This window comes from Equus caballus, chromosome 21 (assembly GCF_041296265.1).
Source record: "Equus caballus isolate H_3958 breed thoroughbred chromosome 21, TB-T2T, whole genome shotgun sequence".
Classification (NCBI taxonomy): Eukaryota; Metazoa; Chordata; class Mammalia; order Perissodactyla; family Equidae; genus Equus; species Equus caballus.
The window spans coordinates 50,810,123-50,882,211 of NC_091704.1; positions in this window are offsets into that span (position 1 = coordinate 50,810,123).

Consider the following 72,089-nt stretch of genomic DNA (forward strand, 5'->3'; position numbering starts at 1 on the left):
CTGAGCTAATATACATGCCCATCTTTCTCTACTTCATGTGTGGGTCACTGCCACAGCATGGCTTGATGAGCGGTGCCTAGGTCCACATCCAGGATCTCAAGCAGTGTACCCCAGGCTGCCGAAGCAGAGTGTGCAAACTTAATCGCTGTGCAACTCGACCGGCCCCTCTCTTCCTTTACTTTTTCTCAAATATGAAGTGATCCATGAAGTAGTTCCTTGTGGAGACTCACCTGGCTTTTTTTTATATTAACAACTATTAACAAAACCATGAATTAACTTTCCTTCAACTCAGTGACATGACTCTTAAACCTCATTGCATTTTGATGGACTTATGATTTTATTTTGCCTACTAAAACTATTATATTATTCCTCATCTTTGCTTTACTTGATTCTTTTTCTGCTTGGTCTAATGATTTTCTGACAAACTCCTTTCCAATGCGGTACAGAAAGACCCTTTGGGTTACACATTTATGAATATGGCAGGATATTGTAAAGAAGCATTTGGAGAGATGCTTAGGCAAGTAGTAATTCGCCATTGGCAGAAAAATGGTTTATAAAGGCATTCAATATTCTGTATGGCTCTGCCCAAGGCACTTTCTTTGAGAAATACAGAACTGTTAAGAGTCAGCCGATAAATTCCTTTTTGAGTATTGGATATAACCCTTCTCTTTGTAGCAATAGCTCTATTATTTTCTCAATGACCTGATTTCTTTTAATGCCCCATTTCTTCCTACCTAAATCACACATCTAAAAATACATGTAATATTTCTGCATTTTTTTTGTTTGTTTTGTTTTGGTTTTTTTTTGAGGAAGATTAGCCCTGAGCTAATTGCTGCCAATCTTTCTCTTTTTGCTGAGGAAGACTGGCCCTGAGCTAACTTCCATGCCCATCTTCCTCTACTTTATATGTGGGACTCCTACCACAGCATGGCATGCCAAGCTGTGCCATGTCTGCATCCAGGATCTGAACCGGCGAACCCTGGGCCACCGAAGCAGAACGTGAGAACTTAACTGCTGTGCCACTGGGCGAGCCCTTATTTTTAACATCTCTTTCCTTGACATTTAGGCTTTGGCCTTCTTATTAAGGTACTATCTTCCACCATCATTCCTTCTCTACTTCTCCCACTACCTTGTATTCTGTGAGACCAATTTACGCCCCAAAGTGTCTCTTTGAAGTGTCTGGATGACATCTTCATATTTTGCCTTGATGCACGTAGATCAAATTTAGTGATGAATTTGTATTTTTATTTTATATCTTCTGGCTTTTATATGATTATAATGTGAGTATTCTGAAGTTATATTAAAAGACATGCAAATATGTTAAAGACAACAGCAGCACAAGTGTTTCATTAAAAATATGTTCATAGTCCATTTTTACATATATCCTCTCCCACAAAGTTTCTCTCTTGGTATACTTTATCTCTTTAGAAAATTTTCTTTTTTAATTAGTAACATACAGAATTTATTGAGTGCTTATATAGGAGCCATATATTAAAAATTGTTATAAGCATGTTTCAGGTATCTTCATAATGACCCTATGAGTACATGGAGTCTATACAAATAAGGTGAGGCTAAGATGGGTCTGGAAGTTTACCTAACCTCTCAAAGCTCCTTAAAAATGAAAATGACATCGAAATTTAGAAAACACATAGCTTGAATGCATATTCTAAAGCATTGTACCTCCTGTTTCCTTGGTAATTCTACTGTGGAACATGTGGGGCTAAGTCTAGAGTGACTTAAATAACATACTTGCCTCAGGCACAAAATTTAAAGCAGCACCACAAATCCCAATAATGAAAATTAGAAATATTTTTAATTCATTATTTTATTGTATTATTTACTTATTTATTGTGAGAAAGTTTGGCTCTGAGCTAACATCTGTTGCCAATCTTCCTCTTTTTTGGTTGAGGAAGATTGTCGCTGAGCTAACATCTGGGTCAATCTTCCTTTATTTTGCTTGTGGGATGCCACCACAGCATGGCTTGACGAGTGGTGTTAGGTCTGTGGCTGGGATCCAAACCCACAAACCCCAGGCGGCCGAAGCAGAGTATGTGAACTTAACCACAGATAAGGTAAGGCTAGGTTTGTACTTCATAGATTGCCTTGGGCTCCAGGGTGGCTCTCCATGGAACTGCACACTTAGCCCATCTTTACTTAAAATTTTTTTGTTCACCATGGATTTTTGTCTTAATTTTGAGTTGTTTTTAAAATATTTCATCAAATGTTATTTATTTTGATTTCTGGGTTTTGGGCACCTCCTTAAGTTTTGCTCTTGAGGTGACTGTCTTCCCCGCCTCACCTTAGTTCTGGCCCTGGGTGTGATGCTGAGTTTCTCATTCTCAGAGGTAGGCATCAGAGCACCTGTTGGATTCTCCATCTTGAGAATATATGCTAGGGCTGTACTTATCTGCTCCCTTGAAGTTTAGCTTGTCCACATGACTTGCTTCAGCCAATAAAATGTGAGCAAAATTAGCTTATGCCATTTTTTGTTGGAAGCTTTTGAAGTCAGTACACAATTTGCCATATTCCCCTACTTTTATATTCCAAATGGTCGAGGCTTTGTCAGCCTGTGTTCAGAGGAGGATGAGGCAGAGTAGAGCTGCAGGTAAGTCTGCAATGGACATCAAATGAGAATGTAATCTTTTTGGTTTTAAACCTCTGAGATGTGGTTCTTTATTGTTACTGCAGAATAGCTTAGCCTATTTTCACTAATATACTCCCTCAGCAACTTCAAATCTTTGCTAAATGTCATTTTCTCAATGACATTTATCCTGAGTTCCTATTAGAAATTACAAGCTACACAAATATACCCTCCTCTGTAATTCTGACTTTTCATTACCCCACTCAATCTTTTCAATAGCGTGTATCAGCTTTTGACATGCTGTATTAGTAATTTATGTATTATGTTCTATGTCTACATAATATTAACACTAAGCTTACAGGCTCACATTCCCATGGGCCATAGTGCAAAATTATAACCTCCAACCCAATCGACAGAATAGCCAATAACTGGAGTTGCCATTTTGGATTCACTGGGCAGAGTAAATAAGAAAGAACAGAAAGCCTTGTTCATTCAGCAGTTTCCTAATCAAGTGCATCCCTGGGTTCTTATGGTCACTGCTGATACACCTAGAATCTTGGGCTACTAGATTCACTTCTCCAAAGTAGGTGATTCATTATTGGGTTTCAAAATACGTCTTTGTAACACCATTTTAAGGTTACATGATAATTTAATATTTGGCTTTTTATCAGCATAAATGCAATTGAGGGCCCCATGTGTGGATGCTTCCTATACTCTCCTGCATTACAAAATTGCTGAAGCCAGGTTAACTGTCTTCAATTTGCTTTGAAACTCACTTGAAGTCTTGGAAGCTTAAGAGAGCAGAAACTCTGTTAGCAAACCCTCATGCAACTGATTTACTGGACTAAATTATTCAGACCAAAGAACAGAGTGTATAGAAATTATGCATCCAGGTGGCCACTCTTGAAGCTACCCACCCACCCACTGTTTATTCATCAAGAGTCAATGGTGAGAGGCATATATTTGCTTTTCTAGTTGTATTTGTTATTTAATTTAATTAATTATATTATCAGAGTATGTAAAATAATGGAATATGTGTAAAAGTAAATTAGTTTTTTATTTAACTATTTAAAAAGAATTGATAAGGGCAAATGGCCAAAAAAGATTGCTTTTAAATTAGTTATTGGAAATAGACATGATAAATATTGGAGGAAATATAAAAATCAGAAATGATCTTCTGAAATCGTTTCAACAGTGTTTTCTTTTTTGAAGATGTACAATGTTTGTTTGATACAATTATATATTATAGTATGATTCCTATTACAGCAATAGTTAGCACCTCTATCGACAGTGTCTTTAAATTGTCTTTCCGCTTTAATCCCAAAGGACTGCATTGTCTTATGCGTGTTTTAAGAAAGAAAATAAGCTAACCCACACTCAAAAGTTGTTTGCAACAGACAAGATCTTTGAATGAATGTACATACACATGGTCTAAAATAAACCGTATAATTTGTGAATGTGTCCTTTTTATTCATCCTCGTTTTAACCAAACCTTTCAATTAATGTATCCACTATGTGTCCTAATGGCATCAGATAGAAGGGTATCTAGAGTATTACTTTTTTGAAGCACAGGTAATTTTACAGGTCGTCTATTCCAACTATTCTTACTCCTGTACTTTTTTTAAGTTTAAAGTGCTCATTATCAAAACCTTTAAATGGCTTGGAAAAAGGCATAGCAGGTTAGTGTTAAAAAAAAAAAGCAAGAAAATATTTCTTCTGATTCTAGTCTAGATATTATTTTGTTACATAATACAGCTTTTTATTCCCCCTTCTCTCTTTTAATTGTATTGGTAAAAAACACAAATAACTTCTTTGGTATACACACCCCCTCTCTTAGTTTGGGTTCTCCCAAAAGCAGATCATAAGACAAAGATTTGTGTACAGGTAGGTTGTTTAGAAGTTATCTCAGGAGGAGCAAGAGAAGGAGAGAAGGATGAAAGAGAGTTAAACCAATAAAGGGTGTCAGTGAACGGATTACTGTTGTGAGTAACTTCACATTCTTGTTGCGGACATTCTGAGAAATGATGTAGGATACACTTCAGGATATCCTCATTTTAAGAGGAGGAGCCTGGGAGGTTCATCCTCTTGTCTCTCATTGACTGAAGCTTACCCCTAGAGCATGACTTCTGCAGGACTCTCAAAGTACACTTGCCCACCACCAGCTACTCTGTTGCCAGAGAAAATACAAAGGAAGAAAAGCAGAGAAGTACAGTAATAAACCTGGTGCTCTCTGCCTTCAAGAATATGTATAAAACGCCTGTAGATGAACTGAGAGGTGGAATGAAAGGATACAGAGCATTGCATCAGCAATATCTGCTACAATTACATGAGACCCATAAAGAAGTGGGCCAGGTCTCTGCTTGCCAGAGGACAGTATCCAAGATTCTTTATTATTCTGTTATTCATAACAATGAACTTATAGCTATACTTGACTCATTTCCCCCAATATGATTATATGACATCCATATTCTTAAAATTGACTGAGCTGTTTCAAGTCCAATATACCATTTTGTTTAAAAATCATTATTAAATTATTTATATTCCCAAAATAATTGACATTAAAACTTTTAGACAATTTATTTATTTTTATTTATTTTTTGGTGAGGAAGATTGCCCCTGAGATAGCATCTTTGCCTATCTTCCTCTATTTTGTATGTAAGATGTCACCACAGCTTGATGAGTCATGTGTGCGTTCCCATCTGGGATCCGAACCTGCAAACTCCAGGCCGCTGAAGTGGGCATGAGAACTTAACCACTACGTCACTGGGCCAGCCCCCCTTTTAGATAATTTAAGCTCTCAATGTTTTTCAAGTTCTGTGTACATAATAGGTCCTAATACAGCTTTGTTGAAATAGTAAATACATAACTCACAGAATTATAAAACACATTTGATCTTTTTGCGTGTGTGTGTGAGGAAGATTGGCCCTGAGCTAACATCTGTTGCCAATCTTCCTCTGCTTCATGTAGGAATGCTGCAACATTGTGGCTTGACGAGCAGTGCTAGGTCTGCGCCTGGGACCCAAACCTGGGAACCCTGGGGCTGCCGAAGAGGAGAGTGCAAACGTAACCACTATGCCACCAGGCAGGCACCTGATTTGATCTTTTTAAAGAACCTTTTAGGTCTTATTGCCCTACCCCTGAAATGCTGTTTGTATTATTTATATGTATACATACAAATTATTGTGCATACAACAATCCCATGATTGGTCAATAGTTTTAGTGCTCTGTTCTTTTATACATAGTTTCATGTTTCAAATTCTTCACCATTTCTTCTTTTATTTTTGGAGGTGCTATCACCATTGTGATATAAAACTCTTAGGAATCATTGTTGACCTGTCTTAAACAATCACCAAAGGGGGAGGGAGGGGAAACAGACAAGTTGCAGCCTTTCAAGGAGACAAATACCTACTAATACTGAAAACAAAAAGAGAAATCTAAAATTGGAAAGTCAAATTTATTTACGATGCTCCTGAAATGGTTATAGGATTCTTGTTGTTGCTGTTGTTTCTTTATTTTTCTCCTTCTCTCCAGCCTTAAATTTCATCAAAAGCTGTGGTTTTATCAGAACAATTAATAAATAATAGAGCTTCTTTATTAACATTCTCCAGTTTATTAAAGTGGAAGTGAATGCTTCAGCTTGAGTTATCAGATCAAAATAAATCTTGTTCTCAAATTCAAAATCAGTCTATTTTGTGTAATATAGAACTTAAAAATAACAGTGTGACTCACGACTTCATATCCAAGTCAGCGTGGTTGACAGCTGAGTGATTTCTAGCTTTTCTTTTCCCTTTGAATTTTCAGACATAGGGACTTTCTGTTATTATTGGACTTTTGTTGATTGACAGCTTATATTTTACAAATTTCACTAAGATTTTTTTTCATTTTCATTACTGTTGGGTATATATTAATTATTATTTTATGGGAACATAAACGTTTCTCTTTTATTAGTTTGGGTTCCAGCTTTAATCTTAATTTGATTCAGAAAACAGGAAGCCATCATTGCAATAATAAGCTTGGTATGTAATGTTCTTTCAGTTTAGAGAATATCAAGCTTCCAATGCTGTAATTCGTCTCCAGGCAACGTCTTCTGCTCAGCACAGTAGCAGTTGTCAAATTGCAAAACAAAATTCTGATTTTGGTAAACTTAGTTTAACCAGAGTTAATGCACTATTTGCATGTTACACTATCACTCATGTAACTAATTTTAAATGATATAACTAAACAATCATCAAAAGAATATTTGAGGGGCCGGCCCCGTGGCCGAGTGATTAAGTTCGCAGGCTCCGCTTTTGTGGCCCAGGGTTTCTCTGGTTCGGATCCTGGGCACAGACATGGCACTGCTTGTCAGGCCACACTGAAGTGGCATCCCACAAGCCACAACTAGAAGGACCCAAAACTAAAATATACAACTATGTACTGGGGGGATTTGGGGGAAAAAAAAAATCTCATAAAAAAATAATATTTTATTTTTCTTCTTTATTTTTTTTATTAAGTGGCTAACTTCCTTTCATAATTTGTATCTTTCAAAATTTAATTGAAGAGGCTGCCCTGTGGCCGAGTGGTTAAGTTCACATCCTCCACTTCAGCAGGGTTTCACCAGTTCGGATCCTGGACGTGGACATGGCATCACTCATCAGGCCATGCTGAGGCAGCCTCTCACATAGCACAACCAGAGGCGCTCACAGCCGGAATATACAACTATGTACTCGGGGACTTTGGGGAGAAGAAGAAGAAGAAGAAGAAAAGAATATTGGCAACAGATGTTAGCTCAGGTGCCAATCTTTAAAAAAAAAAATTTGATTGAAGCATTAAATGTTCAATTTCATCACAGCAAACATCTGAATTACAAGAGAATATGGAACACAATACCAAGCAATTTGCTGAAAAGATGGAAAACAGCACATGATTAGCTTTATCATGATAAAATGTGAAAGCTAGAAGGAACCTCTGCTATGACAGATGAAGAAATGTAGGCCCAGATGTTTAAGCGACTTGTTCAAGGGCACACAAGCATCAAGTGTTAGATTGGATCTAGAATTCATATTTCAGCAAAGAAGTTCACCGTTCATTTTAATGTTTTCAAAAATAAAATAGGCAACTACATACCTATAGATAGAGCTTAAATGGTTATAAAAATATTTTTAATAAAGAGTTATAAGCAAATAAAATTTATAAATCATCTTTCATTTCAAACTACTACGTGCAAATATAGCAACAGTGGGCCAGGAGAAGAGAAGCCCTTACTGTACCAGCTGGAGTTTCCTGGATCAAGAGATTTTCTTAGTTTTTTTTTAATCACATTTGAAAGTTCTGAGCAGGTATCTTGGGTTCCAATTTTTATATGTTCAATGAAGAAGCTTGAGTATCTTACAGTGACATAGGGGGTTACTGCCATGATCTGTCACTACAACTCACCTGACTAAATTTACGACTTCACCAAACCTGCATCCTTCCATGTTTGGTTTATCAACGCCCAGCAATGTTGCAGGATTTTGAATGGATTCAGAGCCATCTGTTCACCAAGGTGATGATATAAGTGGCCCAACAACAACGGGCCGTCTAACACCCATGTATCTGAGCATATGAGTGTATTTTGCACAGGATTGTATTAGTGTATGTGTGTAGGTGTGTGAGAGAGACAATGTAATAAACCACAAAACCACATGTGAGTCTGATTTAATGTGGATTTTTCTGATCACTGATCATTTTGTTTAATAAAATATTTGCATTAGAAACCATCCAAACTATAGGAATAGAATATCTATTGCAGAAAAATATAACTGTTTTCTTTCATACAAACTAATTCAGGGTTTAATATTACTCTGGTATTATTAACTCTGGTAAATTCTCCTTCCCTCATGCTTTCAAAAGTATGATATTATGTATGACCTCCTCATATAGCCTGGTTCTCTGTCCCGTTCTCTCCTCCTATTCTGTGACTCCTCCGTCTCTTACACACTTTCCTCTAATTGCCAAACCTGTCTGTCTATGATTCAGTATAGTTCTTTTCTTCTGATAAATTTTGCTATTCACTAATTATCTATTCAGATGTGCTTAACCTAATATTTTGAATTTTAATTTTATTAGTGATTTTTTAATTTCTGATATTTTCATTCAATTCTTTTTTTGTGTTTTTCTAGTTCTCACATTTTCTATATGTTACAAATTTCTGTGACACATTAGTCACACGTATCAGTAGTTCTAGTCTATTGTCCAGTCTGTCATTATTTGGGTAGAATCTTTTTAAAATGAATTACTGTTTATTAAATTTTTATCATTTTGGATGACAAATTATAGTGATAACTTAAAAACCTTGATTTTTCATCTACTTCATGAGAAAATGTGTTTTGCTCATGGCTAGCAGTAAAGCTAGAAGTGGGTTGTATTAATGCAATGAGAGTGTAAAATGATGTGAGTCCCTGTTGCTTGTTCTTTGTACACTTAAGTAAATTTCAAAGCCAGTTGAAAGGGTCCCTTCCTTTTTGCAGACCCTGCACTTCAATTTTTGTCCTCCCAGCTCTGTGAAATTTAATTTCTCAAGCTCTCCTCCACTTTTAGATTTGGTAATTTCATCAAGAAGAAAATAGACACCAAATGTTAGGCTCACATTTGTAGTCTTTCCTTTTCTCTGGGATCATAGCCTTTCAGGTCCTGACTGCCTTTTGAACCCTCCAATGCTCTGAAGCAGATTTATAAAAAATATTTCCTAGGATTTTTGGAAGAAAGATCGATCTGAACAAACTTGCTCAGGATTACAAAGAACAGACTCCCTTCGAATTTTAATTGCTTGATAGTTCCAATATGAAAGCCTATTATTTTGAAGCCTAGGATTAACCTCCAAACTTCTTTTTAGTCTTTAAGATATACGAGTGCTAGGCATACAAAAATGTCAGTTTATATTTGTTTACCTTAATCTTCTATGGAGATGTTCAGTGAGATGCATATTTTATAGCAGTTCCCTGTAAGTCAGATTATGTTGAGATATAAACATTAAAATATAATTCTCAAGAAAACTGAGCATCATTATTTGTAAATGCATACATTTGGTGGCATTGTGAACCATGTGCATCTGAAACCAGAAATTACGTCGAATTGAAATGGGGATAATAGTCCTACAAAGAAAGCTATAACATTTTTTGATGCACAACAAAATGTTAATTTATGTAGATGATTAGTGACAGGTTAAAACAACAAGAAAGTGAAAGAAGGTTTACTCTTTGGTATAGCCACCTATCGCTACAGTGAAAATTGAACATTTGTTGGTATAAAAGTTGCATCATTTAAAAAAAAAGAACACTCACAAGCAAATGTATGTATTTAATGTAGCCATTGAACTAGCCATGTGGAAAACAGACACAATTGCTCCAGTGTGATTTAAATGGCACTAAATACATCCCTAAATAAAATTACTCCCTTACTGGATCATTTGAAGGTGTGCAATTACCCTTCTTAAGGATTCTCATATTTTAAGTCTCTTGTGGTATTTTGTTCTCTGGTAAGGGCAAACCTTTGCAAGTTAATATTGTTGGAGGAACTCTTATCTAATTAACAACATAGTTATTCATTTTTCATGTGGTAATAACAATCATAGTGCCTACCATTTGTCAAATGCTTGCTTTGTACAGAGATGATCTATACCATACCATGGACTATATACACATGCCCACTGTATGTGAGCGTGTGTGTGTGTGTGTTTCATTTTCTCTGAGATTATAGCTTTTCAAGTTTGCACTGTCTTTTTAGTCTTTCATATACATCTGTTTATATCTCTCAAATAAAATATAAATATTGTAAGCCCACACAGAAAAGAATGTAGTTATTATTTTCCACATTTTGTAAAGGAAGGGCAAGAGGCTTAAAAAGTCAAGTAACTTATATTTTTATATCGCAACTAAGAAATAGCAGAACTCGAATCCCCATGGAGGTTGGTTGGGTGTGTGGGATTGGTCAGTGTTTCTCAAACTAAGCCCCCCTACCACCAGCTGTGAGAAGAGAGAACTTCAAATGGAATTATCTGTGAGTCGTGTGATTTTTTTTGTCTTCTATTTTCATTTCAGTGCAATCCAAAAACAAAATAATTATTCTAGAGCATCTATGTTACAACCTCGTATCAATTTCTGACACAATATCATAACCAATTGTGGAGGTATTCATCTTTATTTCCAATTGAGTTGCACTGAGTAGTACTACATTACTTGAATTAATGGGAAAAGAAAACCAGAGTAATCTTAATGCATGAATTATGATAAATATGATTGAAAAATTTGGAAATGTTTGAGTGATTATCTGACATAGTTTTGTATAGATATGCCAAACTCAATGAAGCTTTCTGTATAAGTCAATATCATATTAAGAGGAGAAACTGATTTCAGAAATTTTTTCTTTACATGAAATTAATATTAATTGGAATTATGCTGGCTTGCAATTTCTTTGCAGTTATATGTCCTTTTTTAAATGTGGTGGTAACTATTAGCATATATAGTTTATACCTCATTTTAAATATACATTTATTTGAAATCATTGAAATGAGAATAATTTAAGCCAATCGCAGGGCCAAGGACAATTATTATTTTTTAAAATAGATTGATATATTACTCTTGTTTTGGAAGCAACTGGCATGAGAATAATTAACTTTTGGTAAAGTAGGAAGATTGAGTATAAGGCACTCCGGCAGGTGGGAAATCAGTTAAGTGAGAAAGCACGAGGTCTCATGTACTTATCAAAAAAGGCCTTAAGATAATCCAGGATCAACTAGGGAGGCTGGGAAACAGTGCCTAAATTTACCTCCTTCCTTTTTTTTTCCATAGGGCCTGATCTGAGCTACAGACTCCTCCTTAGTGTGATCATAGGCAGAGTAAAGTCAAAATTCTATTCCTCTTTAGAGTTATTGGTTTTATGTGATATTATCTGTTATGGAAACACATGCTGAAATTTTAAATGATTTTCTTATAAAAGCAGTGATAAAGTTAACCTATAAGCAGAAACCAATCTGAAAAAAATATAAATAGGTCCTCATAAAAACAGAAAATCAGATATTAGAACGAAATAAAAATAAATATACTAGCCCACATAACATGCTCATTTTTCAATGCATCCCAAATTACTGTAGATTTAAAATATTGAATTTTAAGAAAGTACCAGAGGTCACTTTGCAAGTCATTTTGCATTCATAGTATATAGAAATAAAATTTTAGTGTTTAAGTATATATCATCTTCTAACCCTCTTTTTAACTGCCTCCTAAGTGGCAATCCTTTCATCATTTTAAGTAGGCATTCAATATGAAATATCAAAGTTCACATGTTATTGATCAAGACAAGTAAAACTAGGTTTTATTTATTGTATTTGAGAAATGAATATTAAACCATTTCTGTCAGTTTAGTGAAAAAGCTTATTTCCTTTCATTAGAGTCATTCAAACAACCATTTTTCTTCATAGGGATTTGTACTTCTAAAAGAGCAGATGAACTATAAGTTTCAACCCACGAATAAAGAATTCTCCTGGTGAGGTCATGGTAAGATTGACTTACACAGAAATTGCCCCCTTAACTGGCGGCAGATGGGGTGAAGCTGAGGAAGGTGGATCAGAAAGTCTTTTGCTAATTGAGTGACTTGCATTTCATTAACCTACCAAAACTAGAAATAAACACCTGAATATATTTATGTTACACCAAGTATTTATGCAGCAGATATTAAATTCAATGGATAGCACCCATGTCCTCAAGCTACACAAAATAATGTATAATTTCTAAACAAGTGAAGAAAAAATATTAGAACAAAGAAATTAAATTAACCCAATAAAATTAGAGAAAAAAATATAGTCAATAAGTTTACATCCTTGTTAAGAGAGAAAGAGAGAGAGGTCTACACACATTAGTAAATACAATCATTGCAAGTAAGCTAAACCCAGCAGTAAAAAGAGACTCAGATTTATCTTAAACATAAAAATTGAGTAAATGAAGCATTAGTAAATACTTTTTTATAATGTGCATGTGGCAAAGATCTAAAACAATATGATAATCACATAAAGCACTTATGATATTTGGAGGTGCTGCTTTACATATATTAAACTTATTTACTTATTATTTACTTACTTACTACCCTCTGAGGTGGGTGATCATTGATCCATACTTTAAAGATGAAGAAACTAATATGCGAAGAAGTCATTTGGCCAAGGTCATATTACTGGTTATCTGTCTAGCTAAAATTCAAATCTGTGCATTTTTACCTTCAGAATTCATGTTTTTAATGACTACACTATAGACAATTTTGAGAAAAATAGTGAAAATAGAAAATTAAGTAATAAAAGGTATATAACAGAAATACCAAACAAAAAAGAAATATGTTTACTACTAATAATAGAAGTTTAAATAATTTTTATTGAAAACAGGAAAAAGGAGGATATTTTATGCTGCTGAATTTTACAAAATAATGAATATGTTACTATCTAAATGTTCATCGACAAAAAATGTCAAAGCATGCAGAATAAAAATTTATAATCCCATAACACAGTGGATTCCATTAATATAAATCTCTTAGAAATCATCCTATTTTAAAAATACAAATGTGATTTAAATAATGCATTTAATATGCTAAAGCATAATATGTGTATATACTATAAAGCATATCATATTTACAATTATGTAATTTTCCTAATACACTTGAAATTAATAACTAAAAGATAGCCAACTTTTCCATTTGTTTAATAAATCATTTATAACTTTGGGATATGCTGAAGAATGCCTCAGAACCAAAGATGCTCATGCTCTAATTCCCAAAACCTGTGAATATATTACCCAAAGGGATTTTCCAGATCTGATTAAGATTAGGGTCTCATTAGGGTCTTTAAAAGCGGGAGCTTATCCCGGTTTATCTGGGTAGGTCACTCTAATCACATCAGCTCTTAAAACCAAGTACATTCTCCTGTTGGACACATAAGAGATTCAGCAGAAAGGGATATCAGAGGGATTCAACGTGTAAGAAGGATTCTACTCAACTGCAGACTGAAATAGTGTCTAGGTAAGGTTTAAATGAAGGAGTGTATTTGATCATCAAAGTGAGGAACTCAAGTCCTGGGAAATAGTCCAACAGAGGATTCTGAGGAAATGCTCCAAGACCTACAGATCTCAGTCCAGTCTATATACTTTTTTTTAAACAAAGCAGCATACATGCAGGAAAGGGCTTACACATCTAATAGTCATATACTTCAAAGATAATATAAACAAGAGCTTCATGGTCATACATCAAACAAGACTTGTAATGGTGGTGTTATCCATGTTTGGAGGGAGGCAAGGACCAGGCTCATTACTTTTTCCCTCAATCTCTAAGAAATGCAGCTTGGAAATGTCAGAGCGAGGTACCCTTTACTTTTCCTGTTGTGGAGCTGTCCAGCTGGTGTCTTCAGTCCTGAAGCGTGGGGTTACAAGGTCATTCTAACACAGGCTTAGGATGCCCACACGGCTGCTTCACAGCACAGCCTGGATTTCTGTACTGACTTTAAGCCTAGGCAGCTTGCTTGCTAGATTCACCTGTTAGACCATGGAGAGGAGTCCCAAAAGTTTGTTCATATGACTTTGTTGGCTTTAAAAATAGAGGGGCAACGGGACAAGGAATGGAGGTGGAGAGCTGAGAGAGTCTCCAGCTGACTACCTGCAAGGAAACAGGAAAATCAGTACTCCAGCCAGAAGCAACTGAATCCTGCGGACGCCTTAATAATCTTGAACTGATTCTTCCCAGGAGCGTCAAGGAGAAACTCAGCCCTGCTGAAACCTCGTTTCCAGTTTTTGGAAACTCTAAGCAGAGGACTTACACTTCTGACTTACAAAATTCTGAGAAAATACATGTGCTCTGTTTTCAGCCACTACATTTGTGGCGCTGTATTAAGGCAGTATTCAAAAACTAATACAGTTATTGTATATTGAAAAAAAATAAAAGAAAATTATTTTTAAATGAAGCAAAGGAAAACACTTTATGTATTCAATTTATATCCAAATCTAATATATATTTTTACTGAAATATAACTCATATGTCAAAAAATCCATCATTTTAAAGGGTACAATATTTTGGGTTTTACTATATTCACAAAGTTATGCAACCATCACCATTATCTAATTCTGGAACATTTTCATCACCTCAGAAGTAACCCCGTGCCAGCAGCAGTAACTCCCACTCCATCCACCTAGGCCCTGGCAACTGCGAATGTACTGTCTATCTCTAAGGATTTTTGAATTTAGAACTCATCGTATAAATGAACTCATAGAATATGTGGCCATTTGTTTCTGGCTTCTTTCATTTAGCATATTTGCAAGGTTCCTCAAGGTTGTAGAATGTATTAAATAGAGAAATTGATGGGCCATATAGTAGCTGTATGTTTAACAGTTTGAGGAAATGCCAAAGTGTATTTCAAAATGCTTGCACCATTTTATATTTCAACAACGTGTGAGAATTGCAATTTTTCCATATCCTGTCCGTTTTGATGATAGTTACACTAGTATATGTGACGTGTATCTCATTGTGGTGTGATTTGCATTTCCCTAAGGAATAAAATCAGTGAGCACCTTTTCATGAATTTATTGGCCATTAGCATATCTTTTTTGAATACTTGTTTATTCAATTCTATGGTTCATTTTTAAATTGGGTCATTTTTTGAAATTGTTGTATAGTAAGACTTCTTTATATATTCAGGAAACAAATCATTATCAAAGTACGAATTCAAATATTTTCTGCCATTCTGTGAATTGTCTTTTCACTTTCTTTATAGTGTCCTTTGAAGCAATTGTTTTGAAAATCTTGTTAAAAATCCAATGCATTTATTTTTGCTTGTTGATAGCTTGTGATTTTGGTATCATAGTTGAGAAGTCACTGCCCAATCTGAGATCACAGGGATTTATATCTATGTTTTCTTCCATGAGTTTTGTTGTCTTAACTCTGACATTTAGGTTTTTGTTCCACTTTGAGTTATTTTACGTATATTATGTGAGGGATCCAAATAAATTCTTTTGCATGTGAATATTTAATTGTCTCAGCACCGTTTGTTCGAAAAACTATTTTTTCCCGTTGAATTGTCTTGGCACCCTTGTTGAAAATCAACTGACCAAAAATGTAAAGAGATATTTCTGGACTTTGAATTTTATCCCATTGATCTGTATGTCTAGCCTTATGCCAGTAGCATATTTTCTTGAATAATGTAACATTGTAGTAATTTTTGAAATCAGTAAGTATGAATCCTCCAACTTAGTTCTTTTTTCAAATTTGTTTCACTATTTTGGGTCTTTTGCATTTCAATCAGCTTATCAATTTCTGCAAAAAAAAAAAACCCCTTCTGATATTTTGTTTTTATTTAAAATACTGATATTTTGCTCGTCATGGAAATGTTTATATTAATACTGATTATTTAAAATAATGAATTAGAATATTTTTAATCTTTATTATTAGGATTTGTGGTGCCACCTTAAATTTTGGTCCTAAGGCAAGTTCGTCACTCACCACACTCTAAACCTAGCTGTGCAAATTCCGCAGCAGTATTACCAAGGAGATGGTAGGACCACATGCAATCCACAGACCACTTTGGAAAGTGTTACTGTCTTTAACATTGTCTTCCAACCCACAAACATAGGATATCTTTCCATTTGAATTTATTTCAACTATTATCATTTTTAACTCCAGAATTTCTATTTTGTTCCTTTTTATGATTTCCATGTCTTTACTGATATTCTCTATTTGGTGAGACATCATCCTCCTACTTTCTTTTAGTTCTTTAGACACATCCTTTTAGTTGTTTGAATATATTTAAAATAGCTGATTAAATGTCTTTGTCTAGTAAGTACAATGTCTGGGCTTCCTTAGGAACAGTTTCTGTTGACTGCTTTTTTTCCTATGTATGCACCATGATTTCTTTTTTTTTTTTGCAGGTTTTATAAAATTTCAGTGAAAATTGCACATTTTGCATAATATATTGTAATAACTCTGGAATTCAGAATCTCCTGCTTCTACATGCTGATTATTGTTACTATTTTGTTTTTGTTGTTGCTATTGTTGATAATGTTTATTTAATGACTTTGCTGATCTAATTCTATCATGTTTTCTGTTGGATGTGGCAAGTCAAATCTCTACTCATTTTCCTTAGTGATCAGCTACTGATTAGCAGATATTTCCTCAAATTCCTGGAACCATTCTTTCTACTGTGAAATATGACCTGAGTGGAGTCATAGTAAAATAGAACCAGAGCAGTCATTTCAAAGGAATTGTCTTGCATGTCTTATTTTCTCTATCTTCCAAACTGGACCAAACCACTAACATTCTAAGAAGTCACTAAGGACAGGAATATCCTGTTTGTAAGGACTGATGAGACTGGACTATGCTGATGACTGAATCACTAAACTATTAATGAAGTACAGGTCTAGCTTTTTGCCTGCTGACTGAATTTCAAGCCAATCTATGAAGTACAAATCTAGCCTTACCTCATCTAGCACCAATGAACATTTCCTTAATACAACTTACCTCATCTTCCTCCCTTTTTCCCATAAAAACCCTGAGCCCCTCTCCTGTAATCGGGACAGTATTAGAGTTTCTACTTAAACCTGTGCTCCCCAAATTCCAATTCTTTGATCCCAAATAAACGCTTTGCCTCTTAAAATGGTTTCTGTTTTTGTAGGTTGACACTTCCTTTAACAAGTGCTCTGTGGGAACATTGTAACAAAGCTTCAATGTCCAGGCCTTATACAATGCTCACTTAGTTTTCACTTCCTGCTTATATAGAGACTTGAGGTCATCCAGAGTTGAGGGGTTAGGATATTTTTAGGTCTTTCCTGGACATGCACACAGTTCTGGGCACAGCCTTTTGCTTGTGTGTGGCTAGCCCAAGAATTTCTCAAAGCTTTTCAAATATCAGAGATTTTCAAAGCCACTTATGGGCAGAATTTTCCCAAGGTTTTCATTTGAACTTTCTGGTCAGCTTATTGTTTGACCCAACTGTTATTGTTGCCTCAGGCATCTGTGATGTTAAACAATTGCTGTTGATTGTTTTTGACAAATGCCTCCAGAGAAAACGATATTTGTACTGGACAAATTCTGATTCAGGTCAAATAAAGACAAACTTTGCCAGTCTTTATTTACCAAGGAATTTCCAGGCAGGTCAAATAATTCCAGTTATCTGGGAATGGGTATTTGGAAGATTTCTTACCATGTTCTTTCCCCTCCGGTGGTTGATGGGTGTCACTGTGATTGTGGGCCCTTGGTTTTCAATGCTGCTATAGAGCTAAAGAGGAGGATATGAGAATAGGGCAAGTTAAAACACTGCAAAGCTCACCATTTTATTCTGAGATTCAATTTTTCCTTAATAAACACTCCCTAGATTGTTGCAAGCCTTTGGTTAATTCCCAGAGTTCTACAAAAGTTGATTTAGACAATCTTTTCTTGGTTTTTTTATTAGTTTTGTTGGGGAGAGGATTTTCAGAGAGACCTCTCCATTTCCACTTCCAGGGTGTATTTTAAAAGTCATTCTTAAAGAAAATTTATGGTCTTAAATACATTTAGTAAAGAGAATTTAAATTATTTAAGCTCTGCTTGAAAATATTAAAGCAAGTATAGTAAGCCAAATTTAAAGAAAGAAGAAAGAAAGAATTAGAGGTAAAAATATAATTAAATAAGCAGAAAGAATGAAAATTCACTCTCATTTAAATTATATAACAGCAGAGAAATTTTTGAAAATATTTTAAATTCATGCTGTCAAAGCTGAACTACCAGTTAGGCTGGCAGACTGAGTAGTAATTTTGCTCTGATGACAGTATAAAATATACACTCTTTGCCATCACCACTCACACACACACATACACATCTAACACGTGCCTTGTATGGTATGTTGTTAGAGAGAGAGTAAAAATTCTTTCCAATAAGAGTGTAAAGAAAGACTAATATCAATTAGTCTTTGACCTTTACATAAAGGTTTGTGTTTTTTTTTAATTTTGTCATTAACCAAAAATTTACAGCAAGTGACCTGATAATGACCAAATTGATTAAAGCCTAAGTAAATTGTCCCTCAGGATAATTGCCAATTGCATTCAATTTTGAGATTAAATTCTTAACGAATTTAATGCCAGCAACATTTAGAATACAATTATTAACTTCCATTAAAGTATGGCCGCTAGCTTCCACATTTTAAATGTCAAGTGTTTTTTGTGTCTCTGACAATGATTTCCCTCCCCCAAGAAAACATCAGAGGAGTTACTATCTTTCAACAATTTCATAGTTTTTTTATAACCATTATTTTAATTATAAGCCCTGCTGTGCTTCATAAAGCTCGAAAATGATGTTTAATTTGGTGTTTACACGATAGCTAAAATAAGGGAGAAGTATTTAAACATCTTCAATTTCATTTTGTTTTCAAGTCTTTTTCGTTCTGTACCCTCTGTTTCTGAGCACACCAACAAAAGGATTTACTTATTTATGCTTCACATTGTCCCAACATCAAGGAAAAAGTTGAAAAACTTCTCTGTGTGCAAGTCAAATTTATTTGATGAAGTATTATATGAAATAAAGAAAACTTATTCTGATGTACAAGCTTACTTTAAATACTTAATTACATTTTGTTAAACTTATAAATGATTATTTGATTTCTCTGATGCACAGGCTCTTCATCTGTAATGAGATAATGATTTCGCCTACCGTCTTGTTATTAAGGGGATGGAATAAGTTACCTCTCATTACCTCCATTCTTAAATGCATCTGACACTAAGTCTGGGAACAAAGTAGTTAAAGAAATTTTTCTTCACCCCGTCTCTTACATAGGCCTACTTTCTCCTGTGGATCAGCTGCCCAACCTGAACTACAGAAAGGAATTCATGTTCTAGTCTTCAGTTTGTTCTTATTGTCACCATTGTCTTCTAGTAATTGATAGTTTGCTTTGCTCTTTATCATGTTGGCCCCATGTGACCATATTCAATTTGAAGGACTGTCATCTATTTTTGAATTCTGTGAATTTTTCAGCCAATTACTCTAAATTCACTAATTACCTCTTCAGCTGAATGTAATCTGCTATGTTCTTAACCAAGTATGATGATTAGGTTTTTTTTTCTTTCTGCTTTATCTCTCCCAAATCCCCCCTGTTACATAGTTGTATACCTTAGTTGCAGGTCCTTCTAGTTGTGGCATGTGGGGCTCCACCTCAACGTGGCCTGATGAGCAGTGCCATGTCCGTACCCAGGATCCGAACTGGCAAAACCCTGAGCCTGCATCTGAGCATGCAAACTCAACCACTCTGCCACAGGGCTGGCCCCTGATGATTAGTTTTATGTATCAATTTAGCTAGGCTATCATACCCAGTTATTTAATCAAACACTAATCTAGGTGTTACTATGAAGGTATTTTGTAGATGTGGTTGTGGTTTTTTAATTTATAATAAATATAAAATTTTGTTTTCATCCATGCTTCCTGGCTCATGGGTCCCAAACTCTTGGACTTCTAAGCTATAAGAACAGTGGGAGCACCTTTTGTTATAATATTTGATCTTTTGACCTCAGTTTCGGAAATCCCTCCAGAGCTATAAGGTGAAATGGGTGTCTTGTTAGTCATACAAACCCCTTTCAACCACACCTGAGTTTAAGTTAATGAGGTGACTTTTGGACAGTCCCCAGGTAACCTGAGTGTGGAGGCTGGTTACCAGGGGAACCAACCATGTGATTAGAGGGTTGGAACTTTCAGCCCCACCCCCTGACCTCCAGGGAGGGGGGAGGAGCTAGAGGCTGAGTTTAATCACCAATGGCCAGTGATTTAACCAATCAGGGCTACATAATGAAGCCTCCATAAAGATCCCTGACCTAGGGGATTCAGAGAGCTTCCAGGCTGGTGAACCAAAATGCATCCACATACTGGGAGGGTGGGGCACCCAAACTCCACAGAGACAGAAGTTCCTGTGTTCATGACCCTTCTAGATCTCACCCTATGTATCCCTTCATCTGGCTGTTCATTTGTATCTTGTAATATCCTTTGTAATAAACTGATAATCTAGTAAATTAACTGGTTTCCCAAATTCTGTGAGCCACTCTTTTAAATTAATTGAACCCAAGGAGGAGGTTGTGAGAAGCTCCACTTCATAGCTAGTTGGTCAAAAGCACAGATCATAACCTCGGCTCATGACTGGCATCTGAAGTGCAGGCAGTCTTGTGGGATTTAGCCTCTAACCTGTGGGATCTGACACTTTCTCAACATTGAGAGTATCGGAATTGAGTTAAATTTATAAAACACCCATTCAGGGTCCACTGAGAACTGAAGAATTACTTGGTTGTGTTGGAAAACACACATCAGAGTGATTAACATCTATGATCAGTTGACTTGAAGTAAAGGGGATTACACTCAATAAAAAAGTGTGGGTCAGTCTCATCTAAATGGAGGAAGGCCTTAAGAACAAAACTGAAGTTTCTCTAGGAAGAATTCTGCCTCGAGATTGTAGCATCAAGTCTTGCCTGAGTTTTCAGCCTGCCAGCCTACCCTGCAAATTTTAGACTTGCCATCCTGACAATTGTGTGATCCAATTCCTTAATGGTTTTACTGGTTCTGGTTCTCTGGACAACCTGATGGATACAGCACTGTTTCTATTTCTTTTTTTTTTTTTTTTACTTCCCAATTTTTGAAGCATTTCTTTCCATAAAAGTCTATAGGACTTCTTATGTTCTTGTCCTTTTCATATGTTTGCAAATTTCTTTTTATATTTCCAAAGATATTACATATACTAACTTTTGTTATTTTTTCTGATTGCTCTATTAAATTTTTTTTAAAAAATAAGTGAATATAGAAGTCTCTATTTTAATGCTGGCCTTCTTAAGATATCTGGTAAGTTTTAGAGAGGTACTCAACTTCCTATATTGCCCACATGTCTTAATACAGGGGCTCAGCAGTTGACAATTCTGCTTCAAAAAAGAAACACCCAAGGTATATGAGACCCACTCTGGAGCCAACTACGTGCCACAACACTAACCTTTTAAAGAGGTCCTACCTTGAAAATCAGCTTCTTATCATTATTTCCTGCTTTGTAAATTCTTCCTGTCCCAGAGTGCTAGATCTAAGTGACACCAAACTCACTTAAGTAGAATACTTATGAAATGCCTAAATATTTGGTTGTTTTTGCTGCAAAAGAACGTAATCCCGCAATGATGAAATAAACCATCAGGACTTGTTATATTGCAGGTAATAGAAAGACTCATACAAACTGGATTACACGATAAAGGTAATAAATGACCCATAAATTTGAAAACACAAGGCAAGATAAAGGTAAGCCTTGATCTGTCAACTCTACGATGTCATCGAGAACCACCTCTCTCTTCTCTTTCTCTCTCTGTCCTTTCTTCCACTTTGTCAGCTTCATCTTAATGCTGGCTCTTCTCATAGATACAAGATAGCTCCTAATAACTAAAAGGGATATATGCTCTTTTACCCTTACCCAAATGAAGAAGGAAGGTCTTTGCTCCTGCACTGCAGTGTCTGTGGACTGTTCTAGCCCCAGAAGAGATGATTAGCACTAATTGTAGTGGCTTAGGTTAAAAGCTTATCCCTATTGCAATTACTGCTGGCAGGGGCAGGAAATGAATTGCTTGGCTTAGCATGGGTCATATGTTCTAGCCAGGTCCAGTGGGTGAAGTCCACTTTCCCCCAAATGAAATAGATCCTCAAATGTTGGGGATAGGGATGAATGCTGGGAAGACAAGCAAACAAAAAAACTTTATACTTAAGTAAAAAAATGAAACAAATCACCAAAAAATCTTGAGATGCAAGGTTATCTCAAGGATCAAATAAACAGAGATGTAGGAATTCATTCAAAATGGCTGAAATGAGAGATTCAAATACCAACTAGAACTGACTTTCTTTTCACCTTCTCTCTTTCTGTTGATTTCTTTCTATTCTCTCAGTTATGATCAAAATTTTCCACATAGCACAATACTTAGCCATTCAAAACTTCCAATTTAAAAAAAAAAAACTTTTTAAAGCCATATGAGTGAGACTAATTAGTTGTCTTTAATCCCAAAATCTAAGACCTTAGACAAGGACTCACCATATTATAACTGTTAGCATCCGTGTTCTAGTCAAGTATGGTCATGGGACTTGAGACACATAAAACAACACAGCTCCAAAAAGAACCTAAGGATCAGACATGAAATAAGCCAGTAATTAGAAGAGGAGTTATTGTGCAGAAAATCCAAAATATGTCTACTTTAACCTGATGTTAGCTGTAGTTAACTACCTGATTCATCCATTTTTTTAAAAAAAAAATTATTCTATCTGTAATCTCACTGGTATTATCCATGTCCTACTTGTCCTTTCCACTGTGGACTGACTTGCTAACATTAGATTACATTAAGACTCAGAAATGTTCATCATTGTGGGGGATCACAATTTGCCACCTCAACATGTGCCTCTTTGGATTAATTATTTTTAAGAACACAAGGCTGAGAAAGAAACTTTGACCTTCCCCCTTAACTGCTAAAAGAATTTAAGACAGAAGGCCTGTTCCAGGAAGGAGCTAATACCATAAGAAAACTATAGTATAATATGAAATAGGTATGGTAGACCGGGAGGAATCTAACAATGGCTGTTTGATCAAAGTCTTGTCTGTCTCTCACTGTCTTTGCAAGGCCTGGTAAACATTTTCTTACCAAATATTTACTTTTACATCTCTATGTAAATTGCCTTCCTCCCCTTTGAAGTCCCAAACCATGACAGCTAACATCCTCCTTTGTCTTTGCTGAAGGTTGTATTTAAGGTAGTAGCTTTGGCCATTTTGGTGAGTTACTCTGTTTTCTTGGGTTTCTCCCATGTATACATGTTATTAAATTTTTTAGATTTTCTCATGTTATTCTATCTCATGTTAATTTAATTGTTAGACCAGCCAGAAAAACCTAGAGGGTAGAGGAATATTCTTCCTTCCCCACCTCATCTATCAATTTCTTCTTTCCTAGCATATCACTTTATATACACTTTAACTGAATTAGTTACAACACTGACAAAGTTACTGACTACATTTTATTTCTTTTTGTAATATGGCAGGAATGAAGGCATTCATATCTATTTGCAATGCTTAACAAAGGCTAAATTAACACTGTAATTTTGTGTATTTTTTCAAAGCTTAACTGTTACCCTTAATGAAATTCTATGTGTCTGTCACAGTTATAATACTTATTCTCCTGTATAAATCCAAAATCTGCCAGGTATTTATATAAAAATTATAAATATATAATAAAAATTTGTCTTAAATTAAATGCTTTTTTTCACTCTTTGTAGATCCATTTTTTGACTTAAATACAGAGTGAAAGCATTCCAGAGATTCTGGTTCTTTTCTCATGATTCATTCTGTCAATTTTCTCTCGATATTCCTGAACTTCACAGCATATCCTTTACTTTCTGACATTTGAATGACTATATAGATATATTCTTTAAGGTTCATTGAAATTAATTAAGCACGTGAATTTTTGACATGCGGCTTCTCTTTCCTCTTTGTCTACCTTGAATGACTTCAACTTTTTCTACCTCTGTCCTTCCTCAGTGATTTTATTTATAACTGAGAGAAGTACTCTTTATATTTTCGACTAATACTAAGGGGGAAAAAATTCAGGGCATATCGTTTTCAAAATCATCAATTCTTTTTTGCCTATGCTTTTTATTGCTGATTTTCTGTCTTTCTAGGTTCTGCCTGGCTGATCCTCTTCCAAGCTTTTGGTCTGATGGTTTGAATTGCTGTTATGTCTCCTGGAGGCATTCACTCTTTTCCAGTGAGGTTCATTTGTTTCTTTCAACAATCCTCAGAGGTAAACAAGGTAGGCATTATTAATCTCAAGTGAATTGTGAAGTGCTTGTTGGAGAGGTTGAGGTACTGAAAGTTCATGTAGAATAGGCAGAGGAAATGCTACAGGCATGTTTTCAAGCTTTATTTTTAAGCAACACTGAATAGGATGCTAGGAATGATATCCAATAAAATCTGGCAACCAACTACCAAATGGGTTTACTCGAGAGAAAAGACGGAACAGCCTGTCAGTGTAAGAATTCAAATCCAGCTCATTTCAAATACAAAACACATGCTCTTTTCACTACATGACACTGTTTCTACAGTTAGATGCTCTTGGCACACGTAGAAATAAATGTATCTTGACACATACTAATCATGATTTCATACAGGTGGGGTTGAAGCAGCAGGGAATCATGGTTCATTAAAATCTTAAAAATCGTCCAAAATATCTCACAAACACTGCCAGAACATTTTTGCTAATTCTACCATACCTGGTAAAAATGAAAAATTATTAGACTCTATCCTTTATGTGATTGTCACTTTTATTAGGTTTTTTTAAGTGAATACTCATGTTATAGACATTATCCTGAGTGCTGTGTTTGTGTATGTTTATGTGTTTGAATATGACTAAAACCAGGGAAGATGTCTATAATATCAACTTCCCTGATATATTGATTTAATGTTAAAGTCTCTTTTTGATCATGATAGAAGCTTTGCTTTGTGGATGAGACATTAACTTTGGTAGCATGCTAGACTCAGGAGGAAAATGTTGATATTTAGTCAATACCATCTCCTCCTTAATATTCCTCTATCTCTTACATTTTATTTTATGTGTAGTATCTTTGATTTCTTGTGATTTATTAAAATGCTACATTCTAGTGTGTAAATTGCACCTTGGATTAAATATGTGCTTCACTGGCAATCTTTCAGTGCTCCAATACACCCTTATCTCATTTCTTATGGACACAATTTGAGATGCACTGGCATGAGGCTCTGAACAAAAGGCAAGCTCCACATTGGTTTTTAGAGCATTGACAATCAGTCTCTCTCCAGGAACGTAAGTATGTGACAAAGAGGAATGTAGAGATCAGAGTGCACAAAACCACATAGACATTACCAACAGAAGACAGTAAGCAGTAGTTATGAGGCCAAAACAGTCATGAGCAAGTAGTAACCACGTTACTCAGTTCAAAAAGACTGAACATGAGAATACATAAGAAGTGGAATCAAAGACAGAGTTTCATGAAGGCAGAGCCAGAGAAGGGAACAAAGTATATCTACTTTGCAGGGGGCAAGTTAAGCAGGAAAGGGGTGTTGGTCAACTGTGGTTGTAGTTTCCCTGAGCTAGAAACCTGCAGCCACCAGTTTCCTGTTGTTCCTCATTTCCACAAAGAGATTTCTAACAATCTGGCACAAACTGAGGTGATCCGAGCCCCCTTTCTCCCTAGCAGTCTTCAAGAGCTCAAGTAGCACAATAAAATACCTAAGAAAATGTTTCTGCATGAAGGAAGCCAGAACTTTATCAAATAGCGTTTCAATCTCTAAAGCCACACAGATTGCATTGTCTAAAGGAAGAAATCTAAAACACCAAGATGAAAATGGATTTTATACTCTTTGAGATGATTCACTGGAGTTTGGTTTTGTCTAGAATATTCTTACAATATTATCAAAAAGTGTTAACACTGAGGGAACTGCCCATGAAACGTAGATTCATGGTGTCATAATGTACCGCAATCAGCAATACAGGTATACTCAAAGGAAAATCAAAGGCCTAGTGGAATAAACATGCTCACAGGACTCTGTTTTTTAAATGATGAGCACGACAAAAGAACTTATCCATGAGAAAGGATTTACCACTTGTGTTAATGTTCTCCAAGATACAACCAATGGACACAATTAGCACCTGATTTCTGAGATACCTATTCTTCCCCTTCTTAGATAGGTAAAAAACATTTATGCATACAAATACATTGTACAAATGACTATAATGTCATTGACAAAATTTTATATTGAGGAAGAAACATATTGACACATATAACTTATGTTGACAAAATAAAATATATTGACACACATATAACTTAACAGAAATATATCAGGCCATTTTGAGTTACACCTGAATGTATTGCTTCTCAAATTAGTATCTAAAATACATTACTGTATTTACTCCACTATGGAAAGGAATAAATACTTGAATCCAAAATAATTTGGGAAATATATTTATTTAATATATATTATAGGCAGCATGAATATGAACTAGCTTCCACTGATATATGGTTGGTTAAAAAAATATGCAAAGAAATGGTTTTCTGATGTGGAAGAAATTAGCTTTCTGTTCTACATTTATGAATCAGAAACAAGACTATCACAGTTTGGTTCTTTTCCCCCCAGCTATTAGAATATCTGTGGATGTCAGTATTTCTTTATTTTGGTGCAAGAGTAAATATCTTACTCAGTTTTTGCAACTAATGGTCCCTTTAACATTATTGATTCACAGATAAATTTAGAAGTCCTCTATACTATAAAGATAAGCCATGAAAAACATCATTTATAGACTTTTTCCAACAGCTTTATGTTCATCCATAGCATATTTATTGTATGGTCTTAGCAAGAAGAATAACATTTCTAAAATATTTCAGTAATACTCAAAAAATTCCCCAGCCTTATTAGGGGAGCATTCTGCTCTGAGTTGGCACATTTGCTCTGTCACCTCATTCAAGTGGAAAAGCCATCGGTCCTTCACATGCAGGCTTTAATAAAATTGTGATACAAACAATGATCTTAAGCTTCTTAGTATTGTCGATGCATTGATTTCCATATTTGCTTCTCAGTCTCATCGGCATAATTCTATAGATATACAATTTTTGTTGCTACTGCTGCTTTTACTACTAAGACCTGCATTTATTCCTTGATGCATCATTCAACAAGCCTAAGTCCTTGTTGACTCTGCATTCTGTAAACCTGTGATTCCCATACTCTAGAATGCATCAGAATCACTCCAAAAGCTTGTTAGAACAGACTACTGTACCTGCCCGGAGAGGAGAGTTTCAGATTCAGCAGATGCCCAAGAATTTGCACTTTTAAGAAGTTCCCATAGGATGCTGCTGTTGCTGGTCTAGAAATATTTGTTAAAATATGCAAAGGAGTTAAACTAAAAGCTATCCCAAAGTTTAATACTTTGGTCCAGTTGGTGAACTTATTTCTGATCCACATAGCTGTTTTTGCATCCGAGTAATTTAATCTATTCTGAAATGACATATGTATATTTAATAGGACTTTCTGAAAATCTAAATAGAATGGCTTATCAAAACCTTTCTTTAATTCTGCACTTTTAAATATTCCTGATTGATAAATGTAGAAGTGTCATTACTTATTACATCATTTTGTAAATTCATAATAACAGCAATATTTTGATCAGGGTAACTCAGATGTGAAATGAGTTTAAGACACTTTTTGTGTTTTGTTTTTACTAAAAAAATGCATAAAAAATGAACAGAAGTAAAAGCGTGTTCAAATTACAATTTTTTAGCATATTTGTACTTGTTCAGCTATAAAAAGCAGGAATAAATTATGCACCAAAGTAACACGGCTTAGCTTTAACTCCCTATAACAATTTTAATATATGTGTCCTACACCATTCTCTAACTATCTCCTTTCATATGATTTCTAGTGGTCAATTACAATAAATTCAATCGGTCTTCAAGTCTTACCAATAGTTTGTAATTTCTCCCAAGTACAAATCCTGCATTGATTTTGTTTTTCCAAATATGACATAGTGATCTTTGTTGTAGAGGTTAAAATACACATTATTCAACGTGGAGTTTACCTTTCTTTAACTACTACAAACTCATTTTAGGTGGAACTGGTTATCATTAATCAATGGAACATCAGTTTAGAGGTTAAAGCTTTCTACTGGCTTAATGTTGCTTACATTTTTTGAGTGATAAAATTGAGTATCTTCTTCCTAATGTGAAGAGTGGGATCTCATTGTACTGTTTGACATAAATAGCATGTGAGTGCGTAATTTAGTGAGACATTTTATATGGTGAATGTTAAATAAATTGAGATGCTTATTGCCTGATTTAATTAAAGCAGCTGTTGAGTGAATTTTCAAAAAAGTTGTTGCTATGCCAATATCAGTTCTTACATTTAAAACACAATGTTAATTTTATCACATAGTGATATCAGTTTTAAAGAGACATTGTTCCATCATAGCCTCCTCCATTTATTAGATGTGTATTCAGTACTCACCCTACGGCAGGCAGGTACTGAATTAGAAACGCATAGATGAGCAAAGAGTTCTTTCTGGCATAAGTTAGAGCCTTTTGGACGTATCTCTATATCCTCTTTCTTTTTTTCATTCATTTAAAACTGTGCCCAAGAAATTGCTGAGTCCTTACTAGGACTTCAGAGGCGTTTTATTCATCTGAACGAAGCTGTATTGCTTAAAATAATTTTAGAAGGTGTTTTCTGGAAATGTCTTCAGAGTTGTGACATCTTATTCTGGATATTCTAAAAATGAAAGAACATATCTATCTTTGTGGATTCATAGTAAACATTCTCCTTTTAGAGAGCACCTTTCTTCTCATTCACACTTTCTGCTTAACAATGAATGCCTCTTGCATGGCTGGATTGGATTTGATTAGGGTGGACACTTTACCCAAGCAAATCAATCAAACTTTCTTCCCCTGGAATTCTGATTCAGGAAAATTCTGAGAAATAGATAGTAATAATCACCTGAATTCTAAGTTTAAAAGTACATAAAATCATAGATGGAATTAATCAGAGGAGTAATAGAAGACAGCTGGTCTTGCTTCCAAGGGGAGGGGAATAGAGCAGACGCACAGGAGAGATGATGTAGCTCCTTGGGGAAGGGTAGGAACCACCAGGATGCTAATAGCTAATTCCAGACACCCCCTCTTGACTTGAGTGGGTTTATATTTTCCTTGAAATTATAAGTTTCTAGACTATAATAAAAATGATTTTGTTTCCTGAAAACAGATGCAAATAATGTGAAACAAAGCCTATCGAACTCAAATTTAATAATCAAACTGTTTATGGTCCAAATAACCTATCAGATGATAAATTAAGAGATCTCTTATATCACCAAGTAAAATAGCTTGACTATTGCTGTCACTCAGATGAATGAAAAAAAAATTAGACTATAAAGTATTTTAATGATTCTTTTTTCAATTTCTAAACAGAGAGAGGAGTTGCAACATATTTTGAGAAATGGCTTTCTTATTAAAATAAATGCAAATTTCTCTCAAAATGACAATAACTCATTCTCATATTTCGGAATGCTTTTTAAATCACACAACGCTTATTGGTCTAACAATCCTTCTCTACAAGGAATCTCACAGCCTTCCGGTCTTGCCTATTTTCAGCTGTTAATTATGGGTAACAAAATTAAGAGCAAATGTATTATGCTCTAGAATGTAAAGGTAAAACTCTATTTTGAATTAAAGGACATTCACCATGAAGTTTTTCATGGAAAGAAATGTTTATAATCTTTTTCAAAAGAATATATTAAAAGTTGCTGAGTTTCCACCACCTGTTCCTGACAGCTATTTCAGTGTAAGTAATACATCACGGGGTGATGGCAATCTGATGATGTATTGGAACTATACATCATTGTGGTGACGGCGCTTTAATGACAGATGAGTAATACATCTTCAGGTAAAGCTCTCAAATTTAGGCCTGCCTAGAAAATAGAGTTTCTGGAAGAAGAAAACATCTTATCAACTTTATAAAAGAATGCATGTAATAAAACATAGTTTGCTAAATCAGAGGGCTGTAAGTTTGGATGCAAAAATGAGGTGTCTTTTCATGTCCATAACTTTTTTTCTTAACATATTTATTGCAAGGCAAAAATGCCTTTCACATTAAAAAAGGTTCCCACTTATTTTTGTCTTTTTTACACTTCATTTAGCCATCATTTCAATATGTATCTTTACGTATTTCTTTTGCATTTTTTATTTGGAACTGGAAGAAATTTCCTTTTAGCTTAGAATCTTTGGAACCCATGACACTCTTCTTGCTATTAAAAACTCCCTAACTCTGTACACATGGGGATATTATTCATCAACTTATTTCTGCTTTTTCTATCTTTAATAAACTGCTCAAAAACACATTTTCTTGGGGTTTTATTTCCTTTAAGAGCTGAATTTTTTTTTCTCTTTACATGGATATGAAGAGAAGTAATCTTTTACCTATTATACTCATTAAGGGGAAAAATCTAAAAAGAAATCTTTGAAAAAGACTTTGTCAACACTTTTAGGAAAGATTATTATCTTCTGTCTACATTAAGGAGTAAAAGTGTAACTGTGGGCCTTCCAGCACCCACTCAGCTGACCCCATCTTATCAACAGAGTAATTAAGAGCTGTTTTTCAGGATCTGAGTGTTCCCCTTGTCCAGTTCAGACCAGTTGAGACCACTAACCCATCAAGTGGTCCTGCACAAATGCTCAATAAGTGACCTTTTTGATGTCGAGGAGCTAAACCTCCGCCCTAGGTCACGGTACCGCTGTCATTTTGTGAACGTGCCTCCTCTAAAGAGCCGTGAAGCTGGACTGTGCTGGAGCAGACCATCACCTACCTCCTCTCTCCTCACCTCCCAGCTCCACGCTTCAGATTGCCCTGCCCTTCATGCTATAAACTGTGCCCCAAGCCCTGGGTCAGAGATAGTGATCTGAAGGTACCTGCTCCCTGTCTCCTGGCAGATTCATTACGCAGAATAAAGCTGATTTCTTTGCCCAAAAGCTGATTCCATAATAATTGACTTTTTTTAACATGCATCAGGTAGGGGAACCCCATTTGTGTGGTAACAAAGACACATTTACATTACAAAATCTTTAAAATTGTTAAACCACTCTAGACTGTTATAGGAGTTATAGAAATACATATTTATATACTTATATATATTTATATGCATTATAGACTGTTATAGAAGTATATATTTAATTTTGAAACTTAGGGGAAGAAATCCTAAAGGATCCATTTTATATACATAAATTACCGTCATGATTCCCAGCAATACTTAACAGGACTCAATAAAGGTAATAAAATGTGTTTTTTAACCAAAATGTTTTAATCAGGCTATCTATAAGAGGTAAAATGACAGTTATGATGTATGTCATATGCCTAGAACTGTGTGTGAGATGTTGGAAATGTTCAGTGTCTCACATTGTGAATCTTACCCCAGGTTTGCCTCTGTGATTTTTAACATAGGATAGTTATCCAAAATGAAAACTAGGATCAGATTATTCTGTTCACCCATCATAGGAAAAATCCTGGAATTAAAAAATGAATTTATTTGGCTTTTTCCTTTATTCTAGGTTAAATCTAAGGATTATATATAAATTTTCCCTCTCTCTTTAGTAAATTGTTTTTGAAGAGGAGAAAATATATGGAAAGGGTGCATGGAAAGTGAAACATGGTGTTAGCTAAGCTGCCTTAAAATAAAAGAGCAGAAGAATGAGGTGGTAAATTGCCTATGAGGGAATCTTGTTGAGATGATGGGAAAATCAGTCAGCTCTGGATTTCAGCTCCAGCTCTGAGACATCTCAGCTGGGTGATCATGACATGACACTTACCTATTTGAGTCTCAAGCTGATCTTCTATCAAATTTGCAGATACCATACATCTCTGGATGGGATATTGTGAGAATTAAATTAGAAAATGCATGTAAAAGAGGGCCTGCTGTATTTTAGGCACTCAATAAATAGTAATTATAGAGTCCAACAAGCAGATAAATCATTAAACAGACTCTTCTTTGAACTAAAAAAATACATACTTTTCAGTACAGTAAAAAAAATGCCAAGAAGAATAACTACTACAGTAGAACTTAACCAAAATGACAAGAAACAAAAGAAATCTAATACACGTAGTATCACAAAATATATGTCTTTTATTTCTTCAATTCAGAATCAGACTTGCTCTATTGAATCAGGCCTTTGGTCCATCAATTTTAACAACATAAAATGCAACTTTTTTTTCTGTTTTTGAGGTGAGGAGTACATTTCTCTTTCATCATATCCCTAAAATGTGAGAAGATATTAAAAATAAATATTCCTTTGGTTGTAAGATAATGTGTCTTGTGAATACAGGTTCAAGCAAGCACAAGTGGCTTCATGATGGGCTGACATGTGAAGCTGAAGGAGTGAAAAATAGCCTCTTAGGCCCCATTTTTGGGGCTGCATGTTTCCCGCATGTCTTTTGTTTTACCCGTATGAGAAACAGATGTCTCTGCATCCCTGAACACCCAGGAGAAGATGACTATCTCAGAGCATCTCATTTCAAATGGGGCCTGCAGAGGGAGATTTATGTCTTTACCTTTCAATTTGAGATTCCTTAAAAGAGAATTTGATTGACCCAGCTTGAGTCACAGCGAACACTTCATCCATCCACTCAGTTTGTTGAACTGGCAGAGTTGTCAAAGCCAATACCCTTGGCTAACAAAAAATACCCTTACCCTAAGAAAAAAATAATTTTGCCTCTATCCTGCTAGGTTCTTGGCTGAGAACCCCCTGTAATATAAAAGATAGATTAACAAGGGAAAACCAAACAGAAGTTTAATAACATGTATACAAGGGAGATACTTAGGAAAACTGAGTAATTCCCAGAAATGGCCCAAGACACCATCATCTCCAGTTAAAGACAAAAGAAAGATGTTGGGGAGGGTCATATGGTTGTTATGCAGATTTAAGTCCAAGCTTTCTCCATTGATAAGAGTTTCTGGAGATTTAGTCTTCTTCCTCTTCCTGGTACAGGGAGGGAGACACTTTGGCAAATGGAGATTTCCCTTATAAACATAAATGTCGCTTACAAAAGGCTACCTGCTACTAGGCTCTCAGAGCTTCTCCTATGTCTGCTGTTTCTTAAAAATAACTAGATAACCAGCTCAGGATAACCCCCATTTCAAAGAAACATATTTTTTGACAGAAAGTTGTGTTCCTCTTTAATCCAAAGTTTGAGAATGTTGTTAGATAAGGGAATTCGTAGGCTGGGTTAATTTATGAGTTGTTTCACTGCACTATTAGTGCACATTTTCTTTAAACAGGAGTTGATGTGGACCAAGGCTGCCCCAGGGAGAGAAGCTCAAGGCATCCTGGTCTACAGGCCAATCTATATCACCCTCCAGGAAGTGTAGGACATCCTGACCTGATTCATATCTAAAGTTATAGGACCACAGGATAACCAGACGCCACCTGCACTGATACCATTTTAATGACTTTTTTACATGATCTTTCCTTTGTCGAGTAAAAAATAACTCACATACCTACGCCTTATAAATTTACCCCTACCCTCAACACATTGAAGTTCTTCACTACCTGTGGGTCCGGTCCCCATGTTATTCTCTGAATAAAAGAGCATTGCCACTGGAATTTGACAGTCCAAGAAATCTTTCTTTGGATTCCTTGGCTCACCAAGCACCACATCAGGAGTCACTCTTTGTGGTGTTTAAGAATCTGAATTGTTGAGTGATCCAAAGGAACACAGAGGTATGATGCATTAGTATTTAAGGAGTTCAATAATCTAAGCTATGGCCAAGATAATCAGAAATAAACATAGAAAAACAACTCACTTGATGTTGCTAACCTTCTACAAAGTATAAAAATAACTGATATACAATAAGCCCACTGTCGACGAAAATAATCCATAACCAATCTATAAATGAAAATTTGGGTGAGTTTATTCTGAGCTGAAATCTGAGGACCATGACCCAGGGCCTTTCTTCCTGAAGGAAGAAAGGGCACCAAAGAAGTGAGGTATACAGAGTGGTTATATACCCCCAAAGAGGGTGTTTCACATATGATTGAAATGTCCCTCCCACAATAGTCAGGAGATTGACCTGTCAGCACAGTGCTTGATGGACACGGCAGGTAGTGGGTCTGCTATCTCAGAGGGCATAGCAGGAGGCAAGTCTATTGTCTCCAGCTGGGTGGTCACAGGTGAGGGCAGCAATCAGTTTCTAGCCTAAGGAAAGATGCTTAATCCTTAAAGAAATGCAAATATTGGGAGGGGGAGGGAAGTAGCACCTTTATCTCCAGGGCCTTTGTTCTTGCCATAGGGAATATCTAAAGCAGATATACAATGCATGCTCAATGGCCTCATTCAGGCCCTTTTGGAAAGACAAAGTCAGGCCTAATTAGGTTTACACCAAATGGCATCCTCATATTCTCCAATATATCCTATTTCTTGCCATTTTTACTTGTCACCACTCTTATAGCCATTGTAGCCAGGTGAACTTATAAAGGATGAGCTGTACAGATTATAAATAAACATTTTTGTGGAAATAAATATTTCTGTGAGGTGTCTGAATGCAAAATAATTAACACATAAAAGGTACCATTTTTTGGACAGAAAAAAAGAAAGTAACAATACGTAACTCAGTATGCTTTCTGCAGAATGTAGAACTTCATAGCAGTCACTAATAGAGGAAAATAAAAACCTGATAAAGTGACTCATTTTGCATAAGTTTAACTTAAATAGTTTAATACTTTAACTCTAAGAGGCATACAAAATTGTGACATGTGGCCAAAAGATAAAAGTGTGTGCATGTATCAATACACTCTAATTGTTTAGATCTTGATTTCATTTGGCCCTGGTGACTTTTTTGCCTTACCTTTAAATTTTTAAGAACAAAAATCATGTAATGCATATGTATTTGCAGTTTTGGAATACAATTCAAATCTCTAGTAGCCTGAGAAAGAACATGAAGATAACACAACTCTATTTGTAAGATAGTAAATTAATAAAGAGTATCTTTGGGCATTTGTGATAATAGATTTAACTGCTATTACACAAAAAACCCCTGAGATTTTCAGTCACCATGAAATAAAGGAAGTAATTTACTTACTGAATTGCCTGATGTTTGCTCAGACTTCCAGAATGCATCATAAAGTTTCTTAAATTTAATATCATATATGCATATATATGTATAAAATTAAGGGTCGTGCATCATTACATAAGTAAAAGAACCTTTCTTATAAAGACCGTCATTTATCAATATAAAATGTAATAAAATTCATAAAACAGCAATTTAAAAAATCAAGTTCCTTTTAACAAAATTCATTATGAAAAAACTAATATTGTAAAAAATTGCATATTACTAATAGTCAAAGTGCACTATAAATACAAAAAGTACTCTACTCTGCCATCATATTCTTCAACCTTTTGTTTTTTAATTAATGAATAGCAAACACATTGTTTTATTTTTATTCTATTCTGTTCTTTTCTTTAACATTACACTCAATCATTTTTTCATCGCTGTCGTAGGCTGAGTAATGGTCCCATAAAAGACGTTCACATCCTACTCTCTAGAACCTGGGAACCTCACCCTACGTGACAAAGACGTCGCTGAGGTTACATTGAGGATCTTGATATGAGGAGATTTTACTGGATTATTTGGTGGATTCAAAATGCAATTACCAGTGTCCTTATAAGAAGGAGGCAAAAGAAGATTTCACACATAAGGGAAGAAGGCAATGTAACAGGGAGGCAGGGGTTGAAGTTTTGCAGCTAGGAGCTAAAGAAGGCTGGCAGAAACCTGAAGCTGAGAGAAGTATGGGATGGATTCTCCCATAGAGCCTGAAAGGGAGTGTGGCTCTGCTGGCACCTTGTTCTTGATACCAGCACTGTGATACTGTATTCTGACTCTTGGACTTCTTATACGTGCAGTGCACTTAACGATGTAGCATAGTTGATTTAGCATCTGTCACAAACTCCTTGTCTCATTGTAGACTCCAAAGCAGGTATCCATACACCACATTCTAGGCGCACGTCTTAAAGCTCATCTGCCACTTGTCTCAACATTAACCCAACCTCATATTTCTTTAGTTTTTTTCTATCACCTGGCATTTCTTTATCCTCAAAACAAAGTGTCACTTAAAATCCACAAGCTTAAAAGCTCCCCACTTTCTCCTTAAAATTACATGGGAAAATCTAAAAAAGAATAACCCTTGCAACAATTTCATTTCTTATACTTTTCTATTCAAAAATACTTTTATTTAATCCTGTATCCTACTGATTACTTTTAGACAATTCCTAAAACACCAGGGAAAATCTCATTGCCATTTTTATGGTTACTCAATTTTGGAAAGAGCCAATTTTATTGGTCAGATGAAAGTCAACCTGTGAGTAAACTAATACTTATGCATCTGTTTAGCAGTCTTTCTGTTTTTCTGTGTTCAATAGATTAACATATTTTGTAACACTGTTTTCAAATGCGTTTGTAAGTAAAAGTTTTGTTTAATATAATAGGGACCCCTCAAATAAGCTAATATTCACAGAGATATATATTCAATTTCATATTATCCAAGGTACTTAGTAAGTAGATTGATACCTCTTAAAAAGAATATTAATATTAAACATTATTAATGGAAGCATCTCCCTATTAATAGAACAAAAAGCTGTGGATAGCTGTAAGTTTAAAAAGCCAACGACTTATTTTCTTTATAATAATGTGAATTGAAAGGAAATGTGGCGCCTTTACCTTGAAAGGATGTCATGCACTTACAGTCAAAAGATGTGGTGTTGGGGCCAGCTCTGTGGCCAAGTGGCTAAGTTCACATGCTCTGCTTCAGTGGCCCAGGTTTCACTGCTTCAGATCCTGGGTGCAGACCTACACACTGCTCATCATGCCATGCTGTGGCAGCATCCCACACAGAAGAACTAGAATGACCTACAGCTAGGACATGGAACTATGTGCTGGGGCTTTGGGGAGAGAAAAAGAAAAAACAAAGGAAGATTGGCAACAGCTATTAGCTCAGGGCCAGTCAAAAAAAAGGATGTGGTGTATTTTCTGTTAAAGATAATACGTCCCTTACAAAATATTTACGTTAGATTCATTTGTATAAAACATGGCTTCTCTGTATGTGTATATACGAGGTAAGAGGAATCACTAGCGTTGAAATAAATTGATGTAAAAAATATTTATTGTGAGCCACTTGTTATTTAAGTTGTATGTTATGATGCTTCATACAGCCATTGTGATTCTCCTATTCTGTAAGTTACCATTGGGGTTATTATTTCCATGCAATGAATCAATTTTAATAGTTACCAGGCACTTATTCAAAGATTTCAGACCAGACTTTTTTCACCCTGTTTACATCCACCTTTCTTTATCTAAAGGAAACTACTACTGACATTATCATTTGTGAAAGAAAAATGATCTAACTTACTGTTTTTTTCTTAGGGCCAAAGTGTCTTAGAGACTTTGGTTACATCTGCAGAACAATTGGATTGTTTATACTAATGTAACTAGCTTTCAGACAAATTATCAAATCTGCAATATAGATAGACATAATCCACATGCAGGGATGGGGAAAAAAAATGTTTACAACTATTGTCTTAGTGGGATTTCTAGAATACAAAGAAAATCCTCTAGAAAATAGTTTCTGTTCTATACAATCTTTCCTTTGTTGACACAAATAATCCATAGCCAACCTATAAATCAAAATTAGGATGAGTTTATTACGAGCAAGATCTGAGGACTAGCCTGGAGCCTTCCTTCTCCAAGGAAGGAAGGGCACCAAAGAAGTGGGGTGTAAAGAGTGGTTACATACCATTAAAGAGCATATATCATATATGATTGGAATGTCCCTTTTACAACAGACATGAGATTGCCCTGTAGGCACAGCAATTGATGGGGACAGCAGGTAGCAAGTCTGTTGTCTCCAGCTAGGTGGTCACAGGGTGGGCACAGCAATCAATCTCTATCTTAAGGCCATTTGTTCTTGTCTTTGGGACATAGCGAATGCTTAAAGAAAATATACAATGCATGCTCAATGGCCATGTCATGGCCTTTTGGAAAAACAAGGTCAGGCCGAATTAGTTTTACACCAAATGGCTTCCACATGTACTCCAATATATCCTACTGCTTGAAATTTATGTATCACTTTATTTTATAGATATTGCATTAATCATTTTAATGTTTTGAAAAGAATATCTCAGAAAATATAGCTAGAGGTATTACATAAACCTTCTAAGCCACTAGTAGATTTATTAGGAAAGATGTCTTTAGGAAGGAATCTGTTTGAGATTTTTCTCCTCCAAATGTTGTGCCTTAACTTAAGTGGCAAATCCATGAGTTTTTCTCACTTGCTATGCTCAAACCATGAAACATAACATAGCACAAAGTATTTCAATTTATACATTCCGTCAATAAATCTTATTTTATGTATATTTAATGTATATTTATTTTATGTATACTTAAATTTACTTCTCTTGAAATTATTTATCTATAGTGACATGTCCTTATCCTATTCTAGATTATACTACCTAATACGTTCCATTGTTGTAAATAGGAAATGATATTAATCAAGCAACTTTCAATAAAACTTAATGTTTCTACCTGTATGGGCCAACAAAGCCATGAGCTACATGTGGCTATTGAACATTTGAAATGTGACTAGTCATAATTGAGACTCACTCTAAGTGTAAAATACACACTAGATGGCAAATAGTATGAAAAAAAGGATGCAGAATACCTCAGGAATGTCTTTTTATATTGAGACATACTGAAATGATAATGTTTGAGATATTTTGGGTTAAAGAAAACATTAAAATTAATTTCACCTTTCTTGTTATTTTTTAATGTGGCTACTAGAAATTTAAAATTATATACATCACACTCATCTATTTCTATTGAATGGAGCTACTTTATATCATTAAGCAGTTTACAGAATATATGCAAAGAAAATGTTCTATTTAATTATCAAAGGAAACCAAAATACACTAAGGTTAATTGGCTTGGCTAGCTCACCTAACTCAAAAGTAAAGAAATCTTCGGCCCCCAAGTTCTTTTTTTGTTTTCCCAAACCATTTGCAAGGTGCTCAGCTTGAACATGGCTTAGGCAACAGATGGCAAGAGTTGAAGGCCAGATAATTAAACAGTTTCTTGTTCTTAAATTTAAAAAATTTTTATATTTTCACAAATTAAAGACAATGTTAATTATGATCTGGTTTACTAACAAATAACCTCAAAAAAAGCTAAATTTAAATGGATTTGACATATTAAAAATAAGTTTTATTTGTTGATCTGGTGGTGGTAACATAGGTATTTTTTCACTTTCTGAAAACTTTATTGAGCGATTTATTTATATTTTTTGTTGTGGTGGTCTATATTTGTTCTGCACCTTTGTGAGTTTACTAAAATATTCAGGGTCATAGTTTCAGAATCTGAAAAACTATATACCTTGTGATCAAGACATTTCTTTGATGAACTTATTACAATGTTGTTTTCCCAATGACATTTTAAGAATTTAACTCAAGGTAATTTGGGACAAGTAAGTCAACAACAACTGGTAAACATGAAAAAGTCCAATTTTGGTGCCAAGTAGCTAAGCTTCTTAAGATATTCTTAGGAAGGTATTACTGCAAAATATTATTTCACAAAAGTGCACAGAAGTTGATTTGGTAAAACTGGGAAAAAATAATACAAATAATAGTCAAAAATATTTTGAAAGTATGTGACAATTATCTTCAAATTTGTTGTTTTCTTACCAGATGTGGTTCATACATGTTTATTTAGTCTAAGTACACATTGTAATTTGTATTAAACTTACCTCATGCTTGTATGTAAATTTGAAATTTGATTAATTTCTTTAGGAAAAACAAGCTCAAATTTCAATAACTAATTAAAAATACATATGATTCTATTGATAGAATTTTATGTAATCATCTGCTGTCATTATTGGAAAAGTGTGTTGGATTAATGCAAAATCCTGGATTTTGAAGTCAATCTTAAGATTATCTGATTTCAATTGTACCTTTGCTTACAGATTGATTGGTTGATTGATAGTCTGGATAAAATCATAAACAGTGATGTGTCTCCTTGCCTTGGGATGGAATGGTGAAAGATGTGTTATAAAATTAAAGCAATATTCCTCTCCTTAGTCATAGGAGCTGTAGAATCTGTCAGAGTATTATCAGTTTAACCGTCTAAATACAGTGTCCAATCTAAACTAATCTACTATTTCTTCACCAATATTCTCTATTACAAAATATAACTCATAATTGGACTTGAGAGCTTAAACCAAAATATAATGTCTTAATTTTGATTTAGGTATTTGACGTTAAACAAAGCACAGAGGATGATAAAAAACATTTGAGTTTTCACATGGTTTGTAAAAATTAGTTTTTAAAAGTTTGTGTTTATTTTGGTAGGTAATGTTAAGTAATTGAATTTCACTCTCTGGCAAGTTCCATTTTATTTGCCAACATGGAAAAAAGAAAAAAAAGTATCTGTCTATGAAACTCATTCCTTTCTCAGATAAATATTTTAAAATGCTCCAAATGGCTCCCTTCCTAACCCAGACAAGAGTATTCAAGTTGGGGTCATATGGACTGGAGATAGAGATTTCCATAGTGGTTCCCAGGAAGATAGTTCTATTTAAGCCATTTTGGGGAGGACCTTTTTATTTAAGCCATTTGGGGGCAAAAGACAGAGGTAAAACCTTCATCAAGAGGATAAGGAAGGGGGCCAGCCCAGTGGCACAGTGGTTAAGTTCGCATGTTAAACTTTGGTAAGCTGGGGTTTGCCGGTTCGGATCCTGGGTGCAGAACTATGCACTGCTTATCAAGCCATGCCTTGGCAGGTGTCCCACATACAAAGTAGAGGAAGATGGGCCTGGATGTTAGCTCAGGGCCAGTTTTCCTCAGCAAAAAGAGGAGGATTGGCTGCAGATATTACTTCAGGGCTAATCTTCCTCAAAAAAAAAAATAAATAAATAAACAATAAAAAAGAAGGAGGGGAAAGAGATGATTTCTGGAAGGTACAGATTTTGTAAGCCTCATCCTCAGATCTCAGCATAGTGGTCAAAGTCCAGTGAATCTTTCAGGAATCATGTCAACAGGAAGTCAAATACTGCAGAAAAAGGACCTTAATATGTTCGAAGACTATTTAAAACTTTATGTTCCTATATATATGTTAATCTTGACTTTCTTTGTTTATTTCTCCTTAATGACTTGGAGTTAAATACTAAAAATGCAAAGGCTTTTATAGTTTTCCTAAGGAATTGAAAATCTTGGGAGGTAACACTCACTTCACAGACAATTAAGGAAGAAAGAGAAAGCTGTTGAAGCGAATACAGTAGTTTGAAATATTATTCAAATCATGGGGTAATTTACAACTTAAAAAATTAAAATTGCTATAAATGGGGTAGTATTTCTATGGCTGTGGAAGTTACCTATTATCTCTACCTTGTGTTGAGTTAATTAGCATTTGAAGTAGCTTTATAATGTCTGAATATTCTAGAAGGTGGTTGCTTAACACTTGAAATTCTATTGGAAAAATTTGAATGCAAGAGTTTGTTAATGAACAAAATTGACCTTAGAGGTATCTTGTCATTAGTGAAATGAATGGGGCTCAAAAAAAGTGTTTAAGGAGATTATTCACCTCCCACCCTCTTCAATGGGTGAGATACACAACAGCAGACAAACGCAGTGGTCTAATACCATTGGGATAGCAATCAAGGTCAAGAGCACCATTGATTCTACTTGTCTCTTCAGAGATGCCCATGCTGCCTAAAGTATCGGATTATAGTTGTATCTGCTTCTTCATATCACGCAGTGGTGAAGGTTGGTGCTGTCCAGGGCAGAGACTAGGGCTCCTCAAAACAACAGATGAGTTTGTGTGACTGTTTCTGTGCCTGTTTGTTTACAATAAACATTTCCACTTTGGGGCAAAATTTGAATCTAAGACTTCCTTTCCTCACATCTTAACATTTTCTGAGTAGACAGTTCAGTTCAGGTCCTTTTTGCAACATATTGAGTATTGGGCTAAACGCTGAGCAAATGAAGGTAAAGAAGAGTAGCAGTTGTCCTCAAGAAGTTTACCATTCGGCCTACACTGCTGACTTTTTTCCTTTTAAAAATATCCCTCTATGTACCTAGTGCTATGAGAGACTGCGAGAGATAACCTGATGTATAAACTAGATGAAACACACCTATCCTGTTTGTAACGAATTCATACATCTGATTACTTTAGGAAATACACATCTGTAATATCTCTCAGCACTAACTACTGATGACAGAATCTCACAAGATGTGTAGCAAAGTGTTGATATTAGTAATCCCTTACATTATTATCATCACAATGAAAAGTGTATTAATTTCAGAAATATATACATTTCAATCCTTCAAACTAGGCATAGTACTTGATATTGAAATATTAAAATATTTAATACTTACAAGTAGCTAGAAAAATTAGATATGAATAAGAGACTTTGGGGTTTTATTTGCTATTAGAGGCTGCTTTTTCTCCTAAATCACCATGTGCAAGTGCGTTAACTTCTATAACGTGCATTATTTCTCTCTATGAGATGGCAAATGACATTGGAAATAATCACCTCTTAGTTGCCAGAAGTTTAAGGTAATTCTCTGGCGAGAAACTTTTTCTTTTAAAAGTGTACATTTATTAAGAAGTGAACAGATAATGGATAGCTCATAAAATGAACTGCACTGATTTGCATTAGTTGGAGAAAAGATCAGTCTAAATTGGTGACATGCCTAAAATGTAGGTTTATGACTTTTAAATAGTCAGAATAAACTAAAGGCTGCATAAGAGAAAGAAAAGTACTTAAAGAAATGTCCTTAATAAATATATATTTTTAATTAAGACACCAATAAATAGAACGTAAGAACAGGGTTTTCAGTGCTGTGTGTGCAAGCAAAGAATTTGTTCTTATATATAACATCATCTCCCTTAACAGTCCTGTTTGCAAATATGTGTTTTTTGAACAGCTTGATTTCATTTGATAGTGATGCTATTTTACACATTTTCTATTTTCCACTTAAATATGGAAATCTGCCTAGTTTTGCATTAGTTTAGTTTCTATTACACATTTCTTTTGGGTAACTTACTTAATACATCCCGACATTTTTTCTGACTATAAAAATACGATACACCCCAGGGCAGGATGAGGTAAGATGTGGCTGTCAGTTCAAAAAGGGATTAAGAAATTCAAGTCTTTAGCCCTCTATCTGAATGTGTTACCTCTCTATGCACAGAGAAGTTCATACAGAGTCAAATTGATACTCCTAGAAATGTCATGCTATTATCTTAGTCACATTACATGCAGCAGGATTGGGCTTTTGATGGAAAAAACAGACAAGAGCTATTTCTGGTGACATTTCTAGAATTGCTTCCAATTGTGTCTCAGAACGACTTTAAGTGATCTTAGGTCCATCCCAAAGATGAATTGCAGGAAGTAAAGCTCTGGAATATCACTTCCCCAGTCTTGTGTTCCTGTACACTGTTTTATCTATTGTGGGTTGGAGTTGCCTCGAAATAAATTAAGAAAGTTGCATATAGAAACTTTACCAGAAATGCTATAACAGTACACAGTTACCTTTAACAAATTGTCAGACTAAAAGAATGAACCATGAAGAATTTACCAAAGCTGATTGATGAAATGACTTGGCCCAAAATAATAGCAAATAGCAGTGATGATTGAATACAGTTGGATTGCTTGGTTCCAAGTCCATCTTTATTCAGGAACAGCAGGTAAAACTTTGAAAAAACACTGAGGTAAGCAAAGTTTCAGCTTCCTCATCTATAAAATGATGATAAATAATAACGAAGCCTTTCTTATCACTGTTGTGACAATTAAATGAGATTATCCATGTAAGAATTCTTAGACTGGCATATCACACATAGTTCCGATTCAGTAAATAGCAATCATAAAACCTGGTGTCCAGATCCCATTTCCACCACTGACATCTTACGTGATTAAGATCAAATCCTTTAACATGCTAATATGTTTCTTAATTATTCCTTAATTATTTAGCCACACATCGATCATTTGTTAAGCTAATTTATTTGAGAGAGCTATTGGAATTCAGTAACTAAACGATAGTAGTGATTAATGCAGACTATTTCCACCAAATAATTGAAAACAACCCCATATGTGACATTCTCTTAGACTTTCATCATAAATACCAAAATATAGTATAAATTAACACTGTAGGTCACATACAGTAGTATGAATATCTACAGGAAAGATTTTAGAATTCTCAATAATCTATGGGGTATATTTGAGGAAAACTAAGGAGTTACTATCTTCGTTTGTGCAAGGGGGAAGAAGCTTTGTCTTGGAGCAAAATAAGATGTCTTTTTTTCAGCTCTTTTGTTCTTGAACTTCCAAGTAGATGTAGGAAGTAGAGTTTTCAGCTGTATTTTGTTCCAGAGGTCCAGGTAATGATGAATAGTCATACAATTTTCATTTGGTGAACTTGTGCACGCATTTTGAAACATTATAGATAGAAGTAGGTAGATGTGGGGCCAGCCCAGTGATGTAGTCGTTAAGTTTGTGCACTGTGCTTCAGCGGCCCAAGGTTCACGAGTTTGGATCCCAGATGCAGACCTACACACTGTTCATCGGGCCATACTGTGGCAGTGTCCCACATTCAAAGTAGAGGAAGATTGGCACAGATGTTAGCTCAGGGCCAATCGTTCTCATCAAAAAATTTAAAAAGTACATTCACAAATAGTCAGTTCAAATGCAAAATACAATCATCTTTAGTAGATGATGCCAAAGAGTTTTTTAAGGTGTATTTATTTTTGCATATTTGTTTTTGGGGGGGTAGTTAATTTATAGTATCTATCATTTGTCTTTTCTACTTTAATCTTAATATAACGTAGCGGTACCTTAATAAACACACTAATGTTGAAAATTTCGCAAAATCCTATGATAAAATTTGTTTGGACATTTGAGTACTACTCTGATAAATTTTTTTTCTCAATATATAATATAAGCTCTTATAAAAATATGCATAGCTGAGTTTATTCTATTATTTAACTTTGGTGTGTCTGCTTTCCTTGCTAAGTTTTGTTATCAGGATTATACTAGTCTAGATGAATGAATTGAGAATGTCTCAGTTGCTCTAGTAGTTTGAAGTGATTAAAGAATATCATCTCTTTCTTAAATGCACAGTGGAACTATGACTGGTCTGGAGATAGATATTTTTTCCCTACTACCATTTCAATTTAACGTTTTCTATTTGGTTTTGAATAAATATTGGCAGTAATATTTTTCTAGAAATCCAGTCATTATAGTTTTCAAATATAATCATGCAAATGTATGTTAAAATCCCTTAAATGCTTAAACCTGATCAGTTTATAGAATTAGGTCTTTGTTACTTCTAATGATGTATAGTCATGTTTTCCACCTTTTTGTTTCCTTATTTAACAATGCAGTTTCACTATTTTTTAACAGTTTTTATGTGATTATTATTTAAAAAAAGCCAGAAACTAGCCACCTTTTTTTCTTTTGAGAAAGATTAACCTTCAACTAACATCAGCCACCAATCCTTCTACTTTTGCTGAGGAAGACTGACCCCAAGCCAACATCTGTGCCCATCTTCTTCCATTTTATATGTGGGACACCTGCCACAGCATGGCCTCACAAGTGGTGCACAGGTCTGTGGCAGGGATCCAAACTGGCAAACCCCAGACTGCCAAAGCAGAGCATGCGAATCCAACTGCTGTGCCACCGGGCCAGCCCCAATTAACCAATTTTTTTGACAGTCCATATTTCATTTTCCCCTTGTAATTTCATATTTTTGGAGTTATTTTGATATTTTCTTTAATGTTCCTTATGTTAAAAACTTAGTGGAATCACTTTTCAAGGTTTATTCTAGCAAAATTTTGCTTCAATGTAATTTTCTCTTAAAGTGCTTTTACTGGGTCCCATGGGTTTTGCTATGCAGGCCTGTTATTTTCATTTATGTCTGATTAATATATAAACTCTAAATTTCTAACCTGAGTTATTCAATTTATATTTTTACTTTCTAAATGAAAAGGACATTGGTTAATTATATTTTATTGTTATTTTCAATTTCTATTGAAAGATTTTTGCTCTGTATCATGTTTGTAATTTAGAAGGTATTAAGGTATATTGTTTCTTATTAGTTTTTGTTTTGTTCTGTTCATTCATTTTTTTTCTTAAAGATTGGCACCCAAGCTAACATCTGTTTCCAATCTTCTTTTTTTTCTTCCTTCTTTTTCTCCCCAAAGCCCCCCAGTACATAGTTGTATATTGTAGTTGTGAGTGCCTCTAGTTGTGCTATGTGGGATGACACTTCGTTGTGGCCTGATGAGTGGTGCCACATCTGCGCCCAGGATCTGAACTGGCGAAACCCTGGGCTGCCAAAGTGGAGTGCCCGAACTTAACCACTTGGCCACTGGGCTGGCCTCTTTTTATTCATTTTTAATATTTCACTTTGTTTCCAGGAATATCTGTTTCTTAATCAGAGAATTTAATTCATTTATATTAATTGTGATTAATGATGTATTAATTAATTATATTATTAATTATTATAATTATAATTAATTAGATTATTATATTAATCGAGATTGTGCTTCATTTTTTGTTTACTGCAGTCTCCTTTCTATAAATTTTCTGCCTCATTTGGGTTGGTTTTCTTTATATCATATTTGTTTTGTTTTGTTTTTCTTTATTTTTCTCACACAGGAATGACAAAGTTTTTACTTAGAGGGTCAAATAGTAAATGTTTATCCCTTTTGGATCACATATTGTCTGTGTCACATATTTTTCCTTTTTTTTCTTTTACAGTCCTTTCAAAGTGTAAAGATTATTGTTAGCTCACCACGCATAGATTTCTAACCCCAACATCCCATTTCTATTCTCCTAGTGTTTACCTTTAAATCTTAACACTTATGCTTAAACATTTTTCTTTCAAAATTTATAGTGAAAAATCATCTCTCACCTCTTTACAACAGTGTAAGAACTTGGCCAATCTTTATAGCTTCCATTTCTTCCTCCACCTCCCCAAATTCCATTTGAGATCATCTATGGATTTAGGGTCCTGATTGTTGTAAATTACATATTATACTTTATTTCCATAGCAATATACATATTTATTGTGTAAAAACTTGTACAGCACTTTATAGTCCAAGCACGATTCTAAGTGCCTTAGATGTATTAACTCATTTCATTTTCACAAGAATAGGTAGATTTGATTGTTTCTTTGCCGTTTTACCAATGAGTAAACTTGAGACACAAAGAAGTTAAATGACTCGCTCAATGTCAAACAGCTATTGGGTAGAAGAACCAGAACTCAGATCCCATCTGACTGGCTTCAGAGTGCATGTCCTTAACCACTTAGAGTTAATTATAGTCATGGGCTGCATAACAATCATTGTGGTGAATGTCAGACTGCATACACGAGGGTGGTCCCAGAAGATTAATACCACACAGGCTAGACGCATAGTAGGCCACACCATATAGGTGTGTGTTTTGTACTTCTAAGTACAAAATAAGTTGTTGCTTTTTTTCAAATCACTGAAGTTATTGTTCAAATATTTTCTAGCATGAATGTTTCCTGTAGAGAAAATTAAGATGATGAAATTCTTTAAAAAATTTTTTATTTTATTGGGGTAAAAACACTGAGCGTGAGACCTACTATGATAACGAAATTTCTAAGGATACAGTGCAGTGTTGTTGGCTATAAGCACAACGTTGTGCAGCAGATCTTTAAAGCTTATTTAACATGTTTAACTGAAACTTTACGTCCATTGATTAGTAACCATAGCTACTCATGGATTTCTTTGTGTTTGCTTCTTTAGGTGTGTAAATATTTCGTCATTATTTTATTTCTGGAAATAGTTTGGATCTTCTCTTGAATCTTGTTTTGATGTGATGTGCCTAGTATGGGCTTTTTTCTATTTTTTGAGGAAGATGAGTGCTGAGCTAACATCCATGCCCATCTTTCTCCACCCTATATGAAGGACACCTGCCATAGCAGGGCTTGCCAAGCAGTGCATAGGTCCGCACCCAGGATCCGAACTGGCGAACCCTGGGCCGCTGAAGTGGAACATGAGAACTTAACAGCTGTGCCACAGGGCTGGACCCCCTAGGATGGGCCTTTTGATTTAAATACAGGAAAAAGACTTTCTTTTTTGCATAAATTGAAGAAAAGATGTGAGAATTTTCTTCTTGTTTATTTAATTTCAATTTCATTTTATTTTGTTTATTATAGTAATGCCTTCTTACTTCCCTTTAAAAATCTAAATTGGTTCTTCTTTGCACTTTTTTTTCAGTAGAATATTTCTTTCTCAGATCAATGCACTTACAATACTGATTATTCCTCCGACTGGGGCTTTGGCTGCTTTCCTCTGCCTTTGTTGTACTCTTCTCTGATAATGAAACAAAACACATGAATTGGTAAAAGGATGCAGACAAAAAGTAGGGCCATATGTTGAACCAGCATAGTATCGTATGCAAATGTTGTCATACTTTTCAATGAAAAATAAGAGCGAAACTCAGACCTTAGAGGCCTAAAGGGTTAGTGAAATCATAGGAAAAGTAGAATAATATTTATCTTCCTTTTAAAAATATTATATTTTATCATTGAATATGTTCATTTTTATCTCTATATTCAGTCATCTTTGAAGCAGAAAGATAATATTTCAATATTTGTCTTAAAGAATAATATGTAAAAAATTTTCAAAAATCAGAAAAAAGTAAAAAAAATCAGAAAAAAGCAATATAAATGGGAACAGGAATAAGGAAACTTGACCTCTAGATGTATTTCAGATTCATACTGGCAATGTAATTTTGGTCAAATATATATATATATATTTTAACATCTTCACAGTGCAACTAAAAGTGTTTATTTCAATCAATGTTTTTTGGGCTTTGCTTCTCAGATGTTGAAGCATGCACTGGAGATACAGTGATGGTTAAACATTAGATTTATTTCCCTTGCTGTGCAGAAGTTTTTTAATTTGATGCAATCTCCTTGTTTATTTTTACTTCTGTTACTTCTGCTTTTGATGTCATATTAAAGAAGCATTGCCCAAACCAATGTCAAGAAGATTTCCCTTGTTGTCTTCTGGTAGTTTTATGGTTTCAAGTCTTACATTTAAGTCTTTAATCCATTTTATGTTGATTTTTGTATATGGTGTGAGATGAGTCCAATTTCAGTTTTATGCATGTGTATATCCAGTTTTCCCAACACCATGTATTGAACAGACTGTCCTTTCCCCATTGTGTGTTCTTGGCTCCCTTGTTGAAGATCAATTGTAGATGTGAGGTGGACTCACTCCTGGGCATTCTTCAGTGAATTGATCTATATGTCTATTTTTATTTAGCTTGATTTTCATAATCATAACACAATGTATACATATACCAAAACATCATGTTGTTCACTTTAAATATGTATAATTTTTATTTGTCAAATATTTCTCAAAAAAGCTGGGGGTGGAGGAAAAACTTAATAATAAAATGACTGGCATTGATTGCTTAAAAAATAAAAGTTAGATTTACTGTGTTATGGAACATAAAATCCAGGGCAGACATCAAAAATTACAAAAGTAGTAGTTTAAAGGACCTGTAAGTATACTCAAGAGGAAGACAACATGGCCTTGAACTTAGGGAAAGCCTTAGGTTGAACTAGGTGAAAGAAGAGATAAGCAAAAGATAGACTCTTTCAAGAAGTAGAATGATTATGGGAGAGAGCAAATTAAAGCATGACACTTTCAGAGACTGGAATTAATTCAGAGTTGCTACAATTTACAAGGAAGTTGAAAAAGAGTGAGAGATGAGATAAAAAAGAGATAATACATGGATAGTTCTGGGAGAATAATTTGTTATAACAATTAAATTGGACTTACAAGGCAATAGGAAAAGTTTTAAGCAGGAGAGAGGCAGAATCGGTAAGATAAATAAGAAATTAAAAAATAGAAAATCATAATAATAATCATAGTGAATAAGATATTAGTTTTAATCATTAAACCCCCAAATTGCCCTCTTGTAAAGGTTATTAAATTGGGACAGTATTTGGAAAATTGGGTGAAAAAATATAGAAGAAACAGTAGTCTTAAAAACAAGAAAGAAGACAGTGCAGACTTTCAAAATACAGGTACGTGTATTGATTTAATAAACTATTGTTGGGATGCCATTTGCCAAGGTCTGCTTACATTCATATGCCTAAGTGTGTTGAGATTGCAGGATTCTGACCACTCTTTCATCCTGGTCATTTCTTTCTCCAGATGCTTGTGTGCTTAGAAATCTTGAAAGCTGAGATAAAGTGTTTCTCTGAAAAAAAACCAAGCAGGGTTGTTTACCATAAAAATGAAGGATTCCCTAAGCACAAGATCCCTCTGTGTGCAAAAGTCCCTCGGTAGCAACACAAGGCCTAGGCTTCATCGGACCCTTTGTGTAACCTCATGGGACTTGGAGGCAAAGGAAACTTGCACAAGTGTCTGCCATTCCTAATGTTGGCTGTGCTGTGAATAATAAAATCATTTGTCTCTGACTCAGGAGTCTCATGTATTCTATCAGCATCCGTGGAACCATGACAGGCTGACTCACTAGCTTGCGCTGGGGTAAAATCAATTTCCTTGCAATTATATCAAAGGATGCAATTAACTTAGAAGTTACAAATAAAATGTTTAATATTCTAGAAAATGCAGAATCCCCTCATAGAACTTAAAAATGAATAAATTATTGCATTTTAAAGAAATTAAATGTGACCAAAAAATTGTTCTGAAAAATACCTCAGATGCTGAACATTCTTGGAGGGCTGTTCCGAATTATTTAATCTTCAAAAAATAAGAATCTTCATGACAAACTTTTTCCACAGGGGAAAAGATTTTTAAAAAAGTATGCCAATTCATTATATCAGAATACTGTAAGTTTGAGAAGGAATGAATAATAGTGAACCCTACAGATCAACTTCAATTGTGAACATGGCTGCAAAAATACAAATACAATTATCAGTTTAATATATGAATCAAATAATAATGTGCAGTACATATTCCCTCAGCTATCCGTTTATAAAACTCTGTACAGCTGAAAAACTTTTCATTATTCTAGTGTCTGATTTCATTGGTGACATAGCAAAGATAGTTCTGGACTGGGATCTGTGAACACCAATTTCGATTCATTTTTAAGTATCTTTATTAGTTTGAAGAGTTAACTTCTACCCTTTACTAAAAATATATTAGATGGCTGGCTTCCTGAGGAGAAGAGTAATTTACCTGATTTGGACAGTGTCTAGTGTAATGTCAGGCATTTGGAGAACTGTTAGTAAGCATTTCCTATTAACAATAAATGTACTTTTTTGAAAGTCTACTGGGGCCCTGTGTTTTATTGAATGCTTTAGCTATATGTATTTTCATATTTATAGCAAGAGACATGGAAAGCCATGTCCAGAAAGGGTATATAAACTTGACTTCCTCATTTGCAAGAGGAAGCAGAATTTACGTTCTTATTTTTAATTTTGCAATGCAAAGTTGATCCATATTGGCTGAATGAGTTGTATTAATTTTCTAATGCTGCTGTAAAAAATTACCACAAATTTAGTGGTCTAAAACAATACAAATCTGCTATCCTACTATTTTGTGGTCCAGAAGTCTGACATGGGTTTCACCCAGCTAAAATCAAGATTTCAGCTGGACTGCATTTCTTTCTGGACATTGGAGAAAATCTGTTTCCTTGATCCTTGATGTCTTTTGAAGAATTCAGTCGATTGTATGTAGGTCTGAGATCCTCATTTCCTTTTTTGCACTCAGCTGACAGCCTCCTTTTCTGTCTTCAAAATCAGCAACACTGGGGGGCCCCCTGGTGGGGCAGCAGTTAAGTTTGCACGTTCCATTTCAGCCGCCCAGGGTTGGTCAGTTTGGATCCTGGGTGCTGACCTACGCACCACTTGTCAGGTCATGCTGTGGCAGGTGTCCTAGATATAAAGTAGAGGAAGATGGGCACAGATCTTAGCTCAGGGTCAGTCTTCCTCAGCAAAAAGAGGAGGATTGGTGTCAGATGTTAGCTCAGGGTGAATCTTCCTCAAAAAAAAAAGAAAAAAAATCAACAACATTGGTTTGAGTGCTTGTACCCCTTGGATCTCTCCAGCCTCTTCTTCACCTTTTGCTCTCTTCTTCTTTCTTCTTCTAGTTTTAAGGGCTCACATGATCAGATTAGTCCACCAAATTATCCTCTCTATTTTGAAGATCTGTAAGCTTATTTCCATTTGGAAAGTCTTTCTACTTTTTTATTTTTTGCTCTGTAACATATCATATTCACAGATTCTGGGAATTAGGGTATGGATCACTATTTTGCCTATCACATGAGTTAGTAAAACTACCAGGTTGATTACCTTAAGTAACTCAATAAATTCATATATTTTCACTTGAATAATTTAACTCATGTACTAGATAATATAATCTGAACTTATTTTCCAGAAAATATATATTCTATGAGAAAACAGAGCAGATTATCATTTTAAGTGTATTATAGCAGTCCAATCATATGGCATGTTAGGAAAATCATGGGTGAGAACTATTTCTAAACATAAGGAATTCCTTAATAATGGAGAATTTTTAAAATTTATATTTTAATAAGCAAAATAAGTGAGCCATTTTATTTTAAATTTTAAATAAAAAATACATCTAGAGTTTTGCTTGAAGACATATGAAGACATTTAATGTCAATAGGAACTCCTAGAAATGATTGCAGTTAGCAAATTTGTAACAGTATTGCTAGTTATGTGCCATACTTTAGTTTAACATAATATATTATGCCATTTATTTTTCTTTTTGTGCTTCCCCTTAGGTAGTTTTGCATTTTTCTCATTTTATCATAATTTTAATTTAAATAATCATGTTCTTTGAAATAGACCAAAGTGATATTCTTAATTTTTTGGAACAAAACTTTTATAAGTTATTTTCTGTATGCTCACAGAAAAAAATTTTCTTTTAGTGGGTGTAATTTTTGCAGCTTGAAAGAAGAGTATTTGGCAAAGCTTCTGAATTCATAGATGTTGCTTCACATTAACATTTAGAAGGTAAGGAATGGAAATTAACATCACTCATATTCATAAAGTATTTTAAGCAAGTTATAAACAAAATTCCTCAAAAGGGATAACAGACAATTTTGTACCTTTAGCTATTAAAATTCTTGCATTTCACGTATGACAAGATTGTTTCAACTATTAAAAAAAGAAAGAGTAATACGTAATACCTAGAGCAGCTCTTGACATATGGTAGCAAATTGCTATTTGTTTAATAGATTTTCTCTGTAAAATTTTTAGTAAAAATCTAATAATAATAAACCTGAAAATATACTGTATGGAAAGATTCTATCATATAAAGATGTTAATTGACCTAAAATAAATCCATGAATCAAAAGAAATTCCATTAAGATTCTCATGAGGGATTTTCAAGGTGGCTGTATCATTTAGGTGGGAGAGTAAACATATAAGAATATCCAACAAAATTTTGAAAAACAGAAGGAGGAAGTGGAGAAAGAAGAAGAGCAGGGGGAGAAGAGAAAACAAAGAGTAGGAAGAATTAGGGCTCAGCCCTGCTTGAATAAAAATTTCAAATAAAACCATATTCAACAAACTGTGAAAATGTTTTTAGTGAGTTAATTCAGAGCTCAGTGCACCTAGAAAAGAAAGGAGCATATTAGGAAACAATGTTGGGTGTAAACACTTTAATTTTGTAGGTGTAGTTAAGGAGGCTATTTTTTTTTAAGTGTAATGAGAAAACTTTGGGTTTTATGTGGAAGCTGGTGTGACAGGATAAAATATATATTTTGGAAAGATCACTCCATCTGCAGTAAGGGCAATAGGTTGAAGAGGATCAAAAGCACTTCAGGAAAACCAATTATTAGGTTATTGTGGAAGCCTAGATGAATCGTTATTGTGATTGCTTCAAATTAATCGTTGAATTCAATGCAATTATTCTCTGACTTGAGTGTGGTCATTGGAACTTTCCGGGGTGTGGTATTGAATGAATGTTGCCTTCATTCACCAACATTCACCTCTGCCCAAGATTCATTAACCAATATGATACATTTATTTTGATATCATTCATTCAGAAAAGAGATTTTTGACATAGCCAACAGAAGTTACTGAAGATGACAGCTGAATCTAATGTAACTTTGATATTAACTGAGGAACAAGTGTTCATAATTGTGCCTGTTTCTATTATGAACCAAAAATGAAATAATAAAACTTATTGAATCTGCATATTTGCCCAGAGAGATGACTTTCTAGGGTATTCTGTTATAGTTATATATTAAAGAAAATGTAAGAACTTAGACTACTTACACTGGCCGTGATTGAATGAGAACTGTATCTTGGAATTAATCAAATTTCATTAATTTGAGAAGTCCAATAAATCTTGTAGAGCATGGCTTTCCGGAAGCAGTCAGTATTTAAAAAGTCAAGTAACTGCATAAGCAAGATCAGAGACATAGGTTTACAGATAGAAGGGTGTACAATGTAGTCTTATGGCTATATACGATTCTTTTGCTAGAGGATTATATAGAGAAAACTATGGATAGCAGAAGCAAGATAGCAAGATAAGGAGATATTAGGCATGTGTGATGGTCTTAGCTCTTTAAACTTGCTCTAAGGTTCACATAAAAGCTTGCATGTGAATGTTTATGGCAGCTTTATTTTTAATTATCAAAAATTGGAGGGCCAGCCCAGTGGCACAGTGGTTAAGTGAACACGTTCTGCTTCTGGGGGTCCGGGGTTCACGGTTCGAATCCCGGGTGCGGACATGGCGCACCACACTGTGGTAGGTGTCCTACATATAAAGTAGAGGAAGATGGGCATGGATGTTAGCTTAGGGCCAGTCTTCCTCAGCAAAAAGAGGAGGATTGGCAGGAGTTAGCTGAGGACTAATGTTCCTCAAAAAAAAAAAAAAATTAGAAGCAACCAAGTGGTCCGATAGCTGAATGGATAAACAAACTGTAGTACGTCCATACAATGAAATGTTCTTCAGTGACAAAAAGAAATGAGCTATCAAGCTACAAAAGGACCTGGAGGAAACCGAAGTGCATAATGCTGAGTGAAAGAAGCGAGTGTGAAAAGTTGTGTACTGCGTGATTCCAATTACATACATTCTGGAAAAGGTAAAACTAGAGAGAGAGTAAAATGATCGGTTGCCAGGGTGGGAGGAGGAGGCAGAGGGATGGATGGGTGAAGCACAGGACATTCTGGGGCAGTAAAACTGCTCTGTATGGTACTCCGATGGTGGATACAAGACATTATGCATTTGTCAAAGCCCATAAATATGCACAACACAAAGACTGAACTTTAATGCAAACTGTGGACTTTAGTTTAATAAAATGTATCAATGTTGGTTTATTAATTATAACAAATGTATCACATTAATACAAGATGTTAATACTGGGAGAAACTATGTGTTTGGGTTGGGGCAGGGGGTGTACGGGAACTCTCTATAGTCTACTCAATTTTCTGTAAATCTAAAACTTCTCTAAAAAATAAAGTCTACTAACTAAAAAATAAATAAAATCGAATTTTAAAAATTGCTCTAAAGAGAGGCTTGGCCACATACTATGATGAGTATTTAAGCTGGATAAAGTGACAACTTGTTATTGATAGCTGAGAAATTTACATGCAGGGACTCAAGCAGCTCATGTCGATTGTTTCCTTCCTTGTGCATTGCAAGTAAAAACAGTTGACCAATAAATGAACAGGTGCAGTGATGGTTCAAATAATTTTTAGTTATGCGGAAATGCTGTAGTTCTGCGTGTGTGCATCTGTTCACACACAAATGTACTTTAATGGGTGTATGTTTATATAATGCAACAGGGATATTAGCATCCATTATACCTAGTAAGAACATCACGGGTTAAATATTTACTATATCCTTAGTTCTAGATATACAGATGTCATGATAAAACAGCTAGATGACTTCCTGTGGGTCAGATTTTTATGCTCAACATGAGTGGCTGGATATCTCATTCAATGAGTCTGAGGAAAGCTGGTAAAATCCCTTCATGGCTTCTGTAGCATTTGAGGAAAAGGCATTGGTTTTTTGTGTTCTGTATCCCATTTTCACACAAATTCACCTCTCTAAAGATTCAATAGCCAAGATATTACATAAATACACACACATACACACACGCACATCCCATATTCAAAATCTGGCAAATATTTATATGCTTCTATCTCTTTCTATGTTAGTCTATAGGCTTGTTACAAAAATGGAAATGGGTTTCTTTTTGACAATTTATCAACATCTAAAGGTCGTATACCTTATTTTTATATCACTTTTCCTCCATGCCCAATCATCCTTATAAAAAAAAGGGAATGTTTTACCCAAAGGACGAACAACTCTGTTGCTTAGGTATGGAGGCTATTTATCGCTCCTATGTGCTCAATTATAGGTGGCAGAAGACATAACCAATATGACAGCTTGTGAAGCCAAATAGTTACAAGAGACATATAAAATATCTTCAGCCACCTTTTCTAATCCCCGTGGTAACAAGTAATGAGGGAACACATCACATTGCCACCAACCTCATTCACTTACACATACCTCTAAGGCTGGTTTTAGATAGATCTTTTCTTCCTATGTGAAAAAACAAACAAACCAAACTAAAAAACTCCCCGTGTTTTCCATCAAATTTGCTGTTCTGACAGAGGAACAAAATAAAGATGAGAAAGAAGGTTGTACATGGGAATAAAGAATATTCATTCTTGTATTCCAAGCTTAATGTAGTCTACTCTCAGTACCAGTGTGAAGAGTGGCTCAATGGCCCTTTAACTATCAGAGTTCTGGAGTGAAAGAAGTCACTGAGAATAAGGCCAGGCCAATTTAGAACACATATTCCCAGCCTTGTTAGTTAGAAGGGGTTCCCAGACAACCACTACAAATTCGGGACCTCTCCAACAGTCTGCACTAAATCCACTAGGGTCAAGCCCATTATGTCTTTCATCCTTGTTTGTGGTAACCACAAGAATCTCCAGACTCAGTCATTCCTCATATCCCCAAAATCCAGTGTTCTTTAAAGCTCTGTAATCCCTTTTTCTTACCCTTATCCTACCATCTGAGTTCTTGATACCATTATTCTGTGCCTGTGGAATTATTTTACATTCTGAGATAAACTTCTCTGACCATTCCTTCAAACTATTTTTCTGATGGAAACATGGATCTCCCCCAAGGACATAGCTTCCACTGCTGGCCTCTCAACTGATATCTGTTTTTGCTCCCACAGCTTTCATACAAGTAAGCCTGGATATTTTCCTTAGATTTTATTCCTGGTTTCAGGCCATTCTTCCTCTCTTCTCCCTAAAGACTCTTGACTGTGATTCTCATACATATGATCAGATTCTCTGACTTGCTGACCTCTATTGTTGCTGAGATCTACAATCCCCTGGTTCATTTCCCCAAATTTGCCTCATAGCTCAATGATTTTATCACTGGTTCCAATACTACTCCTGCCTTAAATCTCTGGGATTGCAATAAACACCTGGACAATCCTGGGTACTTCAGTTCCCTGAACATCATTTCTCTAAAATTGTCTTCATCTCAAGCATAACATTTCACAGTTTTCCTCATTGTCTAGATCTTGTGGTTACCAATGAATGCAACACCTCCATGATATCAGTTTCTTAGATCCTATTCTTTGAACTCCACCTCTTCTCTATAATTCACTCTATCACCCTGACCCCAACTAAACTTCAAATCCATTAAAACCTCCATTCTGCTGATTTTACCAATTTTTCTTTGTCCTTCTTTTACTTGATGTCTTATATTCCCTATTCTTCAGCTTTAATTCCATGGCCATTAATTAACTCAACTGATATCCTCCAACTAACTACCATGTACTAGGCACTGTTTTAAGTGCTTCAGATATATTACTAAACAGAGACGAAAAGACCTCTGCCTTCATGAATCTTAAATTATAATCATTCTTTATCATATATCCTAATGTATCACTCACTTTGGGCTAAATAATCCTGTATTACAAATGACCCCCAAACATTAATGATTTACCAAAAGCTTTAAATCTTATCCATAATATGTGTATATTGTGAGTTGGCTTAGTTTCTCCTCTATCAAACCAAGTCCAGGCTACATCCTGAACTTGCCCATCATGGCAGAGAGAGAGGAAATACAGCACATTGATGTGATGGCCCTAAAAGTTCCTACTTCTGAGTGGAATATGTCACTTCTACTAAAACGTTATTGGCCTATATAAATAATGTGGCCAAAATTGGAAGTATAACATACCTAAGGATGAGGACCACAAGAAGGGGCCTGGTAGGCTTTTATCCTTTCTTTTTTTATTTTTTTCTTTCTGCTTTTTTCTCCCCAGATCCCTCCAGTACGTAGTTGTATATTTTAGTTGTGGGTCCTTCTAGTTGTGGCACATGAGATGCCGCCTCTGCATGGCCCAATGAGTGGTGCCATGTCCGCGGCCTGGATCCGAACCAGTGAAACCCTGGGCCACCACAGCAGAGCGTGCAAACTTAACTACTCGGCTATGGGGCTGGCCCCATATCCTTTCTTAATAATCAAATTTACTTGGCAAAACTGTACCGCCTTAGCTAGTTCCAACTCTCTGCTTAGTCTCATCTGCATCCATACAGTTGAATATGACTAGAGAAAAAAAATGTACACCAACTCATGAACTAACCAAACTTTAAATGGTGACCATAAAAATTGAATACATTATTAATGATGCCAAGGAATAAAACTATGGGTCTCTGTTATGAGTTGAATTTTTCCCCCCTAAATTCATAACGTTGAAGTCATAAACCTGAGTACCTCGGAATGTGACCTTATTTGGAGATAGGATCTTTACAGAGATAATTAAATTAAAATGAAGTCATTAGAGTGGACCCTAATCTAATATGACTAGTTATCTTATAAAAATGAGAAATTTAAACACAGAGACACTCATAGAGGGGAGATTCCATTTGAAGACATACAGGGAGAGGATAGCCATCTACAAGCCAAGTAGAGAGATGTGGAACAGATTCTTCCCTCACAGCCACAGAAGGAATCTATGCCACACCTTGATTCTTGGCTTTGCCATCCACAACTGTGAGACTAAATTTCTGTTGTTTAACCCACCTATCCTGTGGTACTTTGTTGTGACAACCCTAGCAAATTAACACAGTCTCTAAAATATTCACTTGCTTCTTCTCCCATCTTACAGACCACCTCTCTTCTCAAACCACCAATATTGCATGCCCCATCCTCAGCCTGATGATGACTTCAGTGAGCTAATGATTTTAGTCCTTACTACTCTAGAATATTAGAGTCATCAGAAAATAGCAGAAGCCTTCTGCAGGCTCTCTCTATAAAATACCTCACCTAACAACCCTGAATAAACATACTCTGCATTATTGCCGAACGCCATAGAAGGAATCTATCGATTTACTTAAAATCAATCCTTTCACTTCCCTTCTCTCATCTTTTCAAAGCTGTCACTTCAGCAATTCTCTTCTCTCCCTTCTACAACATCAAATCTTTCCTCTTTTTTGCAATATTTTCATTACTATACAGTCTCTCATCAAAAACAGGTAATATTTTTAACTCACTTCTCTTACCAAATACAGCATTATTTCTTCACTTGCCTTTGCAGCAAAACTCAATGAAATTATTGACAATTCTCATTGTTTCCAGTTCCTCTCCCATTTTCTTTCAAATTTGTTCTGATCAGGACTTCTTACCTATTGGTCTACTAAAACTATTCCCATTGTGATGGACAGTACATAAGGTGAATTTCATGATCTCTGCCTTCTAATATTTATGCCCTTATGTAATCTTTTCTCCTTCAGTGTGGGTGTGAACTGCGACTGGCTTTTAACCATTATGATATGGCAAAGGTAATGGATTGTACGTGATTATATTCAAGCGAATATGTAAAAATCTCATGTAAGCCTCTTGCTGAGAGGCTTTCTCCCTTGATGGCTTTGATGAAGCAAGTGGCCATGTTGAGAAGGCTCAAATGCCATGGAAATAGAGGACAGCTTCTAGCTAACAACAAACTCAGTGCAGCCTCTGGCCAACAGTAAGAATCTGAAGCTCTCAGTCTAACAACCCATGAGGAATTGACTTCTGCTAATGACCACATGAACTTGGAAATGGATCCTTTCATGGTTGAGATGAAACCCAGTTGACACATTGATTGTGTCTATCAGATAATATCCTGTAGCAGAGAACATAGGAAAGTCATGCATAGACTCGTAACCCACAGAATCTGTGAGACAAAAAAAAAAAAAGTGTGTTGTTTTAAGCTGCTAAGTCTGTTTTAATATTGTTATACAGCAATAGATAATTAATACACTCATTCAGGTCAACAATGACTGCCATGTTGTTAAATCTAAAGATCAGTTCTTATTCTTCCTCTAAGGTGCTCTATCAACTGTAGTTAACATGGTTTATTACTCCTTTCTCCTTGTTTACTGGGCTTCTAAGACTATCACCTCTTTGCTTTTCCTCCTAACTCGCTGGTTGATACTTCTCAGTCTCCTTTCCTGGGTCTTCATTTTCTTCTCACGTTTTTCAATGTATGAATTTCCTAGGGCTCTAGATTCAGGCAATGATATATAGTTCAGTTAGAACTGTTTGTCTTCCAGAAAGTGAAACTCAACTCTACCATTGGTAGAGAGAAATTTATAGTCTTATTTTTTTAAAACATGGAACGGACAGAGGTACACCTAGGCATGAGGAAGGACTAGATGCTGGTATCCACATCATCACCATTCTCCTTGTCTTTTTTGCTCCCTTTCTCTGGTCTCTGTAGGCTAGCTTATTGTTTCTTATATCTTTTCTCCCCTCAGCTCTAAGATCATTTTTTCCTCCCAACTTCAATTCCAGATATGCATGTTTTCTTTCCCTAGAATCAGTGTAAAAAAGCCCATGGGAAGACTCAGATGATCTTATCCTGGACTCTGTCAAGAGGAGGGTCACTTGGAAAACATGACTAAATGTGTATAGAAATGTTTCATGAAGGAAGAGTTACATTTTTGGAAAATTTAACAAAAAAATAGGAAAGAAAAGAGTAAATAACCATCATACAATAGTAAATTCTATTGAATTTTAGCTTTTCTCATCAATGAATTGCTTAGCTAGTTTTGAAATATGCTTTCTGAAATCTAGGATAGTAATAATAACAACAGCAATAATAATAAATAGTTTATTTTATCTCACTGCATGTCATGAACTCTGCTAAACATTCCAGAAACATCACGTGTAATCCTAAAGAATCCCTAAGGTTTAGATACTATTATTATTATTCTTCTCACTAGGACATGAGGAAATCTAGGCATCTTAAGGAATTTTCCAAATGTACCCTATTATTAATAATCTGAGCTGGGGTTTAAATATAAACTGGCTGACTCCAAACTCATGTGTTAGACGTTAAACCTCACCGAAGATGTGCATCTGATGATGCCCCTTTATTTGTTTATGGGAGCAGGTGCCTCCTAGCAGTTATAAAAAGCATGAGCTTTGACAGCAAACAGTTCTGGGGTTTGAAGTGAGTCTATGATTCTTAACCAGGTAACCTAGTCAACTTTGTTTAACCTCTTTTCTGCACCTTATTTCTCAATAGAGAATTGGGTAATGGCATAATGATATCTACATTTGATGAGTTAAATAAGGTAATATACTTGCAGGATTTCTTGCCATATATAGTGTTCATTATTAACAATTATTATAATGAATATTAAGATGTCAGTGTCACTTACTCCCAAGCAAGTGCATTTCACTTTCTTAATCTTTTTCTTAAGAAATAGAATTATTAGTTTTTATCCCCTCAGTTCACAGTTGTATATTTTAGCTGTGAGTCCTTCTAGTTGTGGCATGTGGGACGCTGCCTCAGCATGGCCTGACGAGTGGCACCACGTCTGCGCCCAGGATCCGAACCAGTGAAACCCGGGCCACCAAGGCAGAGTGCGTGAACTTAACCACTGGGCCACAGGGCGGCCCAAAGAATTAGTGTTTAACATCAGTTGTAGGTATGGACTTACCCGACTCTGAATTTTGAGAAATTACAACTAAATTAACACAAGCTGACATAGTAAACTCTAAGAAAACTGAGAAAGTGAAGAGGACAAAAGCAACTTGGATTTTTATGTCTATTTATCAGAACACGGGGAACTAGCTATTTAAAGTCAATCAGACTGCATTACATTTCTCAATTTTCCTCTCACTTGAAACTATTACCTATGCCTTTGACCTTACTCTACCTCACACTAAGTGATGAAATGACTTTTTCTTCCCCTTGACTTTAGGTTCAACCTTGTAACCTAATTTGGTCATTAGAATAAGGTAGAAATGATGGCAGGGCATGCTGACCCTCCACCTCACCTGTTACCACACTCCCTCTTATGCCATTGCTGTTTCTATGAGAAAAACGTGTCAAGACTGGTTCACTTGACCCACAAAGTGGATGAGAGACACATGGAACAGATTCACACCCAACCCAGTAGAGTGAGCAAGCCTAGTCAAGATCAGTAGACCTCCCAGCTAAGCTCAATCAAATTCTGTCAATAGTCAGCCAATCCACAAGCCCATGACCATAAATTATACTTACTTTAAACAATTAGTTTTGGGGTGATCTTTTGCTTATTATTTCTTATGACAAATAGCATGAGCTAAAGCTCTGCCAGATAGACAGATAGATAGATAGACAGATAGACAGACAGACAGGGACAATGAGACATATAGAGATCAATAGATGTGGGTATTCAAATACAAAATCAATGCATAGGGATATATGTAATGTATATGTATATATATGTTTGTACATATAAACAGAGAGAAAGAGAGACAGTGTGGGTATATATTATGCATTTCATCAGCATGGCTAGTTACATAAAGTCACATCAAAGGAGCAATGACACCACACTTTCCAGGTTTGGCTGGCTCTCTAAAGAGTGATTTTTCCCCAGGTTGGATTGGAAGTCTTCAGAATATGGTAGACATTATCCTCAACTGTCCAATAGCCATAAACACTTCATTATTAAAAATTATCTCCTTCATATTCAGCCTTACTCAATAATAAATTATCAAACTTTGTTCAGTAAGTTATTAAACTTTGTTCAAAAATTAAAACTGTTTTAGAAGGTCACTATATACGGAATTTGGTTTAAATGTTTTAACTAGTATTTTTAGGAAATTCCACTGAGGCCTTATACGCCTTTTCCTTCTTTGCATTCTTTTTGTGACTGAACAAATCAAGCTCAAGTAATTATATTAAAAGATTTGTATGGATTTGAGACCATCATTTTTGCCCCTTAAGAGCAGTGTGGGAAGATGGGACGATTTGACTAATTCATTACATTTACAAGTCAGTAGTGATGGAGTGAATTATAGATTGATGACCATGACTTTAAGCAGAACACATTTTATTTAATTCTTTCATCAGTTTCTACTGGCTAATTATGTGTGAGGAGTTTTATTCTTTTATTTCAAAGGCTTGTCAATGTGTGGGATGACAGTAAAGAGAAAGAGAGCAGTTCTTTTTAATTGCTCCAGCACTGAACACTCTTTTGTGCATAGCTCGGATCTGAAATAATTTGATCCTCATTGCTCCTATCCAAACAAATTTAGACAACAAAACAAAAATATGTAAACAAATACAAATACACACTAGTGTTTTAACATGATTCTCACTAATCCAGTAAGAATGACACACTAAAATGAAAGCATTAGCATTGATGAGTTGGTTTGAATAATTTTTAGAGAAAAGACTATAAAGTTTTTATGAAGTTTTTCTTTTGTTCACGTAAATATAGTGACTCAAATGCAAAAGTTTGCCATGTAAATAAGATCTACTTAATTTAGAGTTCTATAAATACTTACTTTTAACAATTTGGATGAGAAAACAGATGTTGATACCTACAGTAAATGCTTCATGATGGGATGAATTTTAACATTCTTCAACCACATTTTCTGATTATAAGTTTTTATTTGAAAAGAGCCTTCTAAAATCAAACTACTAAAATTATTCAATTATTAAAATTATGTTTAAACTAAAAAAGTAGAATAATCTATTGTAGGTAAAGTATATAATGTAGGTATATTTTCAAAATCTTTTGCAATAATTTGTACAGTAAATAAGCTGTGAAACAATTGAATCTTAATTTAACACTACTTTAATTTCCTAGATATCAGTTTATCAATGTAAAAAACAAAGCGATTATAAAACTCATCTTTCACTGAAAAATTTTCTCCAGGATACAAAATCAGTATATTTTTAAAAGTTTTTAAAATGTATCCAAATAGCATATATGTCATATTTGACCCTAAATGAAGAGAAGGTAAAAGATATTTGATTTCAGTCTTGCCCTTACTAGTTCTGGGTACGTTTTTTGCTCCATCCTCATTCTTCTGTCTTAGCATCAGATTATCTAAGTGTTTGGTCACTATTTTTATCTATTTTTTCAGAGTAATTTCTCTCTCTGATTCCTCTTACTCACTTAGCAACTGAACTGTAGGAGCCAACCGCAGGCTGATGTCAGAGTCAATCTTGCACCATGAGCAACAGAGTTAATAGCTGTCAGCTCTAGGCCTTTGTTATCCCTGATCCTTAACCCATTCCAGTTGAAGGTATCCTTATAGATTAACAAAAATCCAATTAATAGGAAACAAGTGGTTTGGAATTTCTTATATGACAAAACAACACAAGTAAAATTGTATACCCAAATCTCCATTAGTATATATTTTTCTTTAAGAGACTAAATCTCCAAAGCTTGTATACCACATTATATCTTGTGATTTCTGTTTTGGTTTGTGAGCAATTATTCACTTTCTTCTGTGTTCTTTTTGTATGTTTTACTGATCATGTGTATCTGCTTGCCTGTGTGCATTTATTTGAAATTAGTAACTATTATAGAAAAGACTGTATACTCAGAAATAGTCTTTGGAATATAATTTTGAGTTTTGATTGTCATACCAAAAACCCAGATATTTGAAATTTATTGATTTATCCCCTAAAGTGATTTTTACATGACCTATGCTTTGTTTTTATGCCCATAAATTATATTTAGGATAGAGCCATACATTCTTATTGTTTCATTCATGTAAGTAAACACAAAACCTGGCTCAAAGTGGATTAATCAGATGGTAATTTATTGTTTTATGTTAGTACTTTCAGGAGGAAAGTCGTTCTGAAGTGGCATTAGTGTTAAAGACTTGTTTATTTTACTTCTTTCTGCCTTGCCTTCAGCCGCAAACTGGATCTCTGTGGTTGCAAGACGATTTTATGCAATTTCAGGGCCACAAGATAAATTATCCAAGTCTAAAAGAAAAAATAATCTCTCATCTAAAAGTTGAAGGAAGTACAGGTTGTCACTTGGTTTGCCTTGGAACCTCTCACTGTGGTGATGCAACTAGGATGCTGCTGATGAGCTATGCTAGCAGGCTCATTCCTGAGGGTCTGGATGTGACCCATTACAAACTCATAGGAGGCATGGAGGAATGAGAGCTCCAATTATATAATTATATGACTCTAAATATATATAACTATAGCTAATACTTTATAAATGTTTCAATGTATTAACCTTCTGCTGCACACTTTAAAAATCTTACCTCAATTAAATCCTGGAAATAAATTCCATGATATAGACAATATGAAAAAGCGCTGTTCTAGGGAGACCATTATTCACTTTGTTATTTGATATAATCCATTTAAGAACTCTGGAAGAAATTTCTTTCAGATTTAGGTGCTGGGAAAAGCTGCATTTTCTCATGAGGTGTGAAATGTATTATTTTTCCTGATAAACAACAAAAATCACTTAATTGACCAAATTTTCTACTGCAAGAAGCTCAGGACCAAATATGGTTCTAAACGTTAATAACCATGTGTAACCCTACTGCCTATATATTAATATTCTAATTTTCCTCCAATTTCAGTCATTTACTAAAATGATATTTTCCTGTTAAAGGATGTCTATGCTTGGAGAACAACAGCAACAGCCTGATTCAGAATCTTTCTTACCCTTCTGAAACAACGATAAAATCAACAAGAGCAACAAATACTTTCAACGTTACTAGGAAACAGAGAACACCACAACTCCAGATAATCTTTAGAAGAAAATGGAAAAAAATCCCAAATGAACATCAACCACATTCCCACATCTGTTCTCAGCCTGTGGGTAGAAAAAGCCTAAAAGAAGATGCTGGAAAGACTCCATGACAAAGCAGAGAAAGGAAGGACTTCAAGGAAACTGACAAGGTCATTCTCAGAAAGACAAAGTGAAATAATAAATGTATTCATACTGGACACAGACTGGGAATTGTTAGTTCATAGTGTTTCTAGACTGGTTATACTTTGGAGAAGATGTGTTTCTGGAGAAGAATCAGAGAAGAGATGGCATACCTTGGAGATGACTGAGTGAAAGAATTAGAAGGGGAAATTAAGTACCAGGCAGAAATGGAAGAGAAAAGATCACACCAATTTTTTCCTTTGTCTCCTCACAATCATAAAATAAAATACACAGAACTGGGCAGAACTGGGAGAAGAGGGAATCACCAATGAGGAACACTACTCTCTAAATAAGAATATAAATAGCTAGAAAACACTAATATAAGACTATTGCAGAAAGTCAGATGTTGTAAAATATAGATTTTCTGCTGGTAGAAAACCTCAACAATAAATGAACCATAAAGCTGAAGAAAACTTATACAACATTGAGAACTGAAGTAAATATCCTAAAAATATGTATTAGAAATATGAAATACCAGTTCAAATAAGAAATACAAAACCCAAGAAGAGATATATAAAAGGATTAAAGAAAATGAAAGGAAAGTTGACTGAAATCAGGAAAGAAATACATGTATGAAACAAAATAGTATCAGAAATGCTGACAAAATTACAAAACATCCAAGATAGAATAGATTTGAATGGATCCTTAATAAAGAATATTGAATCAAGGCAGGAAAATAATCAAGATAGTAAATCTGAGATTTAAAAAAAGAAGTATAAAAGGATCAGAGCAAAAGTGGTTGAGATTGAAGATAAGCAAAGGAGTTTGAATTTTTGTATTATTCTTTTCCTTGAAGAAAAAAAAATGAAAATAATGGACCAGAACTAATATTTCAAACTATAATCCAGAAAGATTTCTAGAAATCAAAGTAGATGATACATGCAGTCTGTCCTTTTATACTTGGGTAGTGCCATGCTTCTCCTTCTGACCAATGGACTGTGCATGGAAGTATTTTGGGACACGTTGGGAACAAATTATATTTTTGTCATTCTCTATGACTTTTTCTCCTACCGCGATGATCCTGAAACCCTGTGTTAAGATAGAAGAGCAAACAGATCAATGTTTCGCGGAATACCAAGCCTCCACATGGAGAAGAGTTCAAAGGAGGTTGTCTTGGATTGACTGTGAAATTTGAAGGAATGAGAAATAAACTTTGTTTTATTTTATCACTGAAATTTTGATGGTTTTTGCGGCAGCACAACCAAACCTATCCTGCCGGATACAATTATTCATATTAAAAAAACCCAAGATATATTTTTGTGAAATAATTTATGAAAAAATAATAAATTCTAAAATAAATATCAAACTCTAAAACTGATGAACTCTGACCTAATACATCAGAATACCTTTTGGCAAAGCCTAGGAATAGTTATTTTTAAAAGGTTCTCCAAGGTCATAGTTGTGGCTGAAGAACTCTTTTAGTGAAATGAAGTCCGTACATAATTATGAAAATGTTTCAGCGAAAATCTGTTTCAAAACAAAATATATGGAAAATTTATCATTACAGAAATCCGTTATTTTTTCTCTCTAGAAGATCATTTATTATTTCAATGTGATTCTATATCATCATGCATGTTTTGCACCTGTTGATGTTTTGCAAAATTCTTCGTCTCTATGATGATTGCTTTGTGTGGTTTGCACTTCTTCTGTGTGAATTTGCATCATCCTCTGAAAAACTACTTGTTTCTGAACTAGGGTTTTCATTAAAGTTTTCGTGGCTGATTGCAGTTGATGTGTACTGTATAATCACAAAGCTTAGTCACATAGCTTGGAACAAGTATAGCATCTAGTCTTTCTAAGAAAGTAATTATGCAAAATTTAACATCTTTAAAACTAAGTTTGCCTTTTCTTTAAAAAAAAGGTTTTTTCCCACCTGTCCGCAATTTCATTTTCATATCAGATTTTGGCTTTTTAAAATCCCCTTGATGATTCTTTTTTTGCTATTTTTATTTATTTTGACTCAGCATCCTCAGGAACTTCTGCATCTTTTTGAAAAAATTATATTTTATCATTTTCCCCTGGAACAATACCTTTAATGGCTTATGATCCAAAAATCTATTCTTATCACTTATTTTCTCTCTCAGGAGAATTCTCCTCATTGATGATATTATCATTTATACATAATCTTACCTTGTAGTGACTCTGAATAATTTATTTTTCATCGTTGTCTCATCCCACATAAGATCTGGTTGCTCCTTTAGGAAAGATTTCCCTTCAATTCATTTATAAACATGAAACACACAAGGCCATCTGTGAGACTGTATATTGACAAGCAATTCAAAAAGTTAGTTATGATGCTGTGCAAAGGGAGTACTCAGAGAAGACTGGGTGGGCATGGAAAGGTTGAGGACCCGGACAGGGTAAAGTGTGGTAAGGAAGAAAGTGTTCCTAAGAGTAATTCATGTCCTGTGCTATCCAGCATGCAATTTCATATCATTACTCGTATTTTCTAAATGCATTGTCTGCTTAATAATATATTAAATTAGAAATTCCACATGTTGAATTGTTAGTCTTTTGAAGGTGTCTATGATGGTTAAAAGCTATAAATTTTGTAAAGTTTTATTAGTAAGCCAGTTGTTTTGATTTTAATTGTGTCTTCCAAATAATATGATGAACTCTTAACCCTCACCACCTCAGAATGTGATCTTATTTGGAACTAGGTCCATTGTAGATGTATTTAGTTAAGATGAGTTCAAGCTGAATGAGGTTGGCCTCTAATTCAATATGACTGGTGTCCTGAAAAGAAGAGAAGAGACACAGACATAGAGAGGTACCCTGGGAGAATGCCATGTGAGACAGAGGCTGAGAATGGAGTTCTGCGCCTACAAGTAAGCCATGCCGAGATTGCTCCCCAGCAGAAACTAAGAGCAAAGCACAAATCTCTTCTATAGCCTTCAGAGAGAACACTGCCTTGTCAAAAACTTCATTTTGAACTCCTTGCCTCCAGGACTATGAGAGAACACATTTCTGTTGTTTGAAGCCCCACAGTTTGTGGTTCCTTGTGACAGTAGCCTGGGAAACTGATACACCGATAACATTCCATCCAGTTTGGTTGCATCTTGCTCAGAGTTTATGGGGCTACCAACCCCCCAAATATCAACAAACCCATTTGTATTGCAGTTTACCCTATTTTACTTTCTGCTTTTGTTTTGGGAATATCATAAAACACGCTAGTAATATGCTACGCAGCTTTAGCTCCATAAGCATCAATATTGACAAATTAAACTAAAGTTTAAAAAAGTCAGCCAATGCAGAGTGATATAGGTGACTAGGCAATGCCCATCATGTTTTGTTGACGTCTATTCTAATTAGCTAATGCTCCTTTCCCACCTGCCATTAAATATGTTGACTAGCGTTTGTGGAATACATCATTACAATTGTCACCTTTGAAATTAAAGAACAATGCTAGATAGTTAATCGACCCCAAAATATTCAAGAAAAGATGGCCTTTACAAAAGTAAAAATAAAAAAACCCAATGACTTAAAAAACCACCTTCTGGAGTGGGGTTTCAAGTAATATCAGACTAACCTAGAGCTTAACATTAACTGCAATATGACTTTGGAAATTCCACTTGTGTTTGTGTCTGTACACAGTGGAGTATTTAAATGTAAGAACATTTAAATATCCGTTGAAATCTTATAAATGTGCATCAGCAGAAAAATTCAAATCCTCTACAAAGCAACTTGTTACATCCATGATTATCAACTATTGAAGAAATTATTTCAGTCTACGTCTTGATTAGAGGAGCAAATGAACCACAACAGAGTAGTCAACTGATAATTAAAACACTTCCTTGATATGAGAGGAATAAAACATTTTTACACGGTCTATTTTATATTATTGAAACAGCCACCTTTAGGTCTTTTAAATTTATTTAAAATTGTTTGAGGTTACTGTGGGTTTGGAGCTCCTAGAAATGTTTGGAATTATGAGTTTACTGATAACAACGTAAAAAAGTTTGGATTCTTAATTTTAAATGTCAGGGAAATTCTTTTTTGCGTCTTTTCACCCCTGTTATTTTCCTCGTCATGACGGCAGTTCGCTGTGTGCTCCAACGACTATCCTGCTGTGGTGTTAATCAGATGAGAGAGGACCCTGCTGGGAGTTGTGGTAATTACACTGGGATAGTTCATCTCTTTTTGAACTCTCTCTAGGTCTTCATTTTTCCTAACAGCAACAGTGATACTAATTAAAAATGGATGTTAATTATAAAAGTTTAAAATATCTTCCTTTATAAGTTAGTGTTAATGTTCTCTACCAATGAAAGAGAGAAGTTTTTATATTCCTGTAGCTCTTTTGTCTAGCTCTTTGGAATGAAATAAAAAGTTTTAATATGACTATTTTTGTAAATGAGAAATGTTTCTTTATATAGGGTCATATTTTCCATCCTCATTTAGGCATATTTTAGTCCCTCAATTCTTTTCATTTATTAATAAGTAAACTTTCTATTAAACTTTATGGCTTATAGAATTGGCGTCCTGCTTACAAAAAGGGTGGAATGTTTATTGAGGCTTGGAAAACCAATCTTTATTTATAGAGGGTTACTGAACATCGACTAGCTGATGGTTTCTCAAGAATGACAAATGTAAATAGAATTTGATGTTAATGTATGTGTGTATCTATTGAGGTGTTTCATCTAAACCTCATTTTTCATTGAAATTCAATTCATAAAATACCTGGTATTGCAAATGAATGTAAATAACATTTATTAATAAAACTGTGTCTCTGAAAATAACAAAATCAGCCTAAAAAATCACAAATGTATTAGTAACGTATGTTGGTCACAGATAATGGAGAAAATTGGTAGAAAATTGTGCTAAGAGGATATGAATAGGGATATTATTATAAGAAAATTTTGTGCATTTTATATGCTTAATTTAAATGTGATGCAATAATTCAAAAACTGGAACTGCTAGTTATGTCTTCCAATTTATTTTTTTTTTACTTTGCATAGAAAGTATTAAAATGTCTGGAAAGCATCCTCTAAAAGAATAAACACTTCTGACTCATGAGCACCAGATGAAGTTCTAGCAATTATTCCATGAAATCTGGGACAAAGAAGCTAATTGAGTGTATTATTACAAAACTCTAGGGGGAGAAGCAGCAAGTTCAGCAGAACTGTCAAAGGTTTACACTATCTCTACCCTTTATAGGATTAATCTCTCTGGAAGCATGAGATCTGAAGCAAATCATGAAAGAAGCAATCACATTTTAAGTGTTAATGTGACTGAAGAGACTGTTATTTTTCAGATAATCATAGCGTATTTAAATATTAGATGCTCAAAAAAGTTAGTTTTCAATTTAATCCTCTATCAAATTCTTCTAAAATACATTTACATATTTCAAATCAAATAAGTTAAATATTAATATATTATTTAAAAATAAATCTTATTTCACAAATTTGGTACATTTGAGTACTGTAAATAAAACATGCCAAGTGCAGTATAATTTCTGAGAATTTTTTTTACACAAATTTATTTAACCCTATGGTCACCTTTTGTTGATTCTGAGATTTTTTAATTTTAAAACCCAGAATATTTGGTTCAGGTTAAGAATACACAATTCAGATTTACTCTGTAGACATTGTCACAATAATAAACCATTCATGAAGGCCAGATCTTCCAACTCTCAACTCGACTACGAAAAATGGCTTTGACAGTCATGAACTCTATGCGACACCAGCTAAAGAATCACAATTCAGTATAATTTGAAAGGCCTAAATATGT